Source organism: Nerophis ophidion, linkage group LG15 (assembly GCF_033978795.1).
Source record: "Nerophis ophidion isolate RoL-2023_Sa linkage group LG15, RoL_Noph_v1.0, whole genome shotgun sequence".
Classification (NCBI taxonomy): Eukaryota; Metazoa; Chordata; class Actinopteri; order Syngnathiformes; family Syngnathidae; genus Nerophis; species Nerophis ophidion.
In genome coordinates this window covers 18,065,982-18,138,070 of record NC_084625.1, presented here as the reverse complement: position 1 = coordinate 18,138,070, position 72,089 = coordinate 18,065,982, and the positions used below count along the sequence as shown (strand labels likewise).

The following is a 72,089-nucleotide window of genomic DNA, read 5'->3' as shown; positions in this document are numbered from 1 at the left end:
TGGAAACAAGCCTTTTGGCTTTTGGTGCCATCCATTTGCTTTTTTTAAAGCATTACATGGATGCAATTCTTTAAGATGTCAGCGAACTTCTCAATCAATCAAACAATGAGAAACCTTGGAGGGCAACCAGTGCAATGGACGTCGAGTGGATTTAGTTAATAGTGTGAGATTCCAGTCCATAGTGGGGCCAGCAGGGGATCATTTTGAGTGGAGACAAGCCAGCAGCGCAGAGACGTCCCCAACTGATGCACAGATGAGTGGTCCACCCCGGGTCCCAACTTTGAACCGCGACTCCTCAATCATATCCTGGTTCTAGTCAGGACTCGAGCAGCAGCATTGGGTTCACAGGGTCAGTTACCATTATAACTGATCCTGTGAACCTAACCTAGATGCTGGCGGGGTTTATTTGATGAAAAGAAAAGTATGTTAATTGTTAGTTGTGTCCAAAGTGCTGCTTGGGACATTTTGCGACCCGTAGCTCATTATTAACATTGCAGCGTCCCGGAAGACTTAGTGCTGCAAGGGGTTCTGGGTATTTGTTCTGTTCTGTTTATGTTGTGTTACGATGCTGATGTTCTCCCGAAATGTGTTTGTCATTCTTGTTTGGTGTGGTTTCACAGTGTGGCGCATATTTGTAACAGTGTTAAAGTTGTTTATACGGCCATCCTCAGTGTGACCTGTATGGCTGTTGACCAAGTATGCTTTGCATTCACGTGTGTGTGTGTGTGTGTGTGTGTGTGTGTGTGTGTGTGTGTGTGTGTGTGTGTGTGTGTGTGTGTGTGTGTGTGTGTGTGTGTGTGTGTGTGTGTGTGTGTGTGTGTGTGTGTGTGTGTGTGTGTGTGTGTGTGTGTGTGTGTGTGTGATAAGCTGTAGGTATTATGTGACTGGGCCGGCACGCTGTTTGTATGGAGGAAAAGCGTACATGACGACAGGTTGTAGAGGATGCTAAATGCAGTGCCTTTAAGGCACGCCCTCAATATTGCTGTCCTGTTTGAAATTGGGAGAAATTCGGGAGAATGGTTGCCCCGGGAGATTTTCGGGGGGGGAAATTCGGGAGTCTCCGGGGAAAATCGGGGGAGGGATTGGCAAGTATGAGCTAGACACATGTAATAAATGTCCTTAATTGGACAATATTGCAGTTTAAAACAGCACATTTGTCAATTCAAACAAGTTATCAATCAATATAAAAAATAATTGTAGTTTCATATTACTTTGCGATACAAAATCTCCAAGGCAGAAGTGTAATACAAACTATCCAGTAACAAACAGCATTATGCAAGGCACTGATCAAAGTAAAATTATTGTGAACACTAGGTGTCTCCAAAACACAACAATCCACTTCAAAAGCTTAAATCTGTCATAGGGTTAGTGTTTTTTGTACCTTTTTGTTCTTTGAGTAATTTCATTTGATCAAACCTTTTCTAACATTCCACGCTGTAAAATATTAAGTAATATTTTTTTTTTTTTTAATTACCGCTATGCCTTAAAAGAGAACTGCACTTTTTGGGTGGAATTTAGCTTTTATTTACGATTTCCAATGCATAAAAAAGAAAGACAAATGTGTTCTTTTCTCACATAGGGATGGTTAATGATAGGCAGAATTCCAAAAAAGTGCAGTTGCCTCTTAAGGTTAGAGTGTTTAATACCTCCCATTGCGCTTGACTAATTTCACTTGATCAAACCTTTTCTAACATTCCACACTTCAAAATAATAAAAGTATGTACCATGAGTCCTGCTAATATCGTATCGGTTTGATATCAGTATTGTACCAGAAGTGAAAATGCCATATAAGGACACCCCTGCCAAATATAACTAAAATCTGTGATATATCATGCTGGGAACTAGGGATTCACTATAATAAGTGAAGTGAATGTACCGCTAGATAGGGGCTAACTGGCCAAAATGCTAGCTCAAAGCGAAGATCAATCCCTTGTACGGTTGTACGGGAGACCGGTATTAGGACGGTGTGGCGCGGTTGGGAGAGTGGCTGGGCCAGCAACCTGAGGGTTCCTGGTTCAATTCCCACCTTCTACCAACCTCACGTCCATTGTGCACTTGAGCAAGACACTTCACCCTTGCTCCTGTTGGGTCGTGAATGGGTGAATGTGGAACGAGAGTCAAAGCACTTTGAGTACCTTGAAGGTAAAAAAGTGCTATACAATTATAACCCATTTTACCATTTTTTAGTGTGGTACCGCGATCCTAATGAATCATATTCGGTACCATACAGCCTCTGAAATGTACCGGTCCGGACTTGGTATCGGATTGATACCCAAATGTGTGGTATCATCCAAAACTAATGTAAAGTATCAAACAACAGAAAAATAAGTGATTATTACATTTTAACAGAAGTGTAGATAGAACATGTTAAAAGAGAAAGTAAGCAGATATTAACAGTAAATGAACAAGTAGATCAATAATACATTTTCTACCACTTTTCCTCAATATTTTTGACAAAATAATAGAATGATAAATGACACAATATATTACTGCAAACGTCAGCAGCTAAATTGGGAGTCTTTGTTTGCTTACTTACTAATAAAGGACAAGTTGTCTTGTATGGACACTATTTTATTTAAGGATAAACTTGGAATACGAAAGATATGTTTATGTACTGTAAGATTTTTTTGTTAAAGCCAATAATGCCATTTTTTGTGGTCCCCTTTATTTAGAAAAGTATCGAAATAATTTTGGTACCGGTACTAAAATATTGACATCGGGACAACACTAATCCCTGGGAGTTTGGACAGATTTTAATTGTTTCTCATCACACAAAGCTCTCTACAACAGGCTGAGACTTCTACTCGATATCTCACTGGCTAAAGGTACGGTATTTGTTTAAATCTGTATTGTAAAGTTCAAATTTGAATGACAATCAAAAGGAAGTCTAAGCCTAAATAAGTTAGTTGCGCTGCAAGCTGTCAACGCTAACAACCATTATGGCTTTCAGTTGACTGCTTAGCAACAATGAAACACACTCTATCGAACAAAACTCCCAGCCTGGCACGTTTGGGCTCACTGAGCGAGTTTAAGAAAACAGAGGATCCGAGGCATTAAATGAGAATATTAATGTAAAATATGAGATTGATGATGGAAACGATGAAAGACCTCAAAATGTTTAAAAAATAGAGAATGTCTGCAAGCAGAGACTGACAGCCTGGGAATTAATTGTAAGTTATACAATAAAGAAGTTTAGAAATGAAGGGAATATTTTCTGAGAGGACAGTGCAGCAGTGATATAAGAGGCGAAGGTCCTACAAGGGGACACCACAGCATTGAGACAGGAGATGAAAGTCCTACAAGAGGACACCACAGCATTGAGACAGGAGATGAAAGTTCTATGTGAGGAGAATGCAGGATTGATACAGGAGATGAAAGTCCTACAAGAGGACACCACAGCATTTAGACAGGAGATGAAAGTCCTACAAGAGGACACCACAGCATTTAGACAGGAGATGAAAGTCCTACAAGAGGACACCACAGCATTTAGACAGGAGATGAAAGTCCTACAAGAGGACACCACAGCATTTAAACGGGAGATGAAAGTCCTGCAAGAGGAGAATGCAGGATTGCGCCAATAGTTGATGGCCATTCAACAAGATAACAGTGATGTGAAGAATATCAAAGATGAGATGGATCAGAATACGTGAATATATGATATCATCATTGCAGGGCTGCACATTACTCCCAGATCCTACGTCAGAGCAGTTGACAACAAATGAAATGGATGTCAATTCAACAGAGCAACAAGTAGTCAACCTCCTGCAATTGAAGGACCTTGATGTCGTTAATGCATTCCAGGCAATGGAAGTAACACCACCACCACGCTAGTAACGGACATGAAGCTTGCCAACTAGATATCTGGAATTGCACTGCTTAAAAACAGGAAAGAAGCTGATGGGTACAAATGTGAACATGAATAAGCATCTGAATAAACGTAACGCTGACATTGCAAATTCCGGCAACTTGGAGCACTAACTGAAAAATTCAAATCAAGCTAAATGGAGGTCCAGAAGCAAGATTACTTGTTGTCAAAGACATTAAGGATATGGAGGAATATTAAAGCTTTGACAACAACGATAATATAGTCTGATGAAAAGCACATGTCTACATTTAACATAAACACTACGATGTTCCAAGGGACCATTGAAACCGAAGACCTGGATTTAGGAGCACATTCATCAACACTCATGGACATTACTGAAGCAACACAAAATATTGCTGATGTGGTCCTGATGGCTTCATCTGAACGGGATCTTCAGCTCTCACTGGATCGGTTCGCAGCCGAGTGTGAAGCGACCGGAATGAGAATCAGCACCTCCAAGTCCGAGTCCATGGTTCTCGGCCGGAAAAGGGTGGAATGCCATCTCCGGTTTGGGGAGGAGACCCTGCCCCAAGTGGAGGAGTTCAAGTACTTAGGAGTCTTGTTCACGAGTGAGGGAAGAGTGGATCGTGAGATCGACAGGCGGATTGGTGCGGCGTCTGCAGTAATGCGGACGTTGTACCGATCCGTTGTGGTGAAGAAGGAGCTGAGCCGGAAGGCAAAGCTCTCAATTTACCGGTCGATCTACGTTCCCATCCTCACCTATGGTCATGAGCTTTGGGTCATGACCGAAAGGATAAGATCACGGGTACAAGTGGCCGAAATTAGTTTCCTCCGCCGTGTGGCGGGGCTCTCCCTTGGAGATAGGATGAGAAGCTCTGCCATCCGGTAGGAACTCAAAGTAAAGCCGCTGCTCCTTCACATCGAGAGGAGCCAGATGAGGTGGTTCGGGCATCTGGTCAGGATGCCACCCGAACGCCTCCCTAGGGAGGTGTTTAGGGCACGTCCAACCGGTAGGAGGCCACGGGGAAGACCCAGGACACGTTGGGAAGACTATGTCTCCCGGCTGGCCTGGGAACGCCTCGGGATCCCCCGGGAAGAGCTAGACGAAGTGGCTGGGGAGAGGGAAGTCTGGGTTTCCCTGCTTAGGCTGTTGCCCCCGCGACCAGACCTCGGATAAGCGGAAGAAGATGGATGGATGGATGGATTTGTTTTTAGTCTTTTTTTTTTGTATTTTATCTTCAGCTGCTGTTGTCAGAGTCACACCACTGAATTTCATTGTATTCCTTTACAATAAAAAAATGAAATATTCCAGTCTATCAATTTCTAATCAAAACATGTTTAAAAGGGAGTAGGAAGACGCAGAGCTTACTATGCAGGGTTTTATGTTTTACTGTTAAAATATTTAGTAGGTCTTAGTCATATTTGGATTATTTAAATATATATAAAAAAATCAATTATCGTAAATATAACTAATGTATAAGCTACTAATATTACTAACAATAAGAACAACTGGCCAGCAAGTCCTAAAAAAATGTTTTTTTTATTTAATGAAGTATATCTTAGAATTTAGTGCATAATACTTATAAGCACATTGGTTTGACAAAGTTCTTGGTTAGAAAATAAATATGTAGCCACTTCCTTTTTTTCTTTCTTTTTTTTTCATTTATTCGATTATTTTAGGCAGTGACATTTAAAAAAAAAGCTTAAAGGTAGACAATACATAACAATATAAATTAATATAATGCAAAAGGTAATGTATAGTATATAAGCATGATTGTCCAGTTTTGCCAGAAAGGGAGTGGGAAGAAGATAATGTATTTAATCCCACCCCTAGTTCTCCGTACTTAATATGTGCTTTGCATTTAGATTGACTTTACATGTTAAATATTATTTTCAGCTGCCTCCATGTTTTTTACTAGTGGGATTTCCCCCCAAATTAAAAAAAAAATCTGTTTACCCACTAATTCCTTCACTTTTTTACCTGTGGACTATAATAAGAAAATTGTTAAACTACTGCATTCAAACCTGTACTGACTCTGGCAGTGAGTATCTCTCACTTCAGTCCAATATTATTTGACATTGTTAATCTTCTTTTCAAAACAAAGTGTTCAACCATATACATGTCAACACTTTCCGTTCCTGTTGCGTAAAGATAGACTGCCCTTTCTGTCCCCACTTGCTATAGTGTAATGTAGAATTTTAACTTGGAGTCAACATACTCAACATTGATTGAACTAACTCCGAGCAAGTGTTCTGGAACCCGACATTCAGTTTCCCATCTTAGGGTAAATCAGTTCAGACATCAAGTTTAGACTCAGTTTGTTGAATATGCTACCTGGAATAACTGTACTTGACTCCCAAATAATGTGATAAATAACCTGTGCTGAATATTCAGATTTTTTTGCATACACATGCAATATGCAAGTGAGTGTTATGCTTTCATTGTTTGTCTTTATTCATGCTGCTAGGTGACAGTAGCGTTCAAGATAATCTACATTTATTCATCAGTTCGATAATTAGGGGGTTTCTTCTTTATACAAGTGCCAGTAACTCCTGGAATGGAGAAGCACTGCTCTATTCATTGAGTATTTTCACAGTTGTGTCACAAGAGGGCGTGCTTCCCTTTTGCTTTTTAAATGCATGCATGTTTTCCTGCTTTTTGATGACTTCATAATATCAATCCCGGGCTCGGTATCTTTCTGTGTGGAGTTTGCATTTTCTCCCCGTGACTGCTTGGGTTCCCTCCTGGTACTCGGGCTTCCTCCCACCTCCAAAAACATGCACCTGGGGATAGGTTGATTGGCAACACTAAATGGTCCCTAGTGTGCGAATGTGAGTGTGAATTTTGTCTGTCTATCTGTGTTGGCCCTGCGATGAGGTAGCGACTGGTCCAGGGTGTACACCGCCTTCCGCCCGGATGCAGCTGAAATAGGCTCCAGCAACCCCGAAAGGGACAAGCGGTAGAAAATGGATAATAACTTTTATGGTCGGTGTAGTGAAAATCTAAAGGTTATGGTTGACCAACAAACAAATTCCAGAAAAAAGCAGTGTTAGTGTATTCACACTAAATCACAATGGCTAAATTAAGTATTTAGTAAATTTTACTGTCTAAAGCGTTTAACTATTTAGGTGAATGTCATGTCTATTACATTCATTCACACATTTTCAATATACTGTAGGGATTGTTTTTTTTAACCTTAAATCTGAATAGTAGAAACCGAACAAATACCGTATCTCCTTGAATTGCCGCAGAGCATATAGTATGCGCCTGCTTTGAATTACTGCCAGGTCAAACTCGCTTCCCAAAATAATTAGCGCATGCTTAGTATTACCGCCTGGTCAAACTCGTGACATCACGAGTGACACTTCCCCTGTCATCATTTTCAAAATGGAGGAGGCAGATTTTAATCCCGGTAATTTGAAATCGCATAAAGGGAAGAATATTAAGACCTATTCAGTAGGATTTAAGGTCCAAGCTTACATCACACTCAAATTTTTACTGCATACCTTTGGTAAGTGCCGGAGTGAGAAGAGGTTTTAAAATAATTAACGCATGCTTACTTTTACCGCGTGCCTTTGGTAAGCGCAGGAGTGAGAAAAGGCTTTAAATTGATTAGCGCCCCGGCGACATTTAAGGAAATACGGTACTCAATACTTTTGTCCATGCAAAGTAATATTTTTCTTGTTTTGATAAATCTTTCAAATTAAATCAAATTCGACTTTATTTATACAGCACTTTTCATGCACTGGCAAGTGGCAAACACAAAGTACTGTACAAAACAAAATAAACCAAAAAATAACCATAACAGAAGAACACAAAACACACCTTCACACACATGCACATAGACACACACATACAGCACTTTTGACAATTACAAAGCTAAAACAAGACATAGTATGACACTGAGGATTTGAGGAAAAACACCACCTTTTGGAAAAAAAAATTTAAAACATATGACCAAAAATATATAAAACATGAAAAAAATGTAGACAATAAGTTAATAAAAACATAACATTGAGAGAGTAATAGAAATATTAATGGTTTGGATAATAAAACATGATAAAAACAGATGATTAGTAAAAATACTGATTTAAAAAGGTGTGTCTTTAGCCTTTTTTTTTAAAATTAATTCCAGTTTGATACAGTAAAAAGTTCAAACTTAATTTTTTTTCAGATACAGTAGTACATCAACTTTCGAGCTTAATTAGTTCTGTCGCAGAGCTCTTAACTCAAAACACTCGTTTCTCTTAATTAGCATAATTTTATTTGGCGCTTGGCCCCCAAAACAGCACAATTTTAACAGCCTTTTAAAAATAACAACTTTTAGATAAGAAATAATGTATAAAAACAATTCAATAGAATGTACTACAAACAACTACAGTTATTTTTTGAAGTATTGTAATAATGACTTCTCCGGTATATCTTTCTAGCTGCTTTTCCGTCACACACCATCGGCAGCTTTTCCATAAAATTATGGAAACATGTCTGCTTTGGATATTGTTTTAAAAACAGCACAAATTTAACATGTAACGCCTTTTAAGATAAAAAAACAAAACAAAAAACTTTTAGATAAGAAATATTGTATCAAAGCAATGCAATAGAATGTACTAACAACTACTGTAGGTTTATAAAGTTATATAATAATAAAGTACAGCATTTACCATGGAGATTGGACGTCTACAGTATCTCCTTTCAGCTGATTCCCCGTCCAACACACTATCAGCAGATTTTCCATACTTCTATGTATAAATAACCGCCGTTTATATATTAATTTAATATTTTTAGCTCGTGTTAAACTCATTGTGCTTCAATGAGTTTAACACGAGTCATTGCTAGTCACTAGACTAGCAATGACACTGCTTTGTCAGATTGACTACACACTCACTCATGTTTATCATTATTTTTTTCTGTTATAAACTAAGATCATCCGCTTTTTCTTCTCAGCACTGTTCTTCACCCTCATTTTTTTCATTCCAATGGTTGGAAAAAGAAAGTCCATCTTTCGTTATGAACTAACGCGTAAGACCAGTTGTTTTGGTTGGATCTTACGAGGTTCACACTGTGACCTTTGCTACACCAACTAATGGCAGGGATGCTTGTAATTCAAATTTTTGTTTGCAACTTAAAGCTTAACAGTTAGCCAAGAGACAGCTCTTACTGTATCTCAGAACACTCTTAAGTTTCAATGTTTCTTTAAATTCCCAAACCAATGATCATTTCCTCTTTGACAACAAAGCAATGCAATTTATGAATCACCATGATAAACACTGTAAATGTTTGTATATGTGCACAGGTGCCAAGATCATTATGGCTTGCAGGGACATGGAGAAAGCCCAGGCCGCCACCAAAGAGGTCATAGAACGTTCCGGCAATGACAACGTCGTTTGTATGAAACTCGACCTGGCCGACAGCAAATCCATCACAGAATTTGCGCAGGCCATTAACCAAGGTAGGATGCGAATTTTTCACATTGGTGTTCTTCGGGGATGACACTCCTAGTCCCCTTTTTATTTCATTTTTATAGGAGAGCCAAAACTGAACATCCTCATCAACAACGCGGGTGTGATGGTCTGTCCTTACGGGAAAACGGCTGACGGCTTTGAGATGCAGATTGGCATCAATCACATGGGTAAATCATCCGCAGCAGGTCGTCTGTTTACTCACTTCATGCAGACTATTTTATTGTCACTGAGGACATTAACTTATTGTGAGGCGATAGCTCTTACACAAACACTGGACAAAGGTGAATGTGTCTTTTTGTTTATGACTTCACTCTCATGAGAGTTGACACCCACTTTTATGTTGATATTATTACTGTCGTCTGATAAGGTTGTGAGTTTTCGTTTAGAATTGTAACATTTTAAAAGGCCAAATTATTTTAATAATTGTTTACGACTTACATCAAAAATACTGCTGTATGTTCAGCACCTATGACGAATCAGACCTTGGTGGTCACCTGAACGGAACTAGTCAAACAGGAAGCGAGCTGACTATTACTGTAGAGGAGTGGTTCTCGAACTTTTTTCAACAAGTAGCACCTCTCCAAATACCACTATAATGACCAACAATAAACAACATTTGCATAGTAGTCTTAAGTATTCATTAAAAACAAGGTAGAGGTTTTAATTAACAAGTATATTTAATACTGTTGGCCACTGTAACATTACACACAGTTTGAACAGTAAGACAGTGTTTGAAATTTGGAAAATAAAACACAAGTCACTTAAGTGATTCTTTGGGGTACAACTAAATGAAGCTCACACAGTACTCGTGGTAACCATGCCACAGTTTGAGAATTACTGCTATAATTGGTCAAATGCGACAGAAGTAAATAAATCTTTGAGCAATTACATAATTGTGTCATTGATAGAGGTGGGAATCTTTGGGCAATTCAGAAGCTATGATTCAATAAACAATTGATTATCTGTGCATCATTTATTTATGTGTATTGATGCAGTTTTACATTTCTTTTCATTTCACTAAATAAGCGTTTATCATTTGCAACTTTAAAAAACAGCGCATCTGTAATAAGAAACAGTACAATTATTTCCAATCACATTTATTATTTTATATTAAATGTGTGCAAAACTGGAACATAAGTACCCTATAAAATAAAGGAGCTAGTCAGGTCTCTTAAGGTGGCTGGCTGCAGTCAGAAAAATTTTAGAACTGTCTGCATTACATTATTTACAATAAATATTATTGATGTTTACTAATAGATTTTATAATCATACATGTCCGAATTCCGATTAATCTATTAATTATTCCCCCCTCTAGTCATTATATAATTAAATGTGAAATTAAGTGCTTATGTGTTAATAAATGTGTCCTTGATTAATTCAATTCAACATTTATATAACTTATTAATTATGTCAATATTTAATAATGTAATTATTTCATGAACCTGCGTCAGTATGAAGGGCCAGATGGGATAAAATGTAATAATTACAATTGGAATTAAATACAAACAAGTGTTATTAAATCTGTCAGATTATTTATTGTAAAACTAAATTTAATCATTTATTTAAAGATTTAATTATTTTAGGATCTAATTATTTTACAATTAATGTAATTATTTAATTATAGATTTCATTATTTTAGGATCTAATTATTTTACAATTAAATGTTTGATTCAATTGTTTTATCAAATGATATAATCAGCTAATGACACATTTAAAGATGTATTTATTGATTTCATTTTGTCCCATTTGGCCTGTGTGTCCCAAGTGATTTCATGATTTGATTATTTCTCGTATTGAATTGATTGATTTAATTATTTCATGAACCTGGGTGGTATCTTCATGAATGTATTTTGTCCGTCAAACTCAGCCGTTAAAGTCCCAGGTATCAGCACCTGCCCACTGACTTTGACGGCTGAGTTTGATGATTAAAAAAAATTCATAAATACACCACACAGGTTCATAAAATAATTTGATTAATTAATTTAAAACGGGAAATAATTAAATTGAGAAATAATTTATTAAATATTTGAATATACATAATTTTACATTAAATTAAGACATTTAATGACACATGTATTTATTTAATTTTACTTATTAACACGTTTGGATAATTTGTTTAATTATTTCCCATTTGACCCTCCATATAGTGATTTCAGGAGTTCAGTTAGGTTCGATTTATACAAAGAGACCAATAAAAGGCTAAGAAATGTTTTGCTGTTATTTTTTTCAATTAAAGCATAAATCAGCGTTTTACAATATTAAACTTTTTTTTGGCACAATTTTTCAAATGTTATTGCATACAACATTTGCGGGTGTTTTTTAGCGAAAAAAATAATACTTTTTGCTGTATTTGGTCCTACAATCAAGGTCACGTCCTGCTTACCTATCTGCTCCTGGACCTGATCAAGCGTTCAGCACCAGCCAGGATCGTCACCGTGTCGTCCATGGCTCACTCGTGGGGCACCATCAAGTTGGACGACATCAACAGCGAGAAGCACTACGACAAGCAGAAGGCGTACGCTCAGAGCAAGCTGGCCAACGTGCTGTTCACGCGCTCGCTGGCCAAACGCCTCCAAGGTGTGTTGTCCAACTTCTAATATCTTCCGCCTATGTGTGACGTGTGTGTAATTCCTCAGGCATCTGTCCTTAGACATCTTCAGTTATGGTTACTGCTGTTGTGTATTTTACTTGTCATTCATTGCACTATTGTGCATTTGAATGATGTCATATGTGAAGATGCAATATGTGTCCTTCGACCTGTTCTTGACCAGTAAGTGTGAACAAAATCAGTCATCTCACATGTGTTCTCCACTTTTGAGAGAACAGGGGCGAGATGAGACTGCCCCGAGTACAAAGAGGATAGCTTTGTAAAAAAAAAAAAAAATAGCAGGCCTCGCTACACATCTTAAAATAAAGCTCTGCCAACTATACAGCTGCGAGCCACACAGCTGTCATCTGTAAATGTGATTGTGTTGTTTTTTTAGCCAACATGATAGCATGATAATGTTGTCAGAATATGTTAGCAGCACGTTAGCTTACATTGCTAGTGTTGCTAACGTTTGTGTTTTCCTGTTATTAAATGTGATAGATGGCATTTCTTACGGTGCACATGTGCAGATTTTCAGTGTAATTACGCTTCTTGGAGACTCTCATTAGCATTAAAACTACAGACACACAAAACAAATAATAAACATGTTCTTTAAATCCTTAGGCACCGGTGTGACGGCATATTCCCTCCATCCGGGAGTGGTCCAGACAGACTTGTGGCGTCACCTGAACGGACCCCAGCGCTTCATGATGAAGTTGGTGAGCCCCTTCACCAAGTCGTCGGAAAAGGGCGCCAAGACCACCATCTACTGCGCCGTGGATCCGGCTCTGGAGAACGAGAGCGGCGGCTACTACAGGTACCGAGGCGAGAGGTAAGAGTGAGGTTGTTTCAGTTGCTCACACCATGCGTCCTCTTCGACAGCGACTGCGCCCCCGCCAACTGCTCGGCAGAGGGCAAAGACGACGCCCTAGCGCAAAAGCTGTGGGAGCTGAGCTGTCAGATGCTTAACATTACGTGGGAGTGACCATGGCTTCTGTTTACACTTCAACAATTTCTAACTGTAGATTCGAAATATGTTTACATTTTCTACTTGTTCTGTGGTATTTAGTTACATTAAAGCATATCTGATGCCTTCACTTTGCGTGTTGTTCAAAACTGCTTGCTTATTCCTGGAAATATGAAAATCTCCACTAATCCACTTTTTAGATGTGATGATCTTCAATAATGCAGATTTTGAATATGAACACTTTGATTTATGTACTTTTTGAATATAAAAATCTTCATTAAGCGACATTTTAAACATAAAGATCTCATATAATGTACTTTTTAAAGGTGAATTTGTCCATTATTGTACATTTCAAATATGAAGATCTTCAATAATGTACTTTTTAAAAGATGATCTACACCAATGTACATTTTTATATAAAAAATCTTTGATAAAAATTTTGAATACCAATGTTCCCATTAATGCACATTTAAAATTTAAAGATCTCCAGTAATTTATATTTCAAATATGAAGATGTCCAATAATGCACTTAGGAAATGTGATGAGCTCCGATAATGTACATTTTATATGTAACGATCTCTTTCAATCCAATTTTTTAAAGATGATCTACATTATTGATCAATTCAAATATGAATATCTTCAATAATGTACTTATTAAACATGAAGAGCTCTATTAATGCACATTTCACGTATAGATATCTACATTAATGTATATTTTAAATATGAAGATCTCAATGTGCTTTTAATTATAGAGAGCCTCATTAATGTACATTTTAAAAATCGTGATTTCATCAATGGACTTTTTAAACAGGAAGTTCTGTATCTTTTTACTTTTTAAATATTAAGAATTCCATTATTTGCACTTTTTAAATATGAAGTTCTATATCATTGTACTTTTTAAATATTAAGATTTTCATTAATGCACTTTTTAAATATTAAGTTACATATCAATGTACGTGTTAAATATTAAGATGTCTATTTATGGCCTTTTTAAATAGGAAGTTTTTTATCATTGTACTTTTTAAATATAAATTCTTCATGCACTTTTAAAATATGAAGATCTCCAACAATGCACTTATTAAATATGAAGTTGTATCTATTGCACATTTTATATGTAAATATCCCTATTAATGTACATCTTAGATATAAATATCTCATTTAATGCACTTTTTAAAAGATGATCTACATTATTATTTCAATCATAAAGATTTCATTTACTGCACATTTAAATACTAAAATTTCAATGTACAATTTGAATAAAAAGATATCCACGAATGTACATTTTAAATATAAAGGTATCCTTTTAATGTACATTTTAAATATGATTAAATGATTCTTTGTATGTTTTAATTATAAGGATATTCATTAATGCATATTTTAGGAATCGAGATTTCCAATAATGCACTGAATAAGAACATCTCTATTAATGTACGTTTTAAATATAAAAATGTCCATTAATACACATTTTGAATATCAATATTTACATTATTATACTCTTTAAACATGAATATCTCCAATAATGCACTTATTAAATATGAACACATTTTTAAATCCCACAGTGCTCATTAGGCTTCCAGTTTGAACTCCTTTCACAATGACGCATCTGAGTTCTCTAAGACACTTAATTAGGTACACTACTTTTACAATCATAAACTTGTCTTTTAAAATATAAATAAAGAGTTGTGTTGGTATTAATTTAATGTTTTACTGTGGTTGTAGTTTGCATGCTAATTGTTGGACAGGTAAATAAAAACACAATATTACAGACCATGTACATACTGTCCACGTATACATGCATGTGTATCATATACATATATACCAGGGGTCTGCAACCTGCGGCTCCAGAGCTGCATGTGGCTCTTTAGCACCATCCTGGTGGCTCCCTGGAGCTTTTTAAAAAATGTATGAAAATAGAAAAAGATGGGGGAAAAAATGTTTTGTTTTATTAAGGTTTCTGTAGGAGAACAACATGACACAAACCTCCCTAATTATTTGAAATCCCAGTGTTTATATCAAACACGATTCTCTGATGAGAGTATTTGGCAAGCACCGTTTTGTCCTACTAATTTTGGCGGTCATTGAACTCACCGTAGTTTGTTAACATGTATAACTTTATTCATTGATGCCAGAGAAAGACATATTTTAAGCCACTCGTTCTTTGTCTCATTTTGTCCACCAAACTTTTTATACTGTGTGTGAATGCTCAAAGGGGAGCTTTGTTTGTGTCATTGAATTGTGTGGAGTGCTCATCAAGCATATTTGGTCATTGCATGACTGCAAGATAATTGATGCTAACATGCTTTTTAGGCTAGCTGTATGTACATATTACATCATTATGCCTCATTTGTAGCTATATTTGAGATAACTTAATATCTTTAAATTTAATCTTCTTTGTATTTAATATAGTTTTGCATGTCTCATGACACATTATCTGTATGTAATATTGGGTGCATTTCAGATAGTTGTGTGCCATGTTGTTCCAGACCACAGCGAACATTACCTAGCTTGCCAAAGATTGTAATAAATCCATTAAAAGAAAACAGCCTGCCGATTCCTTTAACTTGGACGCACACATTTATACCTTTTGGCCATTAATAGCCAATCATTTCCAGGAGTTATGTCACCTTCTGAGTAGCCTCAGATCTACTAATGGTTTCTAATGTTGTAAAAAATGTGTTGAATAAATACATAAAATTGAAACATTTCTGTCAACAAAGATTTGATTCAGCCCGTGACACGTAGTCATTTTGATAGTAGGCTAATATAGGTAATATTGACACTTAAATCATGTGTTGCCTTCACTATAACACTTATATAAGGGTTTTCATTTTTTGCGGCTCCTGACAGATCAGTTTTTTGTATTCTTGGTCCTATGTGGCTCTTTCAGTGTTTTGGGTTGCCAACACCTGATATATACACACAAAAAGTACTTACAAATTCAGTAGATCCATGCCTGTTTGCAGATCTATTTTCTCTACTTTAAGTTGCAAGTATCGTGAGACTTAGTGTTTCTTTTATGTGATCCAAGATACCTGATGATTGTTATTTATAAATCCATATACAATGTACCAAAGGGTGACATACGACATCTTAATAGTGAGAAACAACAAAACGGTATGTGGTGGAACTATTGGATTATCTTTTTGTGAGGTTAAATGTTGCAATGTTTCGATACATTGTCGCACTTTAGTACCAAGCAAGGACCTATTGATGCTGTGATCAAACAGAATATCACAGATATGTTACTGTAATATTATTCAAATACAGTTTGATCACATAACAATAAATAGAGGGGATGCACTGTAAACATTTCTCATAAACATTTGTGCTGATCTGACGGAGCTCACCTTTATCTTTAACCATCCTTTACACAAGCTGCAATAAAAGATCCCTTTAATAACACAATGAATTGATAAAGCCAATAAAATGCTTTAAAAGCTGGAGATTAATACTGAAGTTGAACCTGTGTGCACCTGTGAACGTTCATAGTTGTGATTTTAGTTGTTAATGGCAAGCATGTGCATCACTTTTTGTTCGGGGATCGTGAACAGCAGGGGAGATTTTCAATATTTGTGTGTAAGAATGATACACAAGCCCACAGTTAGACACACAATAAAATCACACACGCACGCTGTCTAAATCGATTTGGGCGTGTCACAAAGTCACAAACATCTGTCTTAAACGGAAAGCTCAATGTCAGAAATAATCTCAGAGTGGTTATAACAAGGAAACAAAGTTTCATCGACGGAGTTACACCCGCAGCTAGGAAGAAGAAGCTGTTGTTGCGTGCATACACACACACACACACACACACACTACTAATCTAATTTATTAGACAAACGCTGCTGGATTGATACAGCCTTTTGAAATTTAAAGTGTTATCTTTTTCATGGATTTCAATGACATTCACGAGTGTTTGTAAAATGCCTAGTTCCATTATTTTCACACAACCGAGAAAAAAGGCCTCATGGCCCACGATGGGTACTGTTAACATTTGAATTAATACTGGTACTCAACGGTACCAAATTTTGGTGCTTGTGTGTGTGTTAATGTGAATTGTTTTTGACAATTAAATCTAGTTTTCTAATGCAGCATTTTAAAATGAGCAGGTTATAACTGCTGCCCGTTTGTTCCATTTTGTTTTATTATCAATAAATCATTTGCAAGTATGACATTAAATTGCAATTTCAGTCCAAGACGTTTGATGGCAGTAGTGTATACTTTATAGTGCGTTTTGTATTTTTGTTGTGCCCTATAAAGTGTTGATACTGTAAGTATTGCACTATTTAATTTGCATCTTAGCCGTAGTTTTTATCAAACGTGTAGGTATTCAAATCACCATGTAGAATCGCTAATGCTAATCATTAGCATGTCGATAGCAAAGCCAATGTATGTTAGCATTAAGCCAGTGCATTTTTGGCAATGTGGAGCCTTGCTTAACTCACGATCAAACATTTTTGATTCAAATTTCTTTGTTGGCATTGAAAATTGCAACATTACCTAGAGCAGGGTTCTTCCACTCGGGGCTCTGGAGCCGAATGTGGCTCCCTTTGGCTATGAAACACAATGTAAATAAATAATGTCCATTTCATTTTAATTTTTGTATTCACCGGTACTTAGTTTATTTTAATATAACAATTATTTTTGGGTAGTTCTGTGATTTTGTAATATATACAGTGGGGCAAAAAAGTATTTAGTCAGCCACCGATTGTGCAAGTTCTCCCACTTAAAATGATGACAGAGGTCTGAGGTCTGTAATTTTCATCATAGGTACACTTCAACTGTGAGAGACAGAATGTGAAAAAAAAATCCAGGAATTCACATTGTAGGAAAATTAAAGAATTTATCTGTAAATTATGGTGGAAAATAAGTATTTGGTCACTTCAAACAAGGAAGATATCTGGCTCTCACAGACCTGTAACTTCTTTAAGAAGTTATTCTGTCCTCCACTCGTTACCTGTATTAATGGCACCTGTTTGAGCTCGTTATCTGTATGAAAGACACCTGTCCACAGCCTCAAACAGTCAGACTCCAAACTCCACTATGGCCAAGACCAAAGAGCTGTCGAAGGACACCAGGAAAATAATTGTAGACCTTCACCAGACTGGGAAGAGTGAATCCACAATAGGCAAGCAACTTGGTGTGAAAAAATCAACTGTGGGAGAAATTATCAGAAAATGGAAGACATACAAGACCACTGATAATCTCCCTCGATCTGGGGCTCCACGCAAGATCTCATCCCGTGGGGTCAAAATGATCATGAGAACGGTGAGCAAAAATCCCAGAACCACACCGGGGGACATGGTGAAAGACCTGCATAGAGCTGGGACCAAAGTAACAAAGGTTACCATCAGTAACACACTACGCCGACAGGGAATCAAATCCTGCAGTGCCAGACGTGTCCCCTGCTTAAGCCAGTGCATGTCCAGGCCTGTCTGAAGTTTGCCAGAGAGCACATGGATGATACAGCAGAGGATTGGGAGAATGTTATGTGGTCAGATGAAACCAAAATATAACTTTTTGGTATAAACTCAATTTGTCGTGTTTGGAGGAAGAAGAATACTGAGTTGCATCCCAAGAACACCATACCTACTGTGAAGCATGAGAGTGGAAACATCATGCTTTGGGGCTGTTTTTCTGCTAAGGGGACAGGACGACTGATCCGTGTTAAGGAAAGAATGAATGGGGCCATGTACCGTGAGATTTTGAGCCAAAACCTCCTTCCATCAGTGAGAGCTTTGAAGATAAAACGTGGCTGGGTCTTCCAGCATGACAATGATCCCAAACACACCGCCCGGGCAATGAAGGAGTGGCTCCGTAAGAAGCATTTGAAAGTCCCGGAGTGGTCTAGCCAGTCTCCAGACCTCAACCCCATAGAAAATCTGTGGAGGGAATTGAAAGTCTGTGTTGCTCGGCGACAGCCCCAAAACATTACAGGAATGGGCCAAAATACCAGTTACTGTATGTGCAAACCTGGTAAAGACCTATAGTAATAGTTTGACCTCTGTTATTGCCAACAAAGGTTATCCTACAAAGTATTGCGTCAAATTTTTGTTATTGACCAAATACTTATTTTCCACCATAATTTACAAATAAATTATTTAAAATTCCTACAATGTGAATTCCTGGATTTTTTTTTCACATTCTGTCTCTCACAGTTGAAGTGTACCTATGATGAAAATTACAGACCTTTGTCATCATTTTAAGTGGGAGAACTTGCACAATCGGTGGCTGACTAAATACTTTTTTGCCCCACTGTATATATATATTTTGTCGATCGACATGTACGTGCTGTCAAGCAATTGTATTGTTCAAGCTAGCAATGGCCAGATCAAAAAAGAGAAACATTTCTGATGGAAATGGAACCTTTATGCTTCTTGGACAGATTAATTTGCTTTGACTGTTGTCGAAGTTGGTTCAACTGTGTGCTTATTTGAGGAAAATAGCAAATGTTGAAAGACATTTCTAGAACAGACACACATTTGCAGAAAAATAACCCTGCTGGAGATGACCAAAAAAAGAGCAGTTTCGGAAGTGCTGCGGAAAGCAGATCAGAGCAAAAATACTTGGTGAGTCATTTTCTGTCTCATGTTTGATTTCAGAAATACTATAAGTGTAATGAAACTATAAGTGGTGTTGTCGTCATTTTAGGGATCAAACAGAGTGTGGCTTTTATTTGGTGGGAAATGCGCTCAAACCGCTCTTTGTATGCCTAAGGTTGCCGACCCCTGACCTAGAAGCAGTTTGGCTGAGTCCACCCTCAGTGCTGCTGGAGTGACCGCCAAAGTGCGAAGTGGCAACCTGTCAAGACGTCACTTCAGGTAACGAAACATGGCACTGTTGGATTTTAGGTGAATCTGTGCCCGATCCTCGGTCAGTGACAATAAAGTACCAATTCGGTACTAATCCCTTGTCATGGCTAAGTTAGTATTGAGTATTCATTCACGACTTAAGCACTTTGTATATTGTAGCGTCCCGGAAAAGTTAGTGCTTCAAGGGGTTCTGGGTATTTGTTCTGTTGTGTTTATGTTGTGTTACAGTGTGGATGTTCTCCCGAAATGTGTTTGTCATTTTTTGTTTGGTGTGGGTTCACAGTGTGGCGCATATTTGTAACAGTGTTAAAGTTTTTTTATACGGCCACCCTCAGTGTGACCTGTATGGTTGTTGACCAGGTATGCTTTTGCATTCACTTGTGTGTGCGTGTGCGTGTGCGTGTGAGTGTGTGTGCGTGTGTGTGTGCGTGTGCGTGTGCGTGTGTGTGTGTGTGTGAAAAGCCGTAGATTATATTTTTATGTGAGTGGGCCGCCACGCAAAGGCAGTGCCCTTTGGGTTTATGGCGCTCCGTACTTCTCCTTACGTCCGTGTACCACTCCGTACAGCGGCGTTTTAAAAAGTGATACATTTTTCTTTTTGAAACTGGTACCGATAATTTCCGATATTACATTTTAAAGCATTTATTGGCCGATAATATAGTCAGTCCGATATTACCGGACATCTTTATTTTGAATCTATTAAGAACGCCTCGGGATCCCCCGGGAAGAGCTAGACGAAGTGGCTGGGGAGAGGGAAGTCTGGGTTTCCCTGCTTAGGCTGTTGCCCCCGCGACCCGACCTCGGATAAGCGGAAGATGATGGATGGATGGATGGAAGAACCGTTACAAATTAGAATTGCATTTCATTCAAAAACATAAACCGGTTAATGTTTTTCATTCCTCCCTTTGTTCACTGACTAATTTCACTTGATCCAGCCTATAACAGTAGATTCCTGCTGATATTGTTTTGGATCAACGCTGGAATCCGCCAATACTCTAGGGCAGTGGTTCTCAAATGGGGATACAGGTACCCCTGAGGATACTTGAAGGTATGCCAAGGGGTATGTGAGTTTTATTAAAAATATTCTAAAAGTAGCAACAATTCAAAAGTCCTTTATAAATATATTTATTGAATAACACTTCAACAAAATATGAATGTAAGTTCATAAACTGTGAAAAGAAATGCAACAATGCAATATTCAGTGTTGACACATAGATTTTTTGTGGACATGTTCAATAAATATTGATGTTAAAGATTTCTTTTTTTGTGAAGAAATGTTTAGAATTAAGTTCATGAATCCAGATGGATCTCTATTACAATCCCCATAGAGGGCACTTTAAGTTGATGATTACTTCTATGTGTAGAAATCTTTATTTGTAATTGAATCACTTGTTTATTTTTCAACAAGTTTTCAGTCATTTTTATATCTTTTTTTCCAAATAGTTCAGGAAAGTCCACTACAAATAAGCAATATTTTGCACTGTTATACAATTTAATAAAACAGAAATTGATGACATTGTGCTGTATTTTACTTTATCTCTTTTTTTCAACCAAAGATGCTTTGCTCTGAGTAGGGGGTACTTGGATTTAAAAAAATTTTCACAGGAAGTACATCACTGAAAAAAGGTTGAGAACCACTACTCAAGGCATATGGGATGGGGAAAAAAGGCGTATCAAAACACCCCCTATATCAGGGGTCAGGAACCATTTAAGCCAAATATTTTAAAATGTATTTCCGTGAGAGCCATATCATATTTTTTAGCACTGAACACAACGAAATGTCTGCATTTTTAAGTAAGACCAACATTTATAGAGTATAATATGTCACAAACTCGCATGGCAGCAGTAGTAGCGACCCCGAGAAGCAGGAACCAGCAGAGCGAAGAGCAGGTGAGATGCTTTTAATATCATCAACAGAGGAGAATGAAGCAGTCTTGCATGTACAGTTCTAAACAATAGTCAGTCTTTGAGCCCTAAGGAGCGCGTGAGACAAGTATAAATAAAAACATGCTGATTGGCAGCAGGTGTGGACCAGCTGCCAATCAACAGCAGGTGAGGGAAAAAAATACAGCGCCCAGTGGGACAAGCAGGAAATGGAAACAAAATAAGAGCACTGATGGGAAGTAAATACAAAACAAAGAAGTTCAAACAGAATTTAAAGGCCTACTGAAATGAGATTTTCTTATTCAAACGGGGATAGCAGGTCCATTCTATGTGTCATACTTGATCATTTCGCGATATTGCCATATTTTTGCTGAAAGGATTTAGTAGAGAACATCGACTTTAAAGTTTGCAAATTTTGGTCGCTAATAAAAAAGATTTGCCTGTACCGGAAGTAGCAGACGATGTGCACGTGACGTCACGGGTTGTGGAGCTCATCACATCCTCACATTGTTTACAATCATAGCCACCAGCAGCGAGAGCGATTCGGACCGAGAAAGCGACGATTTTCCCATTAATTTGAGCGAGGATGAAAGATTTGTGGATGAGGAAAGTGAGAGTGAAGGACTAGAAGAAAGAAAAAATAGACGGCAGAGCGATTCAGATGTTATTAGACAAATTTACTAGGATAATTTTGGAAAATCCCTTATCGGCTTAATGTGTTACTAGTGTTTTAGTGAGATTATATGGTCGTACCTGTACAACCTGAAAGTCGGAGGGGTGTGGCCACGGGTGTGGTGACCGCCAGTGTCTCCGAGGGAAGCCACGTTTCGCAACGAGGCGAAAGCAGCCGTTGGGGCCGGCTGACTTTTTTTTTTTTCCCCTCCTCCACGGTGGACGCATCCGACGGTCGGCGGCGGCCATTGGGAGGAGGCAAGAGAGTCGCAGCTGCCTCTGACAGGTGCAGGAGGAACGACGCAAGCTCTCCGCTCATGTCTACGGTAAGAGCCGACTTATTACCACCATTTTCTCACCGAAGCCTGCCGGTTGACATGTGGTAGGGAACCATGTTCGCTTGACTGCTCTGTTCCATAGTAAAGCTTCTGTGTTTGTGTTGTTAAGGCGGCCGCAATACACCGTTCCCACCTACATCTTTCTTCTTTGATGTCTCCATTGTTAATTGAACAAATTGCAAAAGATTCAGCAACACAGATGTCCAGAATACTTTGCAATTATGCGATGAAAAGAGACGATTTATAGCTGTGAACGGTGCTGGACCATCATACCGCGACGTTTAAGCATGATACTTACGCGCGAAATTTAAAATTGCAATTTAGTCAACTAAAAAGGCCGTATTGGCATGTGTTGCAATGTTAAGATTTCATCATTGATATCAGACTGCGTGGTCGGTAGTAGTGGGTTTCAGTAGGCCTTTAAGTGACAGATCTTCACATAATAAGTCTGTTATTCTTTTTAATAACATTGTTATTCGGAAGCTTACCGATGATAAATAAAATACTTCTTACCATTAATGCGACTTCTTGAACTGGTGTGGTAGAAAACAGATGGATGGATTAAAATGTATGAAAATGTTATTTTTAACACTGATTAGCAGCGGAATTATTCATTTCTTATCATGTTAAGCAACGTCAGCTAAGATTTATCTAAGAGCCAGATGTAGTCATCAAAAGAGCCACATCTGGCTCGAGAGCCATAGGTTCCCTACCCCTGCCCTATATTATTATAATGTACCGAGCAAACACTTTCCTGTGTTTCTATGTTTAGCGTTACCTTTTTCAGCCGAGCGCAGGTCGAGGCGATCCATCGGATCCTCTTGCATTAAAACAGGTGAGTAAAGTCAATCAATCAATCAATGTTTACTTATATAGCCCTAAATCACTAGTGTCTCAAAGGGCTGCACAAACCGCCACGACATCCTCGGTAGGCCCACATAAGGGCAAGGAAAACTCACACCCAGTGGGACATCGGTGACAATAATGACCCAGTGGGACGTCGGTGACAATGATGACTATGAGAACCTTGGAGAGGAGGAAAGCAATGGATGTCGAGCGGGTCTAACATGATACTGTGAAAGTTCAATCCACAATGGATCCAACACAGTCGCGAGAGTCCAGTCCAAAGCGGATCCAACACAGCAGCGAGAGTCCCGTTCACAGCGGAGCCAGCAGGAAACCATCCCGAGCGGAGGCGGATCAGCAGCGCATAGATGTCCCCAGCCGATACACAGGCAAGCAGTACATGGCCACCGGATCGGACCGGACCCCCTCCACAAGGGAGAGTGGGACATAGAAGAAAAAGAAAAGAAACGGCAGATCAACTGGTCTAAAAAGGGAGTCTATTTAAAGGCTAGAGTATACAAATGAGTTTTAAGGTGAGACAAATGCTGTTACTGAGGTGGCATCTCGAACTGTTACCGGGAGGGCATTCCAGAGTACTGGAGCCCGAACGGAAAACGCTCTATAGCCCGCAGACTTTTTTTGGGCTTTGGGAATCACTAATAAGCCGGAGTCCTTTGAACGCAGATTTCTTGCCGGGACATATGGTACAATACAATCGGCAAGATAGGATGGAGCTAGACCGTGTAGTATTTTATACGTAAGTAGTAAAACCTTAAAGTCACATCTTAAGTGCACAGGAAGCCAGTTCAGGTGAGCCAGTACAGGCGTAATGTGATCAAACTTTCTTGTTCTTGTCAAAAGTATTGCATTTTCACTTCTGTCAAATTGTACGTAAACCGTGATTCCCCAAATTCACATCTTGTGTCAAAAGGCGTTTTTTGAAAGTCAAATGAACTCTGCGTTGAAATGAAATAAACTATTACCTTAAGAGGAGGAATGATAAAGACGTTACAATGAAGATGTTTTAAAAAACCGATAGTCATCAGCAATAAGCTTCAATGACACTCCAGCTCATTGTTAGATAACATATTGATTTACTTATTAAACTGCGTCTAATCATTTGCGAGGCCTCCCCATAAAGGCATTCGCTCAGCTCCTTCATCCCCATGGCCACGTCTATATAATCCATCATTAATGTTTAATGTAGAAGACCGGCTGCCTATAAGACTTGAAGCGCAGTCTCACTGAGTCTTAATGTGTGTGAGAGGATGCAGCGGTAGGTGACACAACCGGAAGGAATTTACAGAGTTTGTGGATTTGTGGTACGTGTTGCTTCCTGCAAGCAAACAGGGGTAAAGGTTTTTGATTTGCAGCTTGTCTGATGCCCTGTGAGGATGGACCAAGCTGAAGACAGCATTGCCGTGGTGGGCATCGGCTGCAACTTCCCTGGCGGTGAGACCCTTTTACAGTCTTTTTCTATACATGCTATATCAGTTCAGTTCAGTTCAGTTTATTTTCAGTCTAACAAAAACATATTCAAACATAGATCACGATTCAAAAATGAATAACATGACTGAAACAGGCAGAAGCAAAAAAGCTTATATGCCCAACCTAAATTTTTTTTACATTCAATTACGTTACCTTTTCTAATAATTTTGTAATACAAAAAGAAATATAGTCATTCAGCATTTACATTTAAGTTGCCCTTTAACAAATAATACAAAAATATGTACTTACACACATGCACTTTTTTGTAAATAGATAAACATACATACCTTCTAAATACAACATTTAACCAAACAAACATACATTTCTAGTTCACATAACTTTTTAAAATACATTGTGACAGTATTTAATTTTTTAAATTAAATACTGAGTCCCTCATTTGTATTTCTTTACCAACAGAATTCCACAAATTAACACCGAGAACAGATAAACATCTACGTTTAACAACTAGTCTTGCTTTTGGTAAAATAAACTTAGATTCATCTCTTAGATTGTATTTGCTGGTCTGTAGAGAGAAGTATTTTTGAATTCCTTCTGGAAGAGTATTTATTTTTGCTTTGAACATTATCTGTGTTATTTTATAATAAACAATATCTTGAAATTTCATAAGTTTTGATTTAACAAATAATGGATGGGTATGGTCATAATATCCTGCTTTGTTTATTAGCCGTACAACTTTTTTTTGCAGCAAAACAATATAATTAATTATGGTTTTAAAAGTGGTTCCCCGGAGTTCTACACAGTATGTCATGTATGGAGGTATCAAAGTATAATAAATTGTTAATAAAGAATTGTAATTAAGTAATTATTTAGTTTTATACAAAACACCAAGTGTTTTTGATATTTTTGTTTTTATATAATTTACATGTTGTCTCCATGATAATTTATAATCAGTTATAACTCCCAAAAACTTAGTATCAAAGACACGCTCAATTTTATCTCCATTTATTTTAATATTTACTTCATTAGATAGCTCAGTTTTGGTACCAAATATCATAAATTTGGTTTTAGCAATATTAAGTAATAATTTATTCATATCAAACCAGTTTTTAAGCACTGTGATTTCTTGTTCTATTTTTACCAAAAATTCATAAAAAAATTTTCCAGAACAAATGATGGTTGTATCATCAGCAAACATAAAAAATGTTAAGAAACTTGATGCATCACAAAAATCATTAATGAAAATTGTAAATAACTTAGGACCAATTATAGAACCCTGAGGAATTCCACAAACTATATTTTTAAATCCAGATATTGTATTATCCACCTGAACACATTGTTTTCTATTTTCTAGATAGCTCTTGATCCAGGATAGAGCTGGCCCTCGGATGCCGTACTTATCCAACTTATTTATTAGCTGTCTGTGGTCAATGGTATCGAAGGCCTTTTTTTAAATCAATATAGAGGGCTATTGTAAATTCATCATTATCCATAGCAGTACTAACCTCCTCTAGCATATGCATTACTGCATACGTAGTTGTTTAATTTTCCCTAAAACCATACTGCTGCTGCTTAAGCAAGGTGTTTTTTTCTAGAAAATTATTTAACTGTTTTGTAAAAAGCTTTTCTAAAATTTTTGAAAATTGAGTGAGTATTGAGGTCGGTCTATAATTTTCCATAAGATGCTTATTTCCGTTTTTAAAAACAGGAATAACCTTTGCTATCTTCATATCATCTGGGAAGTATCCACACTGGAATGATTGATTACATATGTGAGCCAATGGCTTAGCAATTAAATGAATACATTATTTAATAATTACCATATCTATGTAATGTATGTCTGTAGATGTTTTACTTTTAAAGGCTCTTACTGTATGAATTATATCCACTTCTGTTACTCCACTCAAAATCATTGATTTTAAATTAGGGTTTATTGTGTTTTTAGTCAAGCGTGTGTCCTCATAAACAGGTATTTTTTCTGCAAGTGCAGGGCCCATATTAACAAAATAGTCATTAAATTCTTCCACTATTATTTCTTTTTTGTGTAGTTTTACATTATTATCATTTATAAAGTAGCTCGGAGTCTCATGATTTTTACATCTATTACCTAAAACCTAATTTTTTCACCGATTGTAGCTGAGATAGGCGCCAGCGCCCCCTGCGTCCCCGAAAGGGAATAAGCGGTAGAAAATGGATGGATGGATGGATACCTAAAACCTGGTTGATTGTGTTCCATGTTTGTTTAATATTATTTTTGCTATCTTCAAATTTCTCGTTATGATAACTTTTCTTTTGATTTCGTAGAATAGAAGTCAACTTATTTTTATAAATTTTATACTCCCTTTCATTTTGTTCAGTTTTATTTTTTAAGTAACTATCATACAGAGCCTTTTTTCTATTGGAGGCCATTACTAGACCCTTCGTCATCCAAGGCTTATTTTTACTCACTTTCTTTGGTGTGGACTTCACGACTGGACAGCAGGAATTATAAAGTTCTAACCATTTAAACAGAAATGCCCTGTATGAATCATTACCATTTTCAACATACATTCCCAGAAACATTTTGAAAGCTCATTCTTAAATTATTGTATTCTTTCAGGTGTCCTTAATCTTGTTCATTTGAACAATGTTTTTTGTGTTATATTCTTTACAATCATACTTTGAATATTCACAAACACTGGAAAATGATCCGTGATGTCACTATGGAGTATTCCACCTGTAGTTATGTCATGGATATTTGTGAAAATATTGTCAATGAGGGTAGCACATTCTCGCATTATTCTGCTTGGTTTATCAATTATTGGTTGCAAACCATAAGTAAACATTACATTCATAAAGTCATTAGTTGGTTTATGGGTTCTCCATTTTAATAAATCAAAATATGAAATCTCCACACACAAAGACACATTTCTTGTTAGCTAGTTTTCCAAGTACTTTTAGTAGGATGTCATGTAAAAGCTCTACATGTGACCCAGGTGTCGTATAAATACAACTCAAATATGCACTACGTCCGTTGTTTATTTGTATTTTTATAGTCATAACATCATCTATAACTAGACTGTCGATAATTTCACAGTAATATTTTTTTTGTACATAGAACGCAACACCACCTCCTTTTTTATTTTTTCTATTTATATTATAAAAATCATAACCTTCTAATATAAACATATCATTAATTTCATCTGTCAACCATGTCTCTGAGATGGCAATTGCTTGGAATGTTGATTTTAAAGATTCCAAGCATTCTTGTATCTTCTCAAAATTAGCCCTGAGACTTCCATCCATCCCATCCATTTTCTACCGCTTATTCCCTTTCGGGGTCGCGGGGGGCCCTGGCGCCTATCTCAGCTACAATCGGGCGGAAGGCGGGGTACACCATGGACAAGTCGCCACCTCATCGCAGGGCCAACACAGATAGACAGACAACATTCACACTCACACTCACACACTAGGGACAATTTAGTGTCGCCAATCAACCTATCCCCAGGTGCATGTCTTTGGAAGTGGGAGGAAACCGGAGTACCACGCATTCACGGGGAGAACATGCAAACTCCACACAGACAGATCCCGAGCCTGGATTTGAACCCAGGACTGCAGGACCTTCGTATTGTGAGGCAGACGCACTAACCCCTCTCCCACCGTGAAGCCCGCCCTGAGACTATTAAAATGAATAAGCGAAAAACCCTTTAAATCCAAATTTTTAAATCTATCCTCTGAGTAATATGAAACATTTATGTTATGTAATCCATATGTATGTTTTCAGAACTCATTAATTATAATTTCTATTTATAAATAATAATGTTGTATATCAAATAAAACAGACTTTATTTTTTACCTGTTTCAACCTAGTTTACCACATTTCTTATATACATGGAATATCTATTTATAAAATATATATTTAGTAATAATGTTGTATTTATATCAAATAAAACATTTTACAACCTTTTTATACATACATGGATATTTTTTTCTTTTAATTTTGTAAAAAAAAAATTTTTACAACTTTTTATATATACAGTGTGAGACGTATCCCACACTTTTCTTTTGTAAAGTAAATGTATACAACTATATGATTTGCCTGAGAGGCTGGACAGGACAAAAAAAACAAAAAGAAAAATACATCTGCGGTCCTCTCCAAGGTTTCTCACAGTCATTCATATTGACATGGTAAATGGGTTGTACTTGTATAGCGCTTTTCTACCCCTTTTTAAGGAGCCCAAAGCGCTTTGACAGTATATCCACATTCGCCCATTCACACAAACATTCACACACTGACATCCCAATGGGTTGTGAGTTTTTCCTTGCCCTTTTGTGGGCTCTGAACCGAGGATGTCGTTTTATCTTGTGCAGCCATTTGAGACACTTGTGATTTAGGGCTATATAAATAAAAATTGATTGATTGATATACAGTGTTTGTATTTTTTAAAGATATATATTTAATTGAAATTTAAATGAATATTATTTTAATAGATTTATATTTTATTTATTAATATAAATGTGTATAATTTGAAAGAGTGATTATTATATATACATGGTACAGTAGAAAGGAGATTCATATGGCCCCATTTGTCATGGTTTACCTGACACATGAAACATGACAAATTAAAACTACCACTGATAGTCACACACACACTGGGTGTGGTGAAATTACACTCTGCATTCGGGGGTGCAGCATTCAATTTAGCCGGCCAGATGGCAGTAGAGTATTGAATATCCTAAAATATGTTTTGTAGAAATTCCAACTTTGACCACAGCGTCAGTTGCTATGTAGTGTGGCGGTTTCGGTCATTTTCAGCAGACTGCATCACAAAATGATTTAAGGCCCCTTTCGTTCTCTCATGGGAGATTCACCCAGGAATGGGTTCCATATGACTTTCTTTCCTACTGTATATGTATTTTGTTTAAAGATCTATCGAAATAAATAAAAACATTTTTTTAAAATTTTTAACATGTTTTACAACCTTTTTATAAGTACATGATATATGTTACTTAAATATCTATTTAAGTATATTTTCATATTTATCATATCAGATAAAACAATGTACTTTTAAACACATTTTACAACCTTTTACATTGATCAAAAGTTATTCATAAAAAAACTAATTTTTGAAACATTATTATTAATCTTTTGATACAAAAAGGTGGAGTCCTGGGTTCAAATCCAGGCTCGGGATCTTTCTGTGTGGAGTTTGCATGTTCTCCCCGTGAATGCGTGGGTTCCCTCCGGGTACTCCGGCTTCCTCCCACCTCCAAAAACATGCACCTGGGGATAGGTTGATTGGCAACACTAAATTGGCCCTAGTGTGTGAGTGTGAGTGTGAATGTTGTCTGTCTATCTGTGTTGGCCCTGCGATGAGGTGGCGACTTGTCCAGGGTGTACCCTGCCTTCCGCCCGATTGTAGCTGAGATAGGCGCCAGCGCCCCCCGCGACCCCGAAAGGGAATAAGCGGTAGAAAATGGATGGATGGAAGGTGGACTGTAACCTTGGTATAAATCTTTCATGCAGGCGAAGGTCTTGACAATTTCTGGAAGGTTCTGGTGAACGGACGCAATTGTTCTGTGCTCATTCCCAAGGAGAGATTTGAATTGTCCAGCTGGTATGACCCTGATGATAACAAGGCGGGTAAATCCCGCACGGCTAAGGCTGCTCTTCTTGATGGGTATGAACTTTTGATTTTTAGAAATGTATTATATTTAATGATTGGGAGGCCTGTCGATCAATTAATGAAATAATTAGAGCTACATTTTGGGCAGTGGTACGCTTTCATCTTTGTGGGAACAGTTTGAAGAAAGTTATTTTCTGTTTGCTTGGCTCAAAGGCCTGCTTGGATGAGTTTGGTGTGGATAAAGTAGAACTGAGGCACGCTGAAAGGGGACATTCACAATTTTTGGAATTTCCCTTATCGTCCACAATCCGTATGAGAAACAAGAGGACAAATAGGTGAACAAAATGTTTGCATTTTAATTTGTTGTAATGGGCTCGTATTAGGCGGCTATCAATGCAGCTATGGGATAAATCCATTCTGCCTCTAAATCCCTTTCAAAATGTAGCCATAAAACACCAACAATACTTGACTTACACTCATTGTTATTGTAACAGCGAACACTGAGAATCTGTGTATCCAGCATAGTAACACATGGCCATCCGGTGGCATGCTACGATATTAGCCGTAAGCTAGCTTTTGCGTCAGCAGTCGAATGGCTTTTGACTTTGGAATGCACAACACAATGCAATAGGACACCAATCTGTACTCACTGAAAAATATGAACATATTACAAGATATTACAGTATCTGTAAAGCAGTGTTTCTTAACCTTGTTGGAGGTACCGAACCCAGTTAGTTTCATATGTGCATTCACCGAACCCTTCTTAGTGAAAAATAAAATGTTTTGTTTTTTTAATTCAAGACAAAGTTATGTGTTTTTGGTAACACTTTAGTATGGAGAACATATTTTAAGTAACAAATACTTAATTTAGAGGTTTTTGGACACAAGGGGAACATATTCTAAGTAACAAAGACTTAATTTAGAGTTATTTGGTTAGGGTTAGGGTTAGGGTTAGAGGGTCAGGGTTAGGGTTATAATAAGGCCATACCGAATAAGGCATTAATAAGTACTTAATAATGACTAGTTAAGAGCCAATTTGTTACAAAGTACACACCTGCAAATACGTGTGACTTCTGCTGTTGCCGTATCCGTACTACGCCGATAGGTAGAAGTTTTTATTGACACGATGAATCGGGTGTGTTTTGACCTCCACCGAACCCCTAGGGTTCGATCAACCCAGGTTAAGAACCACTGCTGTAAAGTATTAGCCCACATTTCATGTTTAGTTTGTATACAGCTAGCTCGACAGCATATGTACTGTAGTTGTACTAACATGTGCTGCATGTATCAAAATCAATTCTATTTGGTCCAGCCGGCCGGTGAAGTTTTTTTCAGATTTATTTTAGGTAAGCGCGCCATTTATGTAGAAATAGCTTTGCTCCAAATTCCACATTTTCAGCATCAAAGTCACGCCAACCTCACTCTCTTGGCTTCTGTTTGCTCCGTTTCACCTTCTCTTTGTGCTCGCTTCTATAACCAGTAATTCATCCTCCGTGTGTGTTCTTTTCGTAAATGATTGTGAACGATAGGCAAAATTCCAAGAAAGTACAGTTCCCCTTGTAGATGACATGATTACATTAAAAACAACACATTTGGAGTGAAATCTGTCTTTTTTTAGCACATGGGATCAATAATTGTTCTTTTTTTGACACAGTTTTAACCAATTCGACCACAAGTTCTTTGGCATCAGCGACAGTGAAGTGGAACAAATGGACCCTCAGCAGAAGCAGCTGCTTCAGTGCGTCTACAGAGCTTTGGAGAATGCTGGGATTCCGATGGAAAAAGCCAGCGGGACCAGAACTGGAGTGTTTTTTGGTAGGAAAAACGCCTACCATTGCGTGTAAAAGCCATACAGTGGCCAGTGAATGGTTGGTTGTTTTGGTCGTAGGCCTCATGAACAGAGATTACGAGACCAATGCAGCCCACATGCACCCCAGAGTCATCAACCACTGGACGGGGACAGGACTGGCCATGAGCATTGCCGCCAACAGGGTGTCGTACATCTTTAACTTCACCGGGCCGTCGATGTCCATCGACTGCGCTTGCTCATCCTCCCTGGTGGCGCTTCATCTGGCCTGCCAGGCCATTAAACAAGGTCAGAATTTGTCATTCAGCCTCCATTCGGTCAATGGCAAACCATAAGTACGCTAATTAGAACGTTGTCTATGTGGCATCATCTCAGGGGATTGTGACATGGCCGTGTGCGGAGGTGTCAACTGCATCTTTGAGCCAAGAGTGTTTGTGGCCCTCAGCAAAGCAAAAATGATATCACCAGATGGCACCAGCAAGCCATTCTCCAACAAGGCTGATGGTTACGGAAGAGGCGAGGGATGCGGTGTCGTTCTCCTAAAACCGCTGACAAAGGTGACACGACCTCTGTTCCTCCACATTCCCAAACAAAGCAAAAAAAGTCTGCATATCAGATGGTTTGACTGCGTGCAGTGACAGTTACAGGATTAGACCACTTTTGACTTTAGCCTGATTTTGTTCCTGCTGCATCGTTACAGGCTCTGCAAGATCACAATCACATCTGGGGCATCATCAGCAAGACTGCTGTCAATCAAGATGGCCATTCGGTGTCGCCTATCACCAAACCGTCCCTGAGTCAACAGGAAGAGCTGCTGCGGAGAACCTATTCTGAGGGCGACATCACCAACGTCCACTACATTGAGGCTCACGGGACCGGAACTCCAGTTGGCGATCCAACAGAGGCAGCAAGCATATCAAACGTCATTGCCAAAGCCAAAGCTCCCGGTTCAGCGATTCTCCGAATCGGCTCGGTGAAAAGCAATATTGGACATACAGAATCTGCCGCCGGTGTGGCCGGAGTCATCAAGGTTCTCCTCATGATGAAGCATGAGACCATTGTTCCTTCTTTGTTCTTCTGTGAGGACACGGCCAGCATAGATTCCCGAGCTTTAAACATACACGTCCCCAAAGAGGTGGAAAAGTGGGAAGCAACAGGTGCACGGGTTGCGGGAGTGAATAATTTTGGCTTTGGGGGTACCAACGCTCATGCTATTGTCAGACAGCACATGTGGTCGCATTCAATCAAAAAGAATGATGGCAGGCAGGTAAAATATTTTGTCATGTCAGCAAATTCACCAAAGTCTCTAATGCTCACGCTAGAAAACACCATCACACATCTGGAGAACAAAGTGGATCTGGACTGTCTGTTGTACACTGCGGCTTGCAGGAGGAGCCACCTCAAGCACAAATACAGAAGTGCCTTAATGGTATCATCTGTAGTTGACCTTAGGGAGAAGCTCCATGCCGCTGTCAGCCGAAATACAAGCCCAGCCCTCCCAGATCCCAAGTTAGTTTTCGTGTTTTGCGGCAACGGCGTCACTTATCACGGCATGGGCAAGCAGCTGCTCCGACACGAGCCAGTGTTCAGAGATACGATCAAGCAAATTTCAGAGGCTTACCAAAGGCTGAGCGTGCTGAACATCCTGGACACGCTTGAAAGTGAGCATGAGCACAGGGACTACAACGCTCCACACGTGGTCCAGCCTCTTCTTTTTGCAATACAAGTGGGCGTCGCCACTCTGCTCAAGTGCTGGGGTGTCAAAGCTGATGCCATGCTGGGACACTCGGTGGGTGAGGTCTCGGCGGCTCACTGCTCCGGCCTCCTGTCTCTTGAGGACGCCCTAAAAGTCATTTACTTCCGCAGCGTTCTCCAGACCAAAGCAACTGGGGGGAAGATGCTGGTGATCAGCAATATGGCCGTGTCAGAAGTCACAGCTCTTCTACCGCGTTACTCTGGAAGAATTTGTCTCGCTGCTTTCAACAGCCCGCAGTCTTGCACCTTGTCTGGGGATGCAGATGCAATAGAAAACCTCCAGGAAGAGCTAAGCAGTTCAGCTAAAAGTAAGAACCTCTTCATACGGGTGCTAGAGGTCTCTGCTGCTTATCACAGTCACATGATGAATCCAATTCTGCCAGAAATCAGGGAGGCAATCGGTTCTTTAGAGGAGAATGAGCTTAGCACGCAGCTGTTCTCAACCGTGACAGGTAAAGAGGCACAGCAGGGGGATTTCTGCTCAGGTGATTACTGGGCGAGGAATATTCGTGAGCCAGTTGCCTTCGAGCAGGCAGTCAGATCAGCAAGTGGAGGCCAGAAAAGTTTAGTCTTTGTAGAAGTGGGTCCAAGGAGAGCTCTTCAGAGGAACATCATGGAAACTCTGGGGAACGACATAGCTGTCGTTGCCTCGCTGCAGCCAGACAAAGACCACGAGACACTCCTGTCCGTTGTTTCTAAGCTCTTTGAACTCGGTGTCCAGGTAAACTGGAACACCTTTTATGCGGGATTTGAGACAGTGCCGCTTCCCTTCCCACAATACCAATTTGATTGCTCGGACAGGGATGTGATCATTAAAGGTGCTCAGAAAAACACAGTGAGTACTCACCCTTTGCTCTGCGCCACAGGAAGTGAAAAGAACACATTACTTTGTGACGTGATGTCTGATTCTGTCTTCTACCTGAAAGAACACAAACACAACAAAGTACCCATCATCCCCGGGTCCTTCTATGCCGAGCTGGGCTTAGCTGCATTCATGGCCTGTGCCAAACCAAAAGTTCCCCTCAATACACTGCAGCTTAGTGTCAATTTTCACAGCCCATTTATTCTTACCCCAAATCCTCCGGAGATGAAAGTGCAACTAGAGCAAAAAGAGAACAATACCAGCTTCACTGTGTTCTCATCCTCAGCCACATACGCATCAGGCACAGTGGTAGTGAAGAAAGAGCGACCAGTGGAAGAGCAGCGCATTGACCTCAATAGCATCTACAAAAGATGCACATCTGTTGTGACCTATCAGGAATTTTATGGCTATCTCTCCCAGGGTGGCTTTCAGTATGGAGATGTCTTTCAGAACAAAGCCAATGTTCACTATGGGGAAGATTTGAAAGAGGCCTATGCTGTTGTCACAGTTCAACAGGAACTGCTTCCTCAGCTGCACGACTACTGTGTTCATCCCGTTGTGCTGGACTTCCTCATGCAGCTTCTCCCGGTCACAGTAGAGCACATTTTTGCCGGTAGACCGGGTTTCCCTGCCAAAATCGGAAGTTTGACAGTGTCAGAGCCCTTGCAAGATGAGATGATTGTCTACTTGAGGGCTACCGACGTCGGTGCGGACCACTTTGAGGTCTGTGGGTGCTTTGCAGATAGAGATGGCAGCGTCTTGGTTGAGGTGAAGGATGTGTTAATCAAATACCTTGGCAGTCGTTCTCATGTGGTTGAGGAGTACTTCTATCATAACCACTATAGCGTAATTTCCGAGGGGCTCTCAAATGATCCACCTCCGAGAGCGTTGGTCTTCTCTGACAGCATGGGTATCTCAAAATGCCTACAGCCAAACTTGGATTCCAGATCTCGCTACATCTCCTTCTCAAATGCTAAAGACCTCTTGAGCAGTGACTTTCCGACTCTGTTGTCAAACCTCAATATCACAAACATTGAGGACAACTTTGATGAGGTCTTGTTCCTGTGGGGCAAAGAGAACCTTAACTCACTTACGCCTGATGTCATCCTGGAGAATCTGACCAACTGCTGCGAAATGTTTAGACAAGTTATCCTAGAGCTCAAGCGAATTCGCTTTCCAAACTCCATCCGAGCAATTACATACTGTTCATCTGAGCTCACAGTCGATCATGTCAATCCAGGCTTTGCCATTGTCGGTATGACTCGTTCGTTTGCTGCAGAAATACCAGAACTTTCATTCCAATTGGTTGACATAAGCTCTGTCTCTGCTAAGGACATTGCAGCCCTCTCTGACGTCCTACGAGCTTATCCTTGTAGCAAGTATCCAGAACTGGTAGTGAAAGACGGGGTCATTCTCAAACCTTCCATCGAGCGTACCCCTCCTGAATTAACTGAAAACTCTGAAGGGAGTTTCACCTCCAGCACGTCTGAACCTTGCGTCCTTCAGACTGTTGACGCTTTTAAAATAAGCCGGCTAACTGCTGTTCAATTTGACACTGAAGCCGGACAAATAGGTGATACTTCTGTTGAAATTCAGCCCACCAAAGTATGCGTCCACTCGTCTGATTACTTTCCTGTGAGCACCTCACATTTGAACTTTGGCCAGACGTTGTACTGGAACACACACTCCTTACAGAACCATAAGCTACTCATGCTAGATTTCAGTGGCATCATTACAGGGGTCGGAAAAGAGGTTAAGAAATTAAAAGTGGGCGATTCTGTGGCTTCTTGTTACCCTGTGGTGGCAGCCAGTAGGGTGAGGATTCCACAGGAGGTTTGTTACAGCACCAAACGCCTCCCCTTCCTTCAATCAACACCCTGTCTGTCCTACTTTGTGCTGGCATGGGAGATACTGTATCGACTCTTGCCGAGAGCCAGGCAAAATCTGGGCATTGTGTCTTTAGTTCCTGATTCTGTTTTGGTGAAAGTTTTGGCACTTGTTTCTCAGAAGTTAGGATGGACCGTTATTGTTGGACCACAGTGCAACGGCTCCTTTATAGACGCCAATGACATGGGTGCAGTCATAGTCCTGCCTCCATATGATGAATCCTTGATGATTAAAGTATGCAACTTTCCTGGTGTCCAGAATGTTGTCCTTGTTCGTGAATACCAAACACAGCTTTTGGTGACCCAAGATGTGCTCCAGAGTTTCCAAGAAAGTGTCCATGTGCAAACAATTAACCTACCGGTTATCCTACAAAAAGGATCACTAAGTGCTCGAAGGCTGCGTGTTTATCACTTGCTCAAGTCTTTAAACCTGACTAAAAAAATTAGGTTAGCAAGTTTTACCTTTCAGAATGTCACATCTGAGAAAATCCACAACCTTTATTCACAGTCCTACTTCAGTGCAAAGAACCTGGCTGTTGTGGCTCTAGAAAAAGGCTCCCCCTCATCAACGTCAGACATTCCGCTGCTGCCCACAAAAAAGCAGATTTTCCGAAGGAAAGCGGTGTACATCGTAGCAGGCGGTCTGACCGGGCTGGGCTTTGAAACAGTCAAGTTTATCTCGCAAAGGGGAGGCGAGTTCATCGTCATCCTTTCCAGGAGTAAGCCCTCGGCGGAGGTGCAGCAAGAGATCTACAATGTTGAGAAGCAGTGCGGCAACAGTATCGTCAGCATGGAGTGCGACATATCAGTGTCTGGGCAAGTGCTCAAAGTAGTGAGTGACATCCATTTAAAGTTCAAGGGTTATCCTATCAAAGGAGTGTTTCATAGTGCGGTGGTCTTGCATGATGGGCTAATTGAAGCCCTTGATAGATCCCTCTATGAGAGAGTTTTCAAGCCCAAAGTGAATGGTGTGCTTAACTTGCACCATGCAACACTGAGCTGCCAGTTAGATTACTTTGTTTGTTACTCCTCCATATCAGCTTTTCTGGGAAATGCGTCACAAACAAACTACGCGGCAGCAAATACATTTCTGGACTTGTTCTGTCAGTATAGGCGTAAACTGGGACTGTCTGGACAGTCCATCAACTGGGGAGCTCTGGACGTCGGTTTACTGCTGAACAAGGAGTTCTTCCATCGGTTCCTGGAGGCCAAGGGCATGATGGTGCTGGAGGTTCCCGAGATCCACAAAAGCCTGGAGCAGTGCTTGCTCCTCAATCGACCCCAACAGGCAGTGTGCCGCTTTCACTTCAGAAACATCCGCTTCAATGTGCTCTCTCAGAACGCCGCTTTGACTATGCGGCTCTCCGCACTGGTGGAGCAAGCTTTTCAAAAGTCTAGAGAGTTGGACACGGAAAATAGAAACACTGTGGAAGTCCCAGCAAGGGATTACCTCGTTTCACTGCTTGTAAAAACCATAGGCTTGGAGGTGGACGCAGTGAAAGACGACACTCCTCTCTCGTCACTCGGCATCGATTCCATGCAGGCCATGACGCTGCAAAACCTCATCTATCAGGACCGTGGTATCAATGTGCCTTTGGTGAAACTGTTGGACCCTAACGCCACGCTGTCGACAGTGATGGTCATCTTGAGCGAGGGGGATGGAGACGGAACTGAAGATCAACTTTCAACTGACGGGAGCAATTTTTCTACCAAATTCTAAGACTGATCACTGTTATGTAGAAAATGTTTTTAAGTGTGTGCTGACTGATGTTGTTTATGTCAAATTAAATAAAAACTTTGTTAATATACTACTTTTCATACTTGGGCAAGTTTCAACACGAGGGCTTTAAACACAACACACACATGCACGCACACACAGAAATATTGACAATAAAGTATTGAGAACTGAGGAAAACACCACCTTTGAATGTCCATACTGGAGAATACCTATAAATTTACATTTTATTTTATTTATATATATATATATATATATATATATATATATATATATATATATATATATATATTAGGGCTGTGAATCTTTGGGTGTCCCACGATTCGATTCAATATCGATTCTTGGGGTCACGATTCGATAACATATCGATTTTTTTCGATTCGATTCTCAATTCAAAAACTATATTTTTCCGATTCAAAACGATTCTGTATTCCTTCAATACATAGGATTTCAGCAGGATCTACCCCACTCTGCTGACATGCTAGCAGAGTAGTAGATTTTTTTTTTTTTTATCTTTTATAATTGTAAAGAACAATGTTTTATCAACTGATTGCAATAATGTAAATTTGTTTTAACTATTAAATGAACCAAAAATATGACTTATTTTATCTTTGTGAAAACATTGGACACAGTGGGTTGTCAAGCTTATGAGATGCGATGCAAGTGTAAGCCACTGTGACACTATTGTTCTTTTTTATTGTTTTTATAAATGTCTAATGATAATGTCAGTGAGGGATTTTTAATCACTGCTGTGCTGAAATTATAACTAATATTGATACTGTTTTTGATAATATTCATTTTTGTTTCATTACTTTTGGTTTGTTCTGTCGTGTTTGTGTCTCCTCTCAATTGCTCTGTTTATTGCAGTTCTGAGTGTTGCTGGGTCAGGTTTGATTTGGGAATTGGATTGCATTGTTATGGTATTGCTGTGTAGTGGTTTGTTGGATTGATTAAAAAATAATAATAAAAAAAAAAAATTACAAAAAAATTGATTTTTTAAAAATGAGAATCGATTCTGAATCACACAACGCAAACGATTTGATCCGTATTCGAATAAATTTTTTCCCACACCCCTGATAAATATATATGTATACATATATATGTATGTATATATATATATATATATATATGTATATATATATGTATATATATATATGTACGTATATATATATATATATGTATGTATGTATATATATATTTATGTGTATATATATGTGTATATATATGTATGTATGTATATATATGTATATATATGTATATACATATATGTATGTATATATGTATATATATGTATGTATATATATATATGTATGTATATATATATGTATATATGTACATATATATGTATGTATGTATGTGTATACATATGTGTGTATATATGTGTATGTATGTGTATACATATGTGTGTATATATGTGTATGTATATATATATATATATGTATGTGTGTGTACATGTATATATATATGTGTGTGTGTATATGTGTGTATATATATATATATATATATATATATATATATATATATATATATATATATATATATATATATGGTAAGAATAATAGTACAGTATTAGTAGTATTGGCATTAGATATAAAATAAAAAAAATAGGAATCTAAAAAGATTGATTGGATCAGTAAAAGCCAGTTTAAAAATTATATTTTTAAATATCAATTCTCTCTGCAGTCCTGATTATTTCAAGATCTCATGGTTCTGTTGAGATAACAGTCATGGAAAAATTTATCACCACTGATGATGATTACCAGCTTTATGGTACAATCAAACAAAGGACACTGACCATGGACTTAAAAACATGTTGATTAATATACACACTCATTGTACAGTTATGTATTATGTTTTTGTTTGTAAAACTTTTAGTTGTTTCAATAAATGAAGTGACAAACTAAGTGTTGACATGAAAACACTTTATTATTCTGTGACAAATAAATGTCTAATTGTAGCCATGGAAACATTGTCCTTGTTTTTATTGCACATGCCAGACATTTTTCATACAAACAACAGTCTGAAGGTGTTGGTATGTTCTGAATCTTCATTTAATATTAATTGTTCATCACAAGTCTTTCCAAAGTAGCCACTGTAGTGTTTGGCTCCAGTATCCTAACTAAAGGTACGTTAATGCCCATCTCCTTGTATATCTTACTCTGCAGCGTCATGGCCAACATGGAGTCGATTCCCAGATCTCCCAAAGTGACGTCGTCATCCAGCTCGTCCTCCCCAAAATTGCTTACATCACTGACGATACGTCTCACGTTTCCATGCGGGGAAGACGTCTGTAGAAGTCCCAGCTCGTCCTCCACTAAGGTACACAGTCGTTCTTTCAGTGAGTTGTTTTGTGAACAAATGCTTTTAAAGTTGAACTTGCAAATGAGCTGTTGGGGTCTGTTCGTGAGTAAAACCTCTGCGAGAGTTTCGGGAAACTCGCACGCATCCATGACCATCAATCCTTTCGCCTTCAGGAGATTTTGGAGGTGATCTTTGTTGAGCAGAAGGCCGAGGTTGAAAGGCCCCCAGTTGATGGACTGTCCAGCCAGGCCGAGGTTTCTGCGGTAATGACAGAAAGCGTCAAGGAATGAATTTGCTGCTGCGTAGTTTGACTGGGCCTCATTGCCCAGAACTGAAGAGATGGAGGAGTAGCACACAAAGAAGTCAAGTTTCTTTGTCAGTGTTGCACGGTGAAGATTTAGGGCGCCGCTTACTTTGGGCTTCAGCACCTTCAGCAGGAGCGCCTCATTGAGGGTGTCAATGAGCGCATCGTGAAGCACCACAGCACTGTGAAACACACCTTTAATGGGACAAGAACTGAATCGTCCTTCAATCTTGGAGATGGCGTCCACTACTTGCTGCTGCACAGAGACGTCACACTGGACATTCATGATGATGACACCATACCTTCCTTGAATGAGATCCAGTTCAGATTGTGTTTCATGGGTCGGCATGCGTCTGGACAACGTCACTATATAACCTCCGCCGTTGCTGGCAATGAACTTCACTGTCTCAAGGCCTAAACCGGTGAGACCTCCCGTCACTATGTAAACGTGGCGGTTTTTGAAGAGTTGTCTGGGCCTGGCCACCAGAGGGATGTCAGACACCGGGGAGGAGTGCTCTAAAACCACTTGGCACACAGTCTTTGTGGCAAAGTAGGAGTCATCATTCTGAGCTGCTGCTGTGCGTGACGTTTGAAATGTCTCGCTTTTAACAGGCAGGGATGCTCTATCAAAGCCAAGAGATGTGAGCCACCTAAAGATAGCACTGCCTTGCACATTCAGGTAAGCTCTTTGAAGGACAGAAGTCACATCCAGTATGTGCACATGGTTGCTCTTAAAAGCACCCCAACGTGACGACAACATGTGAGTGTCATTCACCAAGACTATATGTCTCTCATGGCCGTCATCGTCTTGTAGTTCCTGCCAGTATTTGTCAACGGGAGGCAAGAACACAAAAGCTTGGCATGGATCAGAAGCTTCCCTTGTCAAATGTGGCAAACAGGACACATTCCAGCCTGATCGGTTTGCAGTCAATGCTAAAACTTTCAGGAAAACAGAGGCTAAATTTGGCGTGATGATTGACATTTTATTTTGTTTTTGTGCTTTCAAAGCGGGAAAAGCTCTCTGCAGGATCTCCCTCGCCAGGATGAAGAAAGACACGATTGGAGTTTCCTCCAGAAAAGGGAGTGTTTTGATGTCATAACACAGAGATTCAGGAACAACAACCCTTGTCGTTGCCAAAGTCGGATAACATGATGCAACACGGTCTCCTACTTTTATGCCGCCTGCGTCCTTCCCGACAGCTGTCACTACGCCGCTAAAATCAAGAGCTAGAAGTGTGTGATGGTGGTGTGCAGCACGGTTGTTCCAGTACAGCGTCTCTCCAAAATACAGCTGTGAAAAGGTGACAGGGAAGTAATCAGATGAATGCACACAAACATTGGTGATCTGAACTTCAATGGATCCCCGAGGGATGGGGTTGTTACTCATGTCATGAGGGGTGGCCGTCAAACCTTCCAGTCTGTACGGATGACATGTCTGGAGGACAAAATCTTTCACTGAGCGTCTGTCGCACTTTAAAGACACTTTGTTCGCCGTGGGAGTACAATTTATCTTCATTGTGGACACCTTCCCTTGACCAACAATGAGTTCTTGTTGTTTACAGACATTAATTACGCCGACTAGACATTCAATGTCCTCTCTGGTCAGAGATGTCAAATCAATCACCTGAAACGAGATGGCGGGTATTTCTGCTGCACAAGCTCTTGTCATGCCGGCGAGCACAAAACCAGCACTTACGCAGTCCACCATTTTCTCTGAGGACCTGTAGGTAATAACACGGACCATGCAAGAATGACCACCCTCTTTCAAGGTTAGAACAACCTGCCGGAATAACTCGCAGCAAGACACCAGGCGCTCCAGAGTCCTATCAGATGATAAGTTACTAAGATCATCTGCGGCCCAAATGAAGAGAAAATCCCTCAAGTTGGTGTCAAGTGAATGTAGAACTGCATCTCTTAGTTGGCTTGAGTCTTCTCTGTCATCCACTGTGAGGGACTCTGGATGCAAATATGGCATAAGTGCTTCAGCAATGCCCAGCTTGTCTGCAAAAACTAACGCCCTTATCTTCCAATCACAACTCCTCTCAACGGGGATTGGAATCATTTCATTGTGGAAGAACACTGACCGTAGAACAGGTGAGCAATTGCCAATGAACGTGATCCTGACCTCTTTAAGTTCCACAAGTACTTCTCCGCCTTTGCCCGCAAAGCAACCGCACACTTCAAGGAAGTTTTGAGTCTCCCGAGTTGCCCGCATGTAAATGAACATGTCCTCTTGCGCTGGTGCTGAAATGACAACACTGCCAATGGCAGAGGGGAGTCCTTGCTTGGCTGTGAGAGACCTCATGGCGACCACTGCAGTCATTTGCATGAAGTAGTCCAAGAGCACAGGGTGTAGGAAATAGTCGTGAATATGCTTGAGGAGGTCTTGGGGTACTTTAATTCTTGTCATGGCCTCTTTGAATTCATCTCCAAAATACACATTGTGGAGGTGTTTGAACACAGAGCCATAGTCCAAACCCGCTCTAGAAAGAATGGAGTATATCTGATTTGTCTTTACAACCAAAGTACACCTTTTTAAGATCCTCTCTGGATGAATGCTGGGTTCCTCTATGAAAGCTGGATGCTCAGTGCACCTGAAAGTACCTAAAGCATGGGTGGCGGCAGGGGAACGAATTTTAAACTCATTTTCTGCAAGTGTTACTATTAGTTGGTGATTGTCAGCGTGAAGCAGCTTGAGAAATGTCATACTGATCTGCACAAAGGAGACAGGCTTCTTTGGCTTCAAATGTGCCATCAACGAGGTGAATGCCAGCGCTACGAAGAAAGCGCCGGGTACAACAGCGACGCCATTGAATTTGTGCTCCCACAGATATGCCGCCGTTTCCACAGAGAGGCTGAATTTGTATTTGTCATTCTGTGCTATTTGGGATTCAAGCAAATGTGGGGAACAGGAAGGAGATTCCCTTCCATTTCTGACATCCTCAAAATACAGTTCTTTCTTTACGTTATCAAAGTGATACACCGGGAAAACTGTAAGTGGTGTTTCACAACCACTGTAGATCTCCTGCCAGTGCACGTTGACGCCCAGCTCGAATAGTTTCCCCACAGTGGACAAGATGGTTTCGTATTCTCTTAGTGGTTCAACAGAGGACAGAACAATAGAGTCATACCCTAGAGTCTCCAGTATGTTCCTTTGGAGAGCCTTGCGGGGTCCAATCTCCACAAAGACCATGTTCCTTCCTGATAGTTTATGCATAGCGACTGCACGCAGGGTTTGTTCAAACAGAACTGGTTCCCTGATGTTTTTTGCCCAGTAGGTACCTGTTGCAAAGTCGCCATGCCCACACTCATGCCCTGTCACAGTGGAAAACAGTTTGCACCCCAGCTTGTTAATGACCAAATAATCTAAATTTCTTTGAACGTCTTCAAGTATAGGATCCATTAAATGACTGTGGTAAGCTGCTGGAACGTCTAAGAAATGAAGAAATATATTCTCATTTGTGTACATCACCTTCAGCTTCTCATAGAGGACAGAAACAACATCTGCATCCCCTGACAAAGTGCAAGACAACGGGCTGTTGAAGGCAGCCACGCAAACACCCCCGGAGAAGTTTGTAATGATGCTTAACACCTTTTCCACTGCAATATTGCTGACGACAAGCATCTTTCCGACAGTGACCCTACTTTGAAGGCTACTGCGCTGGTAAACCACATTGACTGCATCCTCCAGAGATAAGAGGCCTGAGCAGTGAGCCGCAGCAACCTCTCCTAGGGAGTGTCCGAGCACCATGTCAGGTTGGACACCCCAGTGCTTCAGAAGGGAGGTAATGGCGACTTGAGCAGCGAAAAGTAGAGGTTGGACAACATCTGGCTGGCTTAGATTGTCAGTGTCACTCTGACTAGTAAACCATTGACTGATTCTGACATTATTGTGTTTCTGCAACAGAATCTCCACTTCTCTCACCTTGTCTTGGAAGACAGGAACTCTCAGAAAAAGCTCTTTGCACATACCCCTGAAAGCAACACCGTTTCCGCTAAACACAAACACCACCTCCCTGTTTGACTTTGTACACTCCACCTCTGCTTTTACCGCAGCCAGCTGATGCTGCAAATCCAACAGGGATGATGTGAGGATCGCCTTCCTGTACTTGTGCTTTCTGTGACTCCTCCCACAAGCTGATGTGTAACACAACGCCTGCACGTCAGCTGCATGGCCGCTGAGAAGCATCTGCCGTGTATCGGCAAGGGTTCGGATCAAGGATTTCTCTGAGGCCGCGGATGTTACAAAAAGTCTTTGACCATCTTTTGGGATCTGTGAAGGACTATCAACCTCTCTATGCTCTCTGACAAGGACATGTGCATTTGTGCCTCCAAAGCCAAAGCTGTTAACCCCGGCCACCCGCTTCCCATTGGTCAACCACCTCACGGCTTTAGTGGGAACACTCATTCTCATCGTGTCTGTGACAGGACACTCTTTGGAGTAGAAAACAGAAGGAACAATGGTCTGATGCCTCATCATTAGGAGCACCTTGATGAGACCAGCTACCCCTGCGGCAGATTCGGTATGTCCAATGTTCCCTTTAACAGAACCGATCCACAAAGTCTCTGGACCGCGATGTTTGGCTTGGGCGATGATGTTCGAGATGCTAGCCAATTCTGTGGGATCGCCAACCGGAGTTCCAGTCCCATGAGCCTCAATGTACTGGACAGTGGCGAGCTCACACTGGGAGTAGATTCTCTGCAGCAGCTCTTGTTGTTGATGCAAGGAGGGCTTAGTGATTGGAGACACAGATTGTCCATCTTGATTGATGGCTGTTTTTGCAACGATGCCCCAGATTTTGTTGCTGTCTCGTAGCGCCTTTGGAAGGAAAGTAACAGTGTGAGGAATACATTTACAGTGTAACGATACATGTTGAGATGTATCTTTCTCGTTAATGCACTATAGCTCCACAACACTTGTGTTGCTACCACTGTTGACGGTAGTCAAGATGCACTTATCTTTGCTTCATCTGGGTTCCTGGACGATAATGTTGAAGTAAAGTGTATATTCTATATTACTTAATGCAATGTGTCCAAATTACGGCCAGTGGGCCAAATGCGACCCGTTGGCGACTTCAATTTGGCCAGTGAGAAAGCACGAGTCCAATAAACAATTTTGCAGCGCAGTGTTTTCTTAGAATTTACAAATATGTCACCGGCTTGATAGCTGCCAATTTGTCACCATCTGGTGGCCAATGAAAGTAACTCAAGTCAGTGGCCTTTAATTGTAAATCATTGTAAATATGTTTACATCATTTACTTATAATAACTAATCCAAACAACCTTCTGTAGTCATGGTGCAGAAAAATGAATTCAACCAGCCAAACATTTCAACAAACATGGTCATACATAACACATGCGGCTCATTGAACTTTGTGGGTATTACAAAAACATAATATTATTAAGAATAACTCCTATCAGCAAAAACAAAAAATTTAAACTACACTCAGTAATATACATTTCAAAGAACGCTGGGAAAAATGCAAAACACACACTCCACATGTATCCATGTTCGGTGCATATTAGCTGATTGATATTGCTGATTGATTGAAAACTTTGAGGTCGTCACGGAAGTAAACAAGAGAGGGGTCGAATTTTCACATACTCTTGATACCCAAATCTAATGATTATTAATTATATATCCATTATATTATTATAATAGTATGTAATCATATATATATACATATACACATATATACATACAGAATATATACTGTACTTTATATATACATATGTATGTATGTATTGTATATATGTATTTATATATGTGTGTATATATACGTTACGTCAGGAAAAAAACGCAAGAGGCTATATCATCCCTACAAGCCTGTTTCGCTGGTTTCCCAGGAAATGAAAAGTCTCCTAATGTATATTCTGCTCTACCCCGGTTTTGAGCTCTGTAAAACGGATAAACCACAGAAACCTTGACTATATATATATATATATATAATAATAATAATAGGAATAATGGATTAGATTTATATCGCGCTTTTCTATTGTTAGATACTCAAAGCGCTCACAGTGAAGTGGGAACCCATCATTCATTCACACCTGGTGTTGGTAAGCTACATCTGTAGCCACAGCTGCCCTGGGGTAGACTGACGGAAGCGTGGCTGCCAGTGTTTCTGCTAAGGGGACAGGACGATTAATCTGTATCAAAGAAAGAATGAATGGGGCCATGTATCGTGAGATTTTGAGCCAAAACCTCCTTCCATCAGTGAGAGCTTTGAATGGTTGACCAAATACTTATTTTCCACCATAATTTACAAATAAATTCTTTAAAATTCCTACAATGTGAATTCCTGGATTTTTTTTCACATTCTGTCTCTCACAGTTGAAGTGTACCTATGATGAAAATTATAGACCTCTGTCATCATTTTAAGAGGGAGAACTTGCACAATCGGTGGCTGACTAAATATTTTTTTCCCCACTGTATGTGTGGAGGAGAAAAGGAACACCATTGCTACCGTCAAGCATGGTGGTGTTAGTATTATGCTCTGGGCCTGTTTTGCTGCCAATGGAACTGGTGCTTTACAGAGAGTAAATGGGACAACGAAAAAGGAGGATTCCCTCCAAATTCTTTAGGATAACCTAAAATCATCAGCCTGGAGGTTGGGTCTTGGGTGCAGTTGGGTGTTCCAACAGGACAATGACTCCAAACACATGTCAAAAGTGGTAAAGAAATGGTTAAATCAGGCTAGAATGAAGGTTTTAGAATGGCCTTCCCAAAGTCCTGACTTAAACGTGTGGACAATGCTGAAGAAACAAGTCCATGTCAGAAAACCAACAAGTTTAGCTGAACTGCACCAATTTTGTCACGAGGAGTGGTCAACAATTCAACCAGAAGCTTGTGGATGGCTACCAAAAGTGTCTTATTGCGATGAAACTTGCCAAATGACATGTAAGCAAATATTAACATACAGTAGCTGTATGTATACTTTTGACCCAGGAGATTTGGTCACATTATAATAAATTTATAAAAGAACCAAACTTCATGAATGTTTTGTGTGGCCAACAAGTATGTGCTCCAATCACTCTATCACAAAAAAATAAGACTTGTAGAAAACCTGTAATATTTGTACTGTAGTGACTCACATTTTTGAGTGGTTTAAGCAGAAGGACCCCACAGCCTTCCCCTCTACCGTAGCCATCTGCTCTTCTGGAGAAAGGCTTGCTGGTCCCGTCTGCTGAGATCATCCTGGCCTTGCTCAGAGCTACAAACACTCTGGGCTCGATGATGCAGTTGACGCCGCCACAAAGAGCCATCTCGCAGTCCGCTGGCGAAAAAGAGAAATGAGGAACCTATCGCCAAGAACTGGCTTCATGCATTGACTTTGTACCTTGCTTTAAAGCCAGGCAGGCAATGTGCACAGCCACCAAGGAGGAGGAACAAGCACTGTCCATGGCGAACGAGGGACCAGTCAGATTGAAAACGAAGGAAATTCTGTTGGCGGCGATGCTCGTGGCCGTCCCCGTGGCGTTGTAGTGACTTATGGTGTCGGCGCGGTTGCTTCGGAGCATCTCATAGTCTCTGTTCATGAGACCTGCAACACAGAAACAGTTTGCGTTATTAAATCGCCATTGTGTGTTATGGCGCAATATCGGTCCGACCGATATAAACTCCGGTTCTGCTTCCGCTGATGCGCTCCATGGGGATGCCGGCATCTTCCAACGCCCTGTAGGCACACTGAAGAAGGAGCTTCTGCTGGGGGTCCATGACATCCGCCTCGGCCTCGGCGATGCCAAAAAACTTGTGGTCGAACTCGTTAAAGCTGAAGGAGCAGATGGTCACAATTTAGCGGCTGGCATCAAAGTTACCGACCACGCAGTCTGATAGTTTATACATCGATGATGAAATATTAACATCGCAACACATGCCAATACGGCCTTTTTAGTTTGCTAAATTGCAATTTTTAATTTCCCGCGAAGTGTCCTGCGTGACGTCACGGACTGTTAGGAAATATTAGCGCTGCACACACAGCTAAAAGTCGTCTTACACAGTATTTTGGACATATGTGTTGCTGAATCTTTTGCAATTTGTTCAATTAATAATGGAGAAGTCAAAGTAGAAATATGGAGTTAGGAAGCTTTAGCCTTTAGCCACACAAACACACGGTGATTCCTTGTTTAAAATTCCCAGAGTTGATACTTTACTATGGATCAGAGCGGTCAAGCGAACATGGATCCCGACCACTTGTCAACCAGCAGTTTTCGGTGAGAAAATTGTGGTAAAAAGTCGCCACTTACCGGAGATCAGCTGAGTTTGTGCCGTCCGTACAGCTGCCGTTGACTTCCATCCGACACTGGCGTCAATACACCCGTGGACACACCCTTTCAACTATCAGGTAATATTAAACTCACTGAAACACTAGCAACACAATAGAAAGATAAGGGATTTCCCAGAATTAGCCTAGTAAATGTGTCTAAAAACATCTGAAACCGTCCCAATACAATCGCTTTTTTTTTTTTAACTTGATTTTTATTTTTTATTTTTTTTTCTAGTCCGTCGCTATCAATATCCTCAAACATAAATCTTTCATCCTTGCTCAAATTAATGGGGAAATTGTCGTTTTCTCTGTCCGAATAGTTCTTTTTGTTGGAGGCTCCCATTAAAAACAATGTGAGGATGTGAGGAGCCATCAACATGTGACGTCATCGTCTGCGACTTCCGGTAAAGGCAGGGCTTTTCTGTTAGCGACCAAAAGTTGCGAACTTTATCGTCAATGTTCTCTACTAAATCCTTTCAGCAAAAATATGGACCATGATTTCAGTAGGCCTTTAAAGGTCTACTGAAATGAGATTTTCTTATTTAAACGGGGATAGCAGGTCCATTCTATATGTCATACTTATTCATTTCGCGATATTGCCATATTTTTGCTGAAAGGATTTAGTAGAGAACATCGACAATAAAGTTCACAACTTTTGGTCGCTAATAAAAAAGCCTTGCCTTTACCGGAAGTAGCAGACGATGTGCGCGTGACGTCACGGGTTGTAGGGCTCCTCACATCCTCACATTATTTATAATCATAGCCAGCAGCAGCTAGAGCTATTCGGACCGAGAAAGCGACAATTTCCCGATTAATTTGAGCAAGGATGAAAGATTCATAGATGAAGAAATTTAGAGTGAAGGACTAGAAAAAAAAAAAAAGTTGAAGAAAAAAAAAAAGGCGACTGCAGTGGGAGCGATTCAGATGTTATTAGACACATTTACTAGGATAATTCTGGAAAATCCCTTATCTGCCTATTGTGTTTTAGTGAGATTAAATAGTACCTGAAAGTCGGAGGGGTGTGGCCACGGGTGTGTTGACGCCAGAGTCTCTGAGGGAAGTCAAGGCAGCTGCAGCAGGACGGAAGCTCCGCTGATGTCTCCAGTAAGAAGCAACTTATTACCACAATTTTCTCACCGAAAACTGCCGGTTGACATGTTGTCGGGATCGATGTTCGCTTGACCGCTCTGATCCATAGTTAAGCTTCATCTTCGGGAATTTTAAACAAGGAAACACCAGCTGTGTTTTTGTGGCTAAAGGTGAAAAGTTTCCCACCTCCATCTTTCTACTTTGACTTCTCCATTATTAATTGAACAAATTGCAAAAGATTCAGCAACACAGATGTCCAGAATACTGTTTAATTATGCGATTAAAGCAGACTACTTATAGCTTTGATCGGGCTGGAAAATAATGTCCGCTACAACCGGTGACGTCAAACGCACGTGTCATCATACGCGTCATCATACCGCGACGTTTTCAACACGACACTTAGCGGGAAATTTAAAATTGCAATTTAGTGTGGTAAACAGTGGTAAACAGTGCGATTGTTTGGACCACTTTTTGCCTCCCTAATACTTGGGGACAATGGAGCTCACTGATTGGTCAACAAAAAAGTAAAATGTGTTTTGTAAATATTTACACGTGGTGGAAATGGATGGATGGATATCGAAAAATAAAAGATACAATAAGAAAAAGTACAAAAACAGTCTTATTTTCCTCCTAGTATTTTTTTATTATTTAAACAATATTTTTTTATTTAATTTAATGTTATGTGTTGCAATTAAATCGTATTTTTAAGAAATCTAGTTTTAATTTAGCATTAGTAAAAAAAAACGTTCTATGTCGTGTCAAAATGTTATTCCTTTAAAAAAAAATTCCAACTGCCTAATTTTTCTGTTGTCATGAAAAAAAAAAAAGATTTGCTCATTACTGCTCCTTTTCAAAGATGTTTATTTTTAAAAAGTTATTATAATATACAGTAACACATTTTTTGGGGGGAAAAAATTTGGGACTATATTTGTTTTCCTCTTTGAATTCAATCAATCAATCAAAAGTTTATTTTTGTATAGCCCTAAATCACAAATGTCTCAAAGGGCTGCACAAGCCACAACGACATCTGCGAATTGTGTAGATAATTGTCTTGAAGTAAATATACATGTATTTGTCGATTATTTTTTATATTTTAACTTTTTTTTTTAAAATAACTTAAGTAGCTATTGAGTTCAAACCCCGGCCGAGTCATACCTAAGACTATAAAAATGGGACCCATTAACTCCCTGCTTGGCAGTCAGCATCAAGGGTTGAAATTGGGGTTTGAATCACCAACAATTATTCCAGGGCGCGGCCACCGCTGCTGCTCACTGCTCCCCTTAACTCCCAGGGAGTGATCAAGGGTGAGGGGTCAAATGCAGGGAATAATTTGGCCCACACTTAGTGTGTGTGTGACAATCATGAGTACTTTAACTTTTTAACTTCAAGTAAAAAGGATTTTGTTAAAATGACATTTTCTTAAACATTTTTTTTCTATTATGAAAATAAAACATTTTGTTGCGTGTTGTATCTACTTTTAGATGACTATATCTGTAAACTTGTCCTCAATCTACATTACTTCTTTGTTGACTTATCAGTGAGAAACACTTTTCTCTGCCATGCTTTTATTGTTTAACAAGATGCTCACCCGTCTATAAGAGCAGCTTTGCAGGTTTGAGTTTTTCCAGGTTTTTTGTCATCCGCATCGTACCAGGAATTCCTATCAAACCGGTCAGCCGGAATATCGACAACACAATTTTCCCCTTTTGATAGAACCCTCCAGAAATTGTTCAAACCGTCACCTTATTAAAGAAAAAAAAGGACAAATGATGCAGATACATTTTGCATTAAAAGTAATATTTCCGAGTGTACCTCCAGGGAAATTGCATCCAATCCCAATGACGGCAATGTCATCGTCTGCGTCCTCCATTGTTAAAGTGTTCTGTCCTCCTTAGTGCTCTCAAAGAAGTGCTCATGATGCCACTCATGCCCTTATGAACACTTGACAAGAGGAGGGGTCGTCAGGGGACACAATGACTGACAAAGTCCACAAACAATGTGCTCTTGTGTTGTCTTGCAGCTCACTTAGAAGTAATTGTAGGGAAGAAGTCCCACATCTGAGTCTTTCTTCATGGCCATTCTTTCCCTCACATCAAACACTCAGCTCAGGTGACTTTGAACAAGTGACCTTTATTTCTGCGCATCAGGACATACACGCTTATTTACACATTTCATCTCATTAGAAGTCCAACAATTGAAAAAAAAAAAAGAATAACTATACATACGGACAAAAATAAAGCACATGCAACCGTGACTAATACGTTCTACAAACCCCGTTTCCATATGAGTTTGGAAATTGTGTATAATGTAAATATAAACGGAATACAATGATTTGCAAATCCTTTTCAATCCATATTCAATTGAATGCACTACAAAGTAAAGTATTTGATGTTCAAACTCAAACTTTATTTTTTGTTGCAAATAATAATTAACTCAAAATTTCATGGCTTCAACACGTGCCAAAGTAGTAGGGGAAAGGACATGTTAACCACTGTGTTACATCGTCTTTTCATTTAACAACACTCAAACGTTTGGGAACTGAGGAAACTAATTGTTGAAGCTTTGAAAGTGGAATTCTTTCCCATTCTTGTTTTATGTAGAGCTTTAGTCGTTCAACAGTCTGCTGTCGTATTTTACGCTTCATAATGCTCCACACATTTTCGATGGGAGACAGGTCTGGGCTGCGGGTGGGTCAGGAAAGTACCCGCACTCTCTTTTTACAAAGCCACGCTGTTGTAACATTTGTCTTGCTGAAATAAGCAGGGGCGTCCATGATAACGTTGCTCGGATGACAACATATGTTGCTCCAAAATCTGTATGGACACTTCAGCATTAATGGTGCCTTCACATATGTGTAAGTTACCCATGCTTTGGGCACTAATACACCCCCATACCATCACAGATGCTGGCTTTTGAACTTTGCGCCTATAACAATCCGAATGGTTATTTTCCTCTTTGTTTTGGAGGACACCACGTCTTCTGTTTCCAAATATAATTTGAAATCTGGACTTGTCAGACCACACAACACCTTTCCACTTTGCATCAGTCCATCTTAGGTGAGCTCGGGCCCAGCCATGCCGGCGGCATTTCAGGATTTTGTTGATAAATGGGTTTGGTTTTGTATAGTAAAGTTTTAACTTGCACTTACAGATGTAGCGACCAACTGTAGTTACTGACAGTGGTTTTATGAAGTGTTCCTGAGCCCATGTGGTGATATCCTTTACACACTGTCGGTTTTTTGATGTAGTACCGCCTGAGGGATATAAAGTCTGTGATATCATCGCTTACGTGCAGTGATTTCTCCAGATTCTCTGAACTTTTTGATGATTTAACAGACCGTAGATGGTAAAATCCCTAAATTCCTTGCAATAGCTCGTGGAGAAATGTTTTTCTAAAACTGTTCGACAATTTGCTTACAAAGTGGTGACCCTCACCCCATCCTTGTTTGTCAATTACTTAGCATTTCATGGAAGCTGCTTTTATACCCAATCATGGCACCCACCTGTTCCCAAATAGCCTGCACACCTGTGGTATGTTCCATATAAGTGTTCGATGAGCATTCCTCAACTTTATCAGTATTTATTGCCACATTTCCCAACTTCTTTGTCATGTGTTGCTGGCATCAAATTCTAAAGTTAATGATTATTTGCAAAAAAATAAAAGTTTTTTCAGTTTGAACATCAAATATGTTGTCTTTGTAGCATATTCAACTGAATATGGGTTGAAAATGATTTGCAAATCATTGTATTCCGTTTGTATTTACATCTAACACAAATTCCCAACTCATATGGAAACGGGGTTTGTATTTGAGGTACTTGAAGGTTCCATTATAAATAAATGAAAGCACCATCAATGCTTTTAATTCATGGTGAAACTCTAGCTTGTTCATCCAATCACACATTCTTTAAAAAAAATAGACTACTTTGAGTAAATTAATCCCAGCATTGTTTTATGTACATAAGTCAGTCTAGATGTCCAGCGGTTTGCCCTCCAACACCATTTGGATCTCCTTGGCGTCCAGAGTCTCGTATCTGAGGAGGGCGTTGGCCAGCTTCTCGTGCTCATTTTTGTACGTCTTCAGGATGTTTTTAGCGCGTTCGTACGAGTCCTACGCAGCAGGGAAAAATCTTTTTCAATATTTTCAAATCCTTTTTTGCCTGTTCTTCATCTGTCTAAAAGGCTCACCTTCAGTAACAACCGAACTTCCTGTTCGATGGCGGCTTGTGTCTCAGGGCTCTGCTTGGACACATCGCTGTAAGTCATGATGCCCAGCTGTAGGACAACACACACACACACACACACACACACACACACACACACACACACACACGATTACATCACCTTACCACTTTCCAAATAAAGTGAGTGTTCATACCTTGCTGCTCATGCCAAACCTGGTGACCATCATATTGGCTATTTTGGTCGCTCCGTCAAAGTCGCTGGAGGCGCCTGAAATGGAAAGACGATTGACAAAAATGATAATAAAAGAAGAAATTCTGTTTTCAGAGCAAACCCCAACCTGTGGTGATGTAGTCGTGGCCAAAGATGAGCTCCTCTGCCACGCGACCGCCCATGCTGACGTCCATCTGAGCCAGCAGCTGAGCTCTGGTCTCGCTCCAGCGGTCGTTTTCCGGGAGGAGGGACACCTGCAGGACGAGAAGATTATGAGCTGACATTGAGGTAAACTTTTCCTTTGATTGACTCACGTGGCCTAGTGTTGCTCCCCGAGGCATGATGGTGGCCTTGTTGATGGGCATGGCGTCTTTGGTGTAGTACGCCACGATTGCGTGACCCGACTCGTGGTAGGCCGTGATGGTCTTGTTCTGCTTATCGATCTCCACGCTCCTCCTCTCGGGGCCTACCGCGGACAAGGATTAGTACTTGAGGGCACTCCCCCCCCGATGGCTTCACGTCAGAGTGCGTGCGCTCACCCATGAGGATCTTGTCCTTAGCGAACTCCAGATCTTTCATGGTGACCCACTCTTTCTCATCAACCGCCGCCTTTAAGGCGGCCTGGTTGACTAGGTTCTCTAGCTCCGCCCCCGAGAAGCCCACCGTGCCTCGAGCGATGACCTCAGCGTTGACCCCTGGACGAGAACAAAAAAGCTATTTATCGATGAAAGATCTCTCATTCATACACCAGTAACATACACTATGTGGACAAAGGTAATGGGACACCTGCAGGAGGTGGAAAGTGAAGATCAGAGGGCTTTTCCATTTATGACTTGACTTCTTAAATAACCAATTTTTCCTGGCCAAACTTATTCAAACATGGGGGGGGGGCAGTGAAAATCATGCTTCAAATTCTGCTTCGAAAAGCTGTGCACTGCAAACCGTGCGTTTGTAGCCGATAATCTTAGCTCTGTATTTCATCTACCTCACAATACAAAGGTCCTTAGTAGTCCTGGGTTCAATCCCGAGCTCGGGATCTTTCTGTGTGGAGTTTGCATGTTCTCCCCGTGACTGCGTGGGTTCCCTCCGGGTACTCCGGCTTCCTCCCACCGCCACAAACATGCACCTGGGGATAGGTTGATTGGCAAGACTAAATTGGCCCTAGTGTGTGAATGTTGTCTGTCTATCTGTGTTGGCCCTGCGATGAGATGGAGACTTGTCCAGGGTGTAGCCCGCCTTCCACCCGATTGTAGCTGAGATAGGCACCAGCACCCCCCCGCGACCCCAAAAGGGACAAGCGGTAGAAAATGGATGGATGGAAATAAAAATCATCACAAATTATGGCATTAGATTTTGTTAAGTAGGTTAAAGTGTTTAATATAATGTGCTCCTGAGTCAATTTGAATGTACAATCCATTGAATTTTATTTTTCTTGTATCAATTTGCTCGAGTCGGTTCAAAATTTGTATACTTTAAATAAGGATATACATTTTTATTTCAGGCAAATGATTTATTTTAAAGGCCTACTGAAATTAGATTTTCTTGTTTAAACGGGGATAGCAGGTCCATTCTATGTGTCATACTTGATCAGTTCGCGATATTGCCATATTTTTGCTGAAAGGATTTAGTAGAGAACATCCACGATAAAGTTCGCAACTTTCGGTGCTAAGACAAAAGCTCTGCCTCTACCGGAAGTCGCAGACGATGGCGTCACATGTTTGATGGCTCCTCAAATATTCACATTGTTTATAATGGGAGCCTCCAACAAAAAGTGCTATTCGGACCGAGAAAACGACAATTTCTCCATTAGTTTGAGCGAGGATGAAAGATTTCTGTTTGAGGATATTGATAGCGACGGACTAGGGAAAAAAAAAAAAACGTGATTGCATTGGGACAGATTCTGATGTTTTTAGACACATTTAGTAGGATAATTCTGGGAAATCCCTTATCTTTCTATTGTGTTGCTAGTGTTTTAGTGAGTTAAACAGTACCTGATAGTCGGAAGGGTGTCTCCACGGGTGTCTTGACGCCAATGTCTCAGGGGAATCGACGGCAGCTATGGACGGGGCAAGGTCAGCTTTTCTCCGGTAAGAAGCGACTTTTTAACCACAATTTTCTCACCGAAACCTGCTGGTTGACATTCCGTCGTGTTTCATGTTCGCTTGACCGCGCTGTGGTCCATAGTAAATTTTCACCTCCAGGAATTTTAAACAAGGAACCACCGTGTGTTTGTGTGGCTAACGGCTAAAGCTTCCCAAATCCATCTTGCTACTTTGATTTCTCCAATATTAATTGAACAAATTGCAAAAGATTCAGCAACACAGTTCTCCAAAATACTGTGTAATTATGCCGTTAAAGCAGACGACATTTAGCTGTGTGTGTGCGTAGCGCTCATACTTCCTAAAAACCTGTGACGTCTTGCGTACACGTCATCATTACACAACGTTTTCAAGACGAAACTCCCAGGAAATGTAAAATTGCAATTTAGTAAACTAAAAAGGCAGTATTGGCATGTGTTGCAATGTTAATATTTCATCATTGATATATAAACTAACTGACTGCGTGGTGGGTAGTAGTGGGTTTCAGTAGGCCTTTAAGTATTATTTTTTTTCTACTAAATAACAATGTTAAAGTAAATATTTGTTGTAAGTTTATCTATATTTCTCTTTTGTTTTCCTTAATGTTAAGTATACAATGCTGTGCAGAGGTGTACTTAATTTTTTTTTTATAGACGAATTATACTATTTATAGTTGTGGCGGAGATTGGGCAGAGGGATCACGAAATGTCTTCTCCAGAAAATAATTGAGAAGCACTGATTTAATCTGTTTTTCGCAAAGTGTGACGCACACAGACGAAAAATTAAGACTGCGTGCGTTTTAAACTCAACCACACCTACCAGAGTCCACTTTGATCTTGGTGAGGTACCAGTTGAGGATCTCTGTCCTTCCCTTGACGTCCGGTCGAGGGACGGTCACCTGCATGTCAAACCTGCCCGGTCGGATCAGTGCGCTGACAGGAAGGCAGAGAAGAAGATCAGAAACAAGCACTGAAGACGGACGTCTGGAGATGAGAAACCGAACGTACTTATCCAGAGCCTCGGCAAAGTTGGTCGCGCCGATGACGATGACGCCCTCATTTGGCTTGAAGCTGTTCCAAACAACGTGTAAATCCTAGATCTGATTCAACTAACATTAATGAGGATGACAGCACAACTGACCCATCCATTTCAGCCAGCAACTGGTTGATGGTTTGTCTGGAGTAGGGATGTATGGGAGACTCGATTCTCTTCCCGCCGACGCTGTCCAGTTCATCAATGAAGATGACACAAGGGGCGTTATTTTTCGCCTCCTCTGCGAATATATTAAAAAAATAAATGACTACGTTCCTTCTGGACTCAATCTGGTCCATTTGGGGACTTACTAAAGAGGTTCCTGATCCGGCTGGCGCCAATACCCACAAACATCTCATCAAACTCAGACCCAGAGGCGTAGTAGAAGGGTACATCCGCCTCACCGGCAACAGCTCGGGCCATGAGGGTCTTGCCGGTGCCGGGCGGCCCAACCAGGAGGATCCCTGATGGAGGGTCGGATCGTCACCAATGAGAGACCGCAAGGTGACATTGCAACGTGAACCCTTCTTACCTTTGGGCAGCTTCCCACCCAGAACTGTGAACTTCTTAGGGTTCTTGAGGAACTCCACAACGTCCTGCAACTCATTCTTTGCCTCGTCGACTCCTTTAACGTGCTCGAATGTCACATTTATTTGCGTAGGGTCGATGGCCGAGCCCAGGAGACCGGTGCGGAACCTCACTGCGAGACAAGAAAGCAGCTTAATGTGTTATGGTGAGGATTTTACTTTTACTGATGTGTGTGTGTTATGCATCAGTTATTTAACAAAGGAAGGGAACAAACCTGCGTCGGTAAAGGAGCCTTTACCCGGGAAAAAGGGGGCTTTTGCAACAACAAATAAGGCCATCAGCAAACACACCAACAAAACCAGCCTGAATTTCCTCGAGCCTTCTGGAAAGAGAAACATATATTTCAAAAAAGACAATGCATAATTGTTTTCTGATCAGCTGGAAAAGCGAGATCACCTTGTGATTTCAGTACAATGCTTTGAGATTTCACAAAGCCCTCGGTGAAGCCCGACTTGAAGGCCTCATGTTGGCTCACAGGGATGTTCTTGTATTTCATAAGTTCTTCCATGGACTGCATTTGTGGGGTTCTTTCCAAATTCACAATCTACGAACAAATCTGGTAAAACTCACTTGTATTTAGCAGGGACTTCGGTTTTTGAATGCATACCTTCTCAAAGACGTTTTCCAAAGCTCCCAGTGCAGAAGGGGCGTTATCGTTCTCTCTTCGTCCGGTCTTTAGTCTGTAAGTCTTGAAACCTCGACTTTGGATCGAGACTGACACCACAAACAAAATTCAATTCAACACCAACAACAACACCATTAACGTGATTTTTGAAACATTTTCTTACACGGTAAGAACTGAAGCTCGGAACAAAGTTCTTTTAGAGGTCTTTGCGTTTGCCAGTGGAATATTGGCGAGGAGAACCCCCCTGGCCTTCTGTGTGAGAACCCTGCGACGACGCAATATAGAAGCAATGTAAACAAACAAAAGGCTCACCGAAGCAGCATTTAGCGATCACCAACAACTCACCGTGCTTGTTGTGAAAGAACGTGTCTGTGGAAACATGACTCGCCCTCCATATGGAGGGAACGACGGGTGGTTCCTCTGGACCGAAAGCGGGTAGCAACCTGCTGATCAGATCATCCAGCTGACTCTCCCCGACGTCCGACAGACCCAACTCTCGAAGTTTCACATTTGGCTGCAGCGAGGGGAAAATGAATAAAGCTGTGCTGTTTTTTTTGCAATTGAACACCTCTGTAATGATTGCATTCTATGTGTGCTTCTGCGTCACCTCTTGTGGAAGCCAGGTGTGCTCAGGACTTAAGTCTTTGTGCAGGGTCTGCACTGAAGCTGTGGCTGTGTTCTTCAGGGAGTGGAGAGCACTGATGAGCTGGCTGAAGGGCACAATCATCTGACGGGGAGGAACAAGACAGCTGTCAACATGCACACAATTATGTTAACCAACGGTAGCTGTTGTATACCATCGCTTTTGTGAATGTGTGCTTTTATTTGTTAGACAACTAAAGTCACAATAATAAATTATGACGAGCCCATAGCGTGATGACGTCACCACATCCAACAATGCGAGCCAATGTCACACTATTAGCGCGCTAATGCTAACTAGCTCGTTTGATAAAACCGACAGCAGTTTTGCTTACCTGCTGTGGCTGAAAAGACGACAGGGAGAACATTTTTCGCCCGAATCTAACCGCAACTATGGAGAGTGGATGTGCGCTAAATGAGACGCCGAGTCCCCAATCGGTGTCCTTTTGTTTCCCTTGTTACACAACTTAAACTTGCAAAATAGAAAATGGCTACTCCCCCGGCTTCCGCTGTTCTGTAGTGCAAAGAACTACAAAATGACGTCAGGTTGGGTCAGGACCCTAAAATCATCCTGGACGATACCAAATTTAAGTTATTTAATGAATCTGAATGAGCCTATGGCTTTGCACTTTGTTTATTATATATATATATATGTTTTTGTATTCTATTTTTGTTACTTTGAATTTACAACCCCCTGGCGCTGTTTTGTACTGTTTTTATCATGTTTTGTAATGTTTTATACTGTTGTTGGACTTATTTTGATTATTATTTGTCAACTATTTGTAAATTTTGAAATTTATAAATAAACATTTAAAAAAAAAAAAAGAGTAAAAAAAAAAAAAAAATCCTGGACAATATTCATGACAAATATGTGCTTTGTTTTAAAGATGTGCTATTTGGACTTACACTCTATGAAAAAAAATATATATATATTTTTTTCTTTTGCAACCTCATTATACTATTGGCTAAGTTGTATATTCATAAATTTAAGTTTCTCAATATCCGACCGGTTTTTTGTGCTTTTAAAAAATAATTAGAACACTACTTTAAAACGCTTTCTTAATCCAACAACCAAACAGCTGTGAAAACTATGATGCTGTGTTCATATATATATATATCTCCATCCATCTTCTACCGCTTATTCCCTTTGGGGTTGTGGGGGGCTCAGGTGCCTATCTCAGCTACATTCGGGCGGAAGGCATTGTACACCCTGGACAAGTATCCACCTCATCGCAGGGCCAACACAGATAGACAGACAACATTCACACTCACATTCACGCACTAAGGCCAATTTAGTGTTGCCAATCATCCTATCCCCAGGTGCATGTCTTTGGAAGTGGGAGGAAGCCAGAGCACCCGGAGGAAACCCACGCATTCACGGGGAGAACATGCAAACTCCACACAGAAAGATCCCGAGCCCGATATTGAACCCTGACTTCTCAGGACCTTCGTATTGTGAGGCAGACACACTAACCCCTCTGCCACCATGAAGCCATATATATATATATATATATATATATATATATATATATATATATATATATATATATATATATATATATATATGTATATACATATACATATATATATATATATATATATATATATATATATATATATACATACATATGTATATGTATATATAGCATTCTATTTATTTACTTTATTGGATTTACAACCCTGAGCCGCTGTAAGATTGTTGTACTATTTCTGTACTTCTTTTGTTTATTATTTCTTGATTGTATGTAAATAAAGCAAATTATAAATAAAGATTTAAAAAATCAATAAAAAAAACTAAAAAAATCATCCATCGACTTCTACCGCCTGTGCCTCGTTTCATATGGTGTTTTCTTTGAAAAGCAAGAGTGATTCTCTTAAAGTTGTTTGTTTATGAAAATGCTTTAAAATGATGCAGTGGGGCGGTATAGCTAGGTTGGTAGAGTGGCCGTGCCAGTAACTTGCGGGTTCCAGGTTCGATCCCCGCTTCCGCCATCCTAGTCACTGCCGTTGTGTCCTTGGGCAAGACCAACGGCACACATTCATGATCAAGTATATTGCGCAACAGAACCAATGTTGTAATTGCGGCATTGGTAGCGCTGATTACTTGGTTGTAACAAACACCAATAACTGGGAGTAACATTTTAAAGTAGTTTTAAAAGTAAATAAAGGAGTTGGATGATACTTCAAATGCAGCTACTGCCATCTGTGAGTTAATAAAACATCAGGAGGTTGCCTACAGCCACAGTTGCTGATGCCAATTTGCTAAACAGCAATGTTAAAGTAGATTTTGTAGTATATAAAGCAGATGGATGATCCTTCAAATGTAGCTAGTGCCATCTTGGAGTTAATAACACATCAGAAGGTTGCCTACAGCCACAGTTGTTGATGCCAAAGAGATGTGAAAGTAGTTTTTGCCATAAACAAATACATTAGATGGTACTTCAAATGTAGTTAGTGCCATCTTGAAGATAATAAAACATCAGGAAGTTACCGACAGCCACAGTTTTTAATGGCAAGTTTCTAAACAGCGATGTTAAAGTAGTTTTTGAAGTAAATAAAGCAATTGGACAATACTTCAAATAAAGTTAAAGTTAAAGTACCAATGATTGTCACACACACACTAGATGTGGCGAAATTATTCTCTGCATTTGACCCATCACCCTTGATCACCCACTGGGAGCAGTGGGCAGCAGCGGTGCCACACCTGGGAATCATTTTTGGTTCCAATTCCAACCCTTAATGCTGAGTGCCGAGCAGGGAGGTAACGGGTCCCATTTTTATAGTCTTTGGTATGACTCAGGCAGGATTTGAACTCTCTACCTACCGATTTCAGGGCGGACACTCTAACCATTAGGCCACTGAGTTGGTCAAATGCCACCATTGCCATCTTGTAGAGGTTTTAAAACATCAGACTGCCCACAGCCACAGCTGATGATGGCAATTTGCCAATTAGAGATGTTGAAGTCGTTTTTGCAGTATATAAAGCAGTTGGATGATACTTCAAATGCAGCTAGTGCCACCTGCTCCCTACCCACACTGGTTGAAATGTAACTTAGATATTGGGTTTCACTATGTAAAAGCGCTTCGAGTCACTAGAGAAAAGCGTTATGAGTATAATTCACTTCACTTCACTTTACAACTAAAAATTAAAACCGGGGGAATAGGCGGCAATTAAAGTATGTGTAATGCCTGTTACAATTTAAAAAAGAATGCCTGATGAAATGTTATTTGTGAGAAAAACAAACAGTGTTGAGTATTGAATACATATAAAATCTATTTTGTGAATAAATATAACATCATAAATATATGTCCTAAAAATACGCAACAACCCCAGAGTATATGCGGTTTGAGCTTTATGAACTGGCATCTACCTTGTATACCTACCTCGAGATCAGAGGACCCAGACAGAGAAAAGCGTTTTTCATCCATCCATCCTTATTCCCTTTCGGGGTCGCAGGGGGCACTGGCGCCTAAGCGTTTTTCAAAAAGGTTTAAATTACTGTTGTAGGCACAATACCAATGTGAGTAATTTGCAAAATGCATTTTGCAAATTTGTATAATGCGCAATCTTTTTGCAAATTGCTTCCAGCTATATATTTGCATAATGTGTGGTGCACATTTTGCAAATCAATGGACGCAAATACATGTTTTTGGTGTAATTTTTTTTTATTAAATACTTATGTAAATCTATTCATTTGTAGTCGGGACAATATAACTGAGTATTGCCCTCAAATCAGTCCAACCCCAACCACTATACAGTGTACATCCACGACTAAACAACTGACTAAACTACTACCACAACTTGGTTTACTATTTATAAAAAATAATAATGTAGTGTTACTGACTAAACCATCCACAAAATCTCGTCTTAAATCTCGTCTTGCGAAATGCAAATTGCTTGCGCAAAATGGAAACGACGTATAATTAGCAAAGTGCGCGAGATTGGTGAAATGCTTACAACATTTGTAGTGTTTAATACTGTTACATTTAAAAAAAATGCTTGATGAAAAGTTTTTTTGTGAGGAAAACAAACAGTGTTGAGTAGTGAATACATACAAAATATAAATTATGAATAAATATAACATCATAAATATATGTCCTAAAAATGTGCAACAATCCCAGTGTATATGAGGTTTAAGCTTTATGAACAGGCATCTACTTTGTATACCTACCTCGAGATCTTCTTCTTCTTTTGTTTTTATGGCGGTTGGCAAGCAACCTTCTGGTACGCATTACCGCCACCTACTGTAATGGAGTGTGGACCGAGGTGGATCCCTACTCTATATTCTTTTATTTAACCCAGTGTTTTTTAAATATGTGTATATTGCTTTGTATTCTATGTTTTCTGAATGCAATCCTAATATACTTCCCACTTCTAACCTAATATTTTCTTTTGCTAACTTATTTTCCAGTATTTCTCTTTTTCTATTGTATTTCCTACACTGTATTAAAACATGGTCAACATTCTCTATTTGATGGCAAAAATCACACAGCCCTGTAGAATGTTTTCCTATCAATTTTAGTGAACTATTTAGATATGTATGTCCTAATCTCATTCGAGTAATAATGTCTTCTTCTTTCCTATTTCTACCCCCTCCTCTCATTACACCTACTCTCCTCTGGACTTTGTAAAACTCTCTACCTTTTGTTTCCTTATTCCAATTATCCTGCCACCTTTTATTGTGGTCTATCTTGATTATGCTCTTCACTTCTTCTTTACTGTGCTTAATCTCCATGTTATTAATCTCCATGTTTACTTCTGTTTTAGTGGTTGCTTGTTTTGCGTATCTATCAGCTGACTCATTCCCCACAACTCCTACATGAGCAGGAACCTAGAGAAATGTTACCACACCTCCCGCTTTATTTATTCTGTAGATTGCATGAACTATTTCATAAACTATATCTACTCTTGTTTCTGATGCTATGTTTTTTATGCTCATCAATGCACTGCTGGAGTCCGAGCACACGACTACTTTCCTTGCTTTGTTTTCCTCTATCCAGTTAACTGCCATATACATTGCTACCAATTCCCCCGTAAAAACAGATATTTTATCACTGATTCTTTTATTTAACACTATATTTCCTTGTGGGATAACTGCAGCAGCTCCTACTTTACTATTCATAGTTTTTGATGCATCTGTGTATATCATGATGTTGTCTAAAAACATTTCCTCAATCCAATGTTCTATCTGGTAACTATTTAAATTTCTATTCTTCAGTAATTGTGTGTTTACATTTGGGTTGTCATACATCCACGGTGGTATTGCAGGAATTGGTACTGTAGGGCTAACTTTAATATTGTCAATTTGTGTTTTGTTACATATATCTTCTATTATCCACCCAAAACTATTAATTTTTTTCTTCTCTTTTTCTTGGCAGTTTAGTAACACTTGACGGGTTGGATGTCCTTGCTTGGACCCTTTTAAGTTTGCCCAATAAACTGCTGAGAGTTGATCTCTCCTCGTGTCCAAAGGTTTTTTGTTCATTTCTACTTGTAATGCTGCCACTGGAGTAGATTTAGTAGCTCCACAACATAACCTTAACGCCTGCGACTGGATCCGGTCTATTTTCCCAAGTAGTGTTTTTGAAGCAGATTGATAAATAATGCATCCGTAGTCAATAACAGATCGAATTAAAGTGATATATATTGTTTTCAATGTCAATCTATCAGCCCCCCAATCTTTACCCCTCAAAGCCCTCATTATATTTAACACCTATTTACTTTTCTCCACTATTTTGCTGATGTGGGTTGACCAGTTAATATTTTTATCAAACCATATTCCTAAATATTTAAATACTTGTACCTCTTCTATGTTTTCTCCATAGAGTTTTATTTGGAGCTTGTTTTGTACTTTCCTCTTCGTAAAATTTATGACTTTTGTCTTTCCAACAGAGAATCTTAAACCCCAAGCCGTCCCCCAGTCTTGAACATTATTTACCGCTTTTTGAATCTTCTTTTCTATATGATTTGTATTTCTACCTCTCTTCCACATCACTCCATCATCAGCAAACAATGCCACCTCCACTAACCCTTCCACTTCACTAAAAACTTCATTTATCATGATGGAAAATAGTACTGGACTTATTATACTCCCTTGTGGGGTCCCATTTTCCACTTCGTATTCTCTGCTATATTCATTCTCTATTTTTACTAATAATGTTCTACTTGTTAAAAAGTCTTTTATCCATCTGTACATTCTTCCTCTAATCCCAATCTTATTTAGTTTAATCAGCAACCCCTGTTTCCACAACATATCATACGCTTTCTCTATGTCAAAAAATACCGCAATTATACTTTCTTTCTTTATTTGTCCCTTTCTAATTTCCTCTTCCAGCTGCACTGCTGGGTCATTTGTGCTTCTTGCTTTGCGAAAACCACTTTGGTAGTTTTTTATAATTTCTTTTGACTCTAAATAATATATTAATATTTCATTAATCATTTTTTCCATTACTTTGCCCAAATTTGAGGTCAATGCTATCGGCCTATAATTTCCTGCCTCTTCCGGATCTTTCCCTGGCTTGCATATTGGAATTATTACAGCTGTTTTCCACTCATCTGGTAATCTTCCTTCTTCATATATCCTATTATATAATTTCAAGACCACTTCTTTGCCGATGCTACCTAAATTTTTGATCATTTGATAACTCACCAGGTCTTTCCCTGGCGTCGTATTTTTAACTTTTTTTAAAATTCGAACCATTTCATCCAAAGAAAATGTCATATCCATAGTGTTGATAAAACTATTATTGTTGTCTTCCTTCATTTCCTCAATATTTAAACTAATTGTTTCTTCTCTTTTTTGTTTTTCTACATTTCTCAAATTATCATTACTGTGCACTTTAACAAAGGTTTTTGCTAAAAGTTCTGCTTTTTCTTTATTTCCTACCACACTCCGCGTTCCATCTTTCATCACATGATTTTTATGTTCTTTTCTCACCCCTGAGATTCTCTTGATCATTCCCCACACTTGGCTTAAAGGAGTAGTTCTATTTAGTGTTTCACAAAAAGTTCTCCAATGGTGTTTTCTTGTTTTTTTAATAACATACCTTACTCTAGCTTGATGCCTTTTATATTGGATCATGTCTTGGAAATTATGTGTTCTTGTCAATATTCTAAATGCTCTATTCCGTTCTTGTATTGCATCTGTGCACTCTTGTGTCCACCACGGCACTATCTTCCTTCTTCTCCCTATACTATTCCTTGGTATGCTCTGTTCGGCTGCTTCTATTATGCACTTTGTAATATCTGTATTCAATTGTTCAATATCTTGATTTATATCTACTTCCTTTAAAGTTATGTCGGTAATTTCCCTAAATTTCCCCCAGTCACCATGATTATACTTCCATCTTCCTTCTATCCTAGTGCTTTCTGTCCTATGATTTATGTTTATGTGAATGAAGATTGGATAGTGATCACTTCCCATTGTGCTGTATTTATTTACTTCCCACTCCACCTTTCCTGCTAACCCTTGTGACACTAGTGTTAAATCTATTGCTGTTTCTTTACCCGTGACGACATCTAACCTTGTTCCCGACCCATCATTCACACACACCAGTTCTTTTTCCTCCAAAAGTGCTTCCAATGTATCCCCATTCCAGTCATCCCTTTCACCCCACATTGTGCTATGTGCATTAAAGTCACCACACCAAATAATATTGCCATTCCAGTGCTCCATTATTGTTTCTAGTTGGTGAATTTCTAATTTCTTGCATGGATTATAGAAGTTTAGTACTTTGTATCTTTCTTTATTATTCCATACTTCTACTCCTACTATCTCTAGTTCTTGTTTTAGTTTTAATATTGAATAATGCATATCTTCCTTAATAAATATGGCACATCCTCCCCCTTGCCCATCATTCCTATCTTTACGTATCGTTATATATCCTTTTATTACAAAGTTTAATTTTGGCTTCAGCCATGTTTCTTGAATACATATTATATGTGGTTTATTTTTCATATTATTAATATATCCCTTTAATTCCTGTCCTTTTGCTATCAAACTTCTGGCATTCCACTGAACAATTAACATGGCGTTGGATTGTGGTAACATGACTCGGTCTCGTCTACTCTCTGTAGCTCACCGTGCACCTGTTCCCAGGATAGTTCTTTTAAATTTAAAAACCTTGCTGCTGCTTTGACAATTATTTTGATTTTCTCAGTCTTGTTTCTAGCCTGTTCTGTACAGTTTATTACATAAGCCAGGAATACAACTAGTTTATCCATGGAAATTCCTGTATTTGCTGCCTCTTGTTTTTTATTTCTTGAACTATTTTCACTTCTGTCCTGTTCTGCACTTTCTTGATTTCTTATTTTAACTGCCTCTGCGTATGTAATATTTCTTTCAACTCTGATTTGCTGTACTTCTGTTGCCTGTTTTCTTATGATGCAGCCCCCATACGCTGCTGTGTGATTCCCGCCACAATTACAGCACTTGACCTGTTAATTTTCTCCACATTGTCCATATTCATGCTCCCTTCCACACCTTCCACGTCTCATCTTAGCATGACACACACTAGCTATGTGCCCATAGCGTTGGCACTTGAAACAACGTACTGGGGGTGGCACGTAAGCTCTAACATAGAAGCTTAAATACCCAATCATGATTCTCTCTGGTAGGACCTCCTCTGCAAATTGCACCAGCACGGATTAGCTCTCAGTCTTTTCACCGTTCCTAAATGCCATCATTATTTTCATCATAGTGACAGTTCCTCCTTTTATTTCTCTTTTCAGATCATCTAAATTTTCTCCTCTTGGGATTCCTGTCACGACTCCTCTTGCCCCCTTTCGTTCTCCCACTTCGATTTTTTCCTTTATTATTTTGTTGCACAGTTTTTGCAATCGCATTGCTTTGTTCTTTTGCTCTCCATTTTTGCATTTAATCAACAGTCGTCCGTCCCTGAGCACCTTCGCTATCTCCACCTCTCCAATGTCCTTCTTTAATCCCTTAACCAGTGTCATCAAACTAATGTCATTCATATCTTGGTTTGATTTAAATGTATAAATTATCTTATATTCATCCACCATAACCCTTTTCCTCTTATCAACCTCTTCATCGTCTTCATGCACTCATTTAGCTCTCGACTTTCCTTCACTCCCTCCTCTCCCCTTCTTTCCTCTCTCCCCTCTAGTCCTATCCATTTCCATACTATCCTCATACATCCCGTCACTATCCCCTTCCATTTCGATCCAGTCACAAAACAGCTTATGCTCAACCGCCAAAACAGATTTAGACACTCGCCGCCGCCAAATTCACTCCAAGTGTTTGGTAGTTCCGCGTCTCTCCTTCCGGAAGCTTCCACCGACCGACCCAAAAGCCCAACCCCAGTGTATATGCGGTTTGAGCTTTATGAACAGGCATGTACTTTGTATACCTACCTCGAGATCAAAGGACCCAGACCGAGAAGAGCTTTTTTCAAAAAGTTTTAAATTACTATGTGTTTAATACTGTTACAATTTTAAAAATGCTTAATGAAAAGTTTTTTGGTGAGGAATACAAACAGTGTTGAGTAGTGAATACGTATAAAATCTATATTATGAATACATGTAACATCATAAATATATGTCCTAAAATATGCAACAGCCCCAGTGTATATGCGGTTTGAGCTTTATGAACAGGCATCTACTTTGTATACCTACCTCGAGATCAGAGGACCCAGACCGAGAAGAGCGTTTTTCAAAAAGTTTTAAATTAGTATGTGTTTAATACTGTTACAATTTTAAAAATGCTTGATGAAAAGTCTTTTTGTGAGGAAAACAAACAGTGTTGAGTAGTGAATACATACAAAATATAAATGATGAATAAATATAACATCATAAATATATGTCCTAAAAATATGCAACAATCCCAGTCTATATGAGGTTTAAGCTTTATGAACAGGCATCTACTTTGTATACCTACCTCGAGATCAGAGGACCCAGACCAAGAAGAGCCCCATCCATCCATTTTCTACCGCTTATTCCTTTTCGGGGTCGCGGGGGGCGCTGGCGCCTATCTCAGCTACAATCGGGCGGAAGGCGGGGTACACCCTGGACAAGTCGCCACCTCATCGCAGGGCCAACACAGATAGACAGACAACATTCACACTCACATTCACACACTAGGGCCAATTTAGTGTTGCCAATCAACCTATCCCCAGGTGCATGTCTTTGGAAGTGGGAGGAAGTCGGAGTACCCGGAGGGAACCCACGCAGTCACGGGGAGAACATGCAAACTCCCCACAGAAAGATCCCGAGCCTGGATTTGAACCCAGGACTGCAGGACCTTCGTATTGTGAGGCAGACGCACTAACCCCTCTGCCACCGTGAAGCCCACCAAGAAGAGCGTTTTTCAAAAAGTTTTAAATTACCATGTGTTTAATACTGTTACAATTTTAAAAATGCTTAATGAAAAGTTTTTTTGAGGAAAACAAACAGTGTTGAGTAGTGAATACATACAAAATATAAATGATGAATAAATATAACATCATAAATATATGTCCTAAAAATATGCAACAATCCCAGTGTATATGAGGTTTAAGCTTTATGAACAGGCATCTACTTTGTATACCTACCTCGAGAGCAGAGGACCCAGACCGAGAAGAACGTTTTTCAATGTTTTAAATTACCATGTGTTTAATACTGTTACGATTTTAAAAATGCTTAATGAAAAGTTTTTTGTGAGGAAAACAAACAGTGTTGAGTAGTGAATACGTATAAAATCTATATTATGAATACATGTAACATCATAAATATATGTCCTAAAATATGCAACAACCCCAGTGTATATGCGGGTTGAGCTTTATGAACAGGCATGTACTTTGTATACCTACCTCGAGATCAGAGGACCCAGACCGAGAAGAGCTTTTTTCAAAAAGTTTTAAATTACAATGTGTTTAATACTGTTCCATCCATCCATTTTCAATTTTAAAAATTCTTGATAAAAAGTCTTTTTGTGAGGAAAACAAACTGTGTTGAGTAGTGAATACGTATAAAATCCATATTATGAATACATATAACATCATAAATATATGTCCTAAAATATGCAACAACCCCAGTGTATATGCGGTTTAAGCTTTATGAACAGGCATTTACTTTGTATACCTACCTCGAGATCAGAGGACCCAGACCGAGAAGAGCTTTTTTCAAAAAGTTTTAAATTAGTATGTGTTTAATACTGTTACAATTTTAAAAATGCTTGATGAATTTTTTTTTTGTGAGGAAAGCAAACAGTGTTGATTAGTGAATACATACAAAATATAAATTATGAATAAATATAACATCATAAATATATGTCCTAAAATATGCAACAACCCCAGTGTATATGCGGTTTAAGCTTTATGAACAGGCATCTACTTTGTATACCTACCTCGAGATCAGAGGACCCAGACCGAGAAGAGCGTTTTTCAAAAAGTTTGAAACAAAGCAGTGACTGCTGCGCAAACATGACCGTGTTTATTCTGCGCTAACTGCCAGCTCGTTTTAGACACTAGAAGCACTCACAAGATGGACGCGGATGAAAACCACAAACTTTCAACGAACAACAAAGCCACCGACTCTCCAAAGGCTCCTACCATTGAGGATTTCATTATTTTGAAACCAATCAGTCGCGGTGCTTTTGGCAAAGTCTATCTTGCTCGGAAGAAATGCAACGCTCGTTTATATGCCATCAAGGTAAATATATATATATTTATTCAACTTCTACATCGTGTGGAATTAATCCACGAGGGGTTCAGTGGAACAAAATCGATATTCTTTTACAGACAATGAAGATGGCAGAAATGGTGGACAAAAACATGAGAGGTCAAATGAAGGCAGAAAGGGATGCTCTGGCATTGAGCAAAAGCCCCTTTGTGGTTCAACTTTTCTACTCCCTTCAGACAGCCTCCAAAATCTACCTGGTAACACAAGCAACAATAAACCTCTCCAATAGACAGTTCAGGGTTTGACTCTCTCCATTTTTTTTTTTGCAGGTGATGGAATACCTCATAGGAGGAGACGTGAAATCGCTGCTGCATATTTACGGCTATTTTGACCAGGACATGGCGGTCAAATACACGTCAGAGGTTGCGCTTGCGTTAGACTATTTGCACCGCCATGGGATTATCCACAGGTAGAAACAGGTTCAACTAGTGTCGTTATTGGCACAGTATTGCAAAACAGGCGTATGTGAGCATACGTTAAAGGCCTACTGAAATGAGATTTTCTTATTTAAATGGGGATAGCAGGTCCATTCTATGTGTCATACTTGATCATTTCGCGATATTGCCAGATTTTTGCTGAAAGGATTTAGTAGAGAACATCGA

The 72,089-nt window shown here is 39.6% G+C and overlaps 5 protein-coding genes across 7 annotated transcripts in view; 3 read left to right on the top strand and 2 right to left on the bottom strand.

Annotated features, from left to right (window-relative positions):
- The window catches only part of rdh12l (retinol dehydrogenase 12, like), an 18,471-nt gene extending 5,498 nt beyond the window's left edge, over positions 1-12,973 (top strand). Inside the window, exons 3-7 of the mRNA XM_061921632.1 lie at positions 9,121-9,276; positions 9,352-9,456; positions 11,657-11,866; positions 12,501-12,693; positions 12,759-12,973. Of these exons, the coding sequence (XP_061777616.1) occupies positions 9,121-9,276; positions 9,352-9,456; positions 11,657-11,866; positions 12,501-12,693; positions 12,759-12,861 (767 nt within the window). The 3' untranslated portion in view covers positions 12,862-12,973. The remainder of the gene's footprint in view (positions 1-9,120; positions 9,277-9,351; positions 9,457-11,656; positions 11,867-12,500; positions 12,694-12,758) is intronic.
- Positions 12,974-24,748: 11,775 nt separating this feature from the next.
- Positions 24,749-38,565, top strand: LOC133569359 (uncharacterized). Of its 2 annotated transcripts, XM_061921630.1 has the most exons (6): positions 24,749-24,847; positions 30,348-30,501; positions 32,102-32,262; positions 32,336-32,542; positions 32,630-32,811; positions 32,955-38,565. In XM_061921630.1, the coding sequence occupies exons 1-6, from the start codon at positions 24,790-24,792 to the stop codon at positions 38,475-38,477; spliced, it is 6,285 nt and encodes a 2,094-aa protein (XP_061777614.1). In that variant the 5' UTR covers positions 24,749-24,789; the 3' UTR covers positions 38,478-38,565. The 2 variants fall into 2 exon arrangements, with proteins under 2 accessions (XP_061777614.1, XP_061777615.1); XM_061921631.1 differs by lacking the exon at positions 30,348-30,501 and having other exon boundaries at positions 24,774-24,847.
- A 1,984-nt stretch (positions 38,566-40,549) lies between these two features.
- pks1 (polyketide synthase 1) lies at positions 40,550-52,323 on the bottom strand. Its single transcript, XM_061921628.1, has 6 exons — positions 52,266-52,323; positions 52,042-52,195; positions 48,709-48,869; positions 48,438-48,641; positions 48,193-48,374; positions 40,550-45,916 (listed from the first exon to the last, which is right to left on the bottom strand). Exons 1-6 carry the CDS (start codon positions 52,321-52,323, stop codon positions 40,550-40,552), a joined length of 6,126 nt encoding a protein of 2,041 aa, XP_061777612.1.
- Positions 52,324-52,563: 240 nt separating this feature from the next.
- Positions 52,564-60,329, bottom strand: LOC133569358 (ATP-dependent zinc metalloprotease YME1L1-like). The gene is made up of 18 exons (XM_061921629.1): positions 60,143-60,329; positions 59,776-59,895; positions 59,514-59,682; positions 59,332-59,433; positions 59,151-59,257; positions 58,940-59,087; positions 58,758-58,865; positions 58,488-58,655; positions 58,267-58,419; positions 58,064-58,196; positions 57,931-57,993; positions 57,743-57,855; positions 55,385-55,540; positions 55,160-55,311; positions 54,973-55,099; positions 54,829-54,902; positions 54,639-54,725; positions 52,564-54,561 (listed from the first exon to the last, which is right to left on the bottom strand). Exons 1-18 carry the CDS (start codon positions 60,173-60,175, stop codon positions 54,421-54,423), a joined length of 2,154 nt encoding a protein of 717 aa, XP_061777613.1. The 5' UTR covers positions 60,176-60,329; the 3' UTR covers positions 52,564-54,420.
- Positions 60,330-70,911: 10,582 nt separating this feature from the next.
- The window catches only part of mastl (microtubule associated serine/threonine kinase-like), a 22,257-nt gene continuing 21,079 nt past the window's right edge, over positions 70,912-72,089 (top strand). Inside the window, exons 1-3 of one of the 2 annotated variants that reach the window (XM_061921604.1) lie at positions 70,912-71,457; positions 71,547-71,684; positions 71,757-71,896. In XM_061921604.1, coding sequence (XP_061777588.1) covers positions 71,290-71,457; positions 71,547-71,684; positions 71,757-71,896 — 446 coding nt within the window. In that variant the 5' untranslated portion in view covers positions 70,912-71,289. The remainder of the gene's footprint in view (positions 71,458-71,546; positions 71,685-71,756; positions 71,897-72,089) is intronic. The other variant, XM_061921605.1, reaches the window with a different exon arrangement.

Excerpts from the sequence above, each read along its gene's own strand:
- LOC133569359 (XM_061921630.1), top strand. The coding sequence starts at position 24,790 with ATGGACCAAGCTGAAGACAGCATTGCCGTGGTGGGCATCGGCTGCAAC. Across the intron at positions 30,502-32,101 it reads AAGGCTGCTCTTCTTGATGG|TTTTAACCAATTCGACCACA; the intron begins GTATGAACTTTT and ends TTTTTGACACAG. Across the intron at positions 32,543-32,629 it reads CTGCCAGGCCATTAAACAAG|GGGATTGTGACATGGCCGTG; the intron begins GTCAGAATTTGT and ends GCATCATCTCAG.
- pks1 (XM_061921628.1), bottom strand. The coding sequence starts at position 52,323 with ATGGAGGACGCAGACGATGACATTGCCGTCATTGGGATTGGATGCAAT. Across the intron at positions 48,642-48,708 it reads CAGAACCGGAGTTTATATCG|GTCTCATGAACAGAGACTAT; the intron begins GTCGGACCGATA and ends TCTGTGTTGCAG. Across the intron at positions 48,375-48,437 it reads CTGCCTGGCTTTAAAGCAAG|CGGACTGCGAGATGGCTCTT; the intron begins GTACAAAGTCAA and ends CTTTTTCGCCAG.
- LOC133569358 (XM_061921629.1), bottom strand. The coding sequence starts at position 60,175 with ATGTTCTCCCTGTCGTCTTTTCAGCCACAGCAG. Across the intron at positions 59,434-59,513 it reads GTTCTTTCACAACAAGCACG|GGTTCTCACACAGAAGGCCA; the intron begins GTGAGTTGTTGG and ends GCGTCGTCGCAG. Across the intron at positions 54,903-54,972 it reads CCACGACTACATCACCACAG|GCGCCTCCAGCGACTTTGAC; the intron begins GTTGGGGTTTGC and ends TTTCCATTTCAG.